Source organism: Triticum aestivum, chromosome 3A (genome assembly GCF_018294505.1).
Source record: "Triticum aestivum cultivar Chinese Spring chromosome 3A, IWGSC CS RefSeq v2.1, whole genome shotgun sequence".
Lineage (NCBI taxonomy): Eukaryota > Viridiplantae > Streptophyta > Magnoliopsida > Poales > Poaceae > Triticum > Triticum aestivum.
The window spans coordinates 182,136,371-182,208,459 of record NC_057800.1 but is presented as its reverse complement, the minus strand read 5'-3'; the positions used below and the strand labels follow the sequence as shown (position 1 = coordinate 182,208,459).

Here is a 72,089-nt window from a genome sequence, read left to right as displayed (position 1 = left end):
TCACCCTTGTGCACAATTTGAGATCATTTGAACAAACTATGCCATGAATGTGGCCATAAGATTGATCATTTGACTTGAAAGCCATTGATCTCCACATGTGATAGCTCGTTTCTGAGAACACTTTTTAAAAATAATTGTTGTATTACAAGTTTGTTATTTTTCCTAGGAACTTGGCCACATATAATGACACAATGTGATGGTTTCCCAATTTTTTGATTTTTTTTGAATTGTTTATGCCCGTTTCAAAATGCGGTCAAAACGGCGGGAATGACCGTTCCTAGCTAGTGGTTGAATCTTGGAAAACTTTTGGTGTTTCTCTGATTAAATAGATACTTATGTATCTAGAAATGATTTTTTGAAAAAATAAAGAGCAAACTATGAGGCAGCTGCAGTTCAAATTTGACCCGCTTCCTACTGAATCGGCGGGAATTTGTCTTTTCACCAGAGGTGGATCAAGCCTTTTGACACCCAACCATTTGGTCAATTGTCCATTAAATATGGCCTAGTATTTTATAAAAATGATTTGGTCCAATGTTGCAACAATTATTTGGGAGGTCCTTCACAAAAAAACCTCCTTTTGGGCACTCGAAAATTGGAAAATGGTTTTTTCATCCAAAGAAAATGAAAAGTCCCTTCAGCATTGTTTGCCATTCCAATATGCACCCTTGTGCACAATTTGAGATCATTTGAACAAACTATGCCATGAATGTGGCCATAAGATTGATCATTTGGCTTGAAAGCCATTGATCTCCACATGTGATAGCTCGTTTCTGAGAACACTTTTTAAAATAATTATCGTATTACAAGTTTGTTATTTTTCCTGGGAACTTGGCCACATATAATGACACAATGTGAAGGTTTCCCAATTTTTTGATTTTTTTTGAATTTTTTATGCCTGTTTCAAAATGCGGTCAAAACGGCGGGAATGACCGTTCCTAGCTAGTGGTTGAATCTTGGAATTTTTTTGGTGTTTCTCTGATTAAATAGATACTTATGTACCTAGAAATGATTTTAGGAAAAAATAAATAGAAAACTACGAGGTAGCTATAGTTCAAATTTGACCCGCTTCCAGCTGAATCGGCGGGAATTTGTCTTTTTCACGAGAGGTGGATCTAAACTTTTTACACCTAACCATTTGGTCAATTGTCCATTAAATATGGCCTAGTATTTTAGAAAAATGATTTGGTCCAATTTTGCAACAATTATTTGGGAGGTCCTTCACAAAAAATCTCCTTTTGGGCACTCGAAAAATGGAAAATGTTTTTTTCGTCCAAAGAAAATGAAAACTTCCTTTGGCAACATTGTTTGCCATTCCAAGATGCATCCTTGTAGATGTATAATCACACAATGCGAAGGTTTTTCATTTTTTTTGTGAATTTCCTATGCCGATTTCAAAATGTGATCAAATTTGCCCGCTTGACCCTTCTTAGTTAGGTGGTTAATAATGCAAAACTATTGGTTTGTCTAGGATGAATAGCTAATTTTGTATCTAAAAATGATTTTTTTAGAAAATAAATAGCAAACTATAAGATACCTGTAGTTCAAATTTGACTCGTTTCTTGCCGAATTGGCTGTTTCTCAAAATACCTAGAAAGATCGGAAATGCAATCAAATTGATGATTATCGATGGAAGGTGGTCTAACTTAAGTGAAAATTTTCGTGATGCCATTTTGCAAAATATTTTTGGTAGCTGCCTCACAAACCTCCCTTTATTTTAACACTAAGAAGAGTAATTTTTAATAGCTCATTTTCGAACCAATTAGGAAGCAACACACGGATCACCCCACTATATTCGATTTGAGCCATCCGACTCCTACTGATCCAGCTTCTCTCCCTTCCTCCCTCGACCCCCTCCTTCCCGAGAAACCCTAGGTTAAGTGCTAATGTCTCCCTCTCCCCGATCCAGACCCCTCCCGCGCCGCCCCTCTCCCCGATCCACATCCGTCCTCCCTCCGATGCTCTCCCCTCCGCTCCATACTCCCCTTGGACAAGATCCGGCGCGCACATCCCACACATCGACCGCGCCCTCCCACCCACACATCGCCACCGCCACCCGCCGCCCCCTCCCTCTCCTCCTCCCATCTGAAGGGAAGAGGGATCTCGTGCCCATCCATGGCCACCTCCTCTCATCAAGCCCCCTGCTCCGCCGCGTCCTCGCCTACCCGCCCCCCTGCACCGCCATGATCTCCGGCCCGTCCGCGCCCCCCGACGTGCCCGCGGCCGCGGGCCCCCAGCCACCGTCGCTGTTGTTGTCCAGGTAGGCCCTTCCCCTCCTTCCTCGCCCAGATCCACCCGCTCCTCCTCACCTTCTCCTCCTATCTTTCCCGTTGCTACAGGTCATCATGGCGTGGAGATGGAGATGACGGCAGGAGGGCGCCAACCTTGCCCTGCTCGAGATGGATGAGGGCTGCGCCTAGCTTCGGCCCTGCTGTGCTCGAGGAGGAGGGGCAGGAGGAGAGGTTTCTTTCCATCGAGGTAGGCACCGTCCGTTCTCTAATCCCCCATCCCTCGCCTGGTTCTTGTTCTTCTGTACTCGTCGATGTGATGAGTCCCGTTCAGCGACTGCTCTTGATTTGTGCAATAGGAGGCTTTGTGCGGTTCTATTGGCAGGTTTTCCTAATTCTAGATCTAGTTTTCGCATGGTAAACAACCCGGATTGGAACTGGGATGCAGTAAAATACTCTGCATCCAAAGGCACAAGATTAAACAAGATTTACTGTAAATGTTGCACATCACGGTAATTTCACTTGTTGTTAACTGATGTAGCATTAGGAGTAGTTTTGCTACAATACTCCTTGAGCAGGGTGAATGGAGGGTGAGGAAGTTTTACTGCCGAGTAGGATTGCACAGGGAGTAGTTAGGAGTAGTAGATGTTGATGATCATAGTCAGGAGTAGTTTTGCCTTTGGTGATCATCCAAAAATGTGATGTACTATTGTACTTTGAGTGAAAATGGAATGGTGCGATCCTGCACAACATACTTTATTCTGCGCTTGTGTACTGTATGCACTTGCGTAGTAGATGTTGAGTAATGTATGCACTTGTGTAGTAGATATTTTATTCTGCGGAGGAATGAACGGTCGCGCCATTTTTGGCATCGGGCCAGTTTCCATTTGAGTTGAGAAGGATGTTGATGTAATCTGGTAGGAAGGTTGTCATTTTCATGTCCTGTGGAGGGCCATGTGGCGCTGATGTGATACATATACATGCTAACATTTCTTTCTTTGGTTGTTTCTATGAATAAAAATAGCCCGACATTCATTCTTTCTGCACCATTTGTGCTCTGCTCACTCATGCTGTGGTCTGTGTCTTTTTTTTGTCTCCCATTTTTGTGACCTTGAAGATCAGCTTGTTGCTATAGCTGGCAGAGTGCTGGTGTGTGCTGATTTTGTTTTCTTGACATAAGTGCCAGCATTGTTTCCTTGGGAACAAAAGGCCATTTTCTCCAATGTTACAAATACAATTGCTACTTACTGAACTGCTTTGCACATTGCTGAAGTCTCTTTGGTTCAGCGATTTTTCTTAAATTGTCATATCGCAATTGTTTGGTTTGCTACGTGAATCAGTCGCAATGCCTGCTAAAGCTGAATTTCAACCAGCCACGGGATGAATTCTACACTATTGAAAATGTTTGTTTTCCCAAAAAGAATATTCATATTAGTACATACAGTACTCCCCCTGTACCAAAATACTTGTAGTTGGGGGAACTTCTACTAATTTCCCCCAACTACAAGTATTTGGATACAGAGGGAGTAGATTTTTTTTGCTTAGCTTTTGGCCAAGAGTTGCAGCAACCAAACTTGCAATGATTTGTGGCTAAACAACCACTGACTGGCCCTAAATTGGCACCCTTTATCATGCTTTCATTCTGATTTGTACATCATCCTGGATGGTCTGCCCAAACGATGCTCATAGCGTTTCTGTTAGCCTGCGTTACAACTCATTTTTTTATTTAAAGAACAACCAAGTGGCACAGTGGTTCTACTTCTCATAAATTGACAGAAAGGTTCTAGCATGTTTTCATTTGCAAGTAAAACTCGACCTTCTTTTAGTTGAGTGAATATGTTTTAGATATGGAACGTTTTACAGTACATTTCTTTCCTTCTAAATGTGAATTCATGTACATCATCAAGCATTTCACATTTGTTGTAGCACTATGTAATGGTGTACTTATTTTAGAAATTCTGCTCCTTACGTTTATAAATTCTACATATGGTTTCTCATCACTTGGTGCATATATAGCACGTTTTGGGCAACGAATTATTCAGCGTTCTATGTTAAAGCTTTCAACCTTGAAATCACATATTTGTTTGGGCATGTGCTATATGTACCATTTTAGAAGTAGTCCACATATTTCTGTCCTACTATAGTCTTTTTTAAACTTCTTATAAGATTGAAGTATTCATTTTAATTTTTGGTTTGCTGATTGTTGTAGACAGATGTATGAAACCTCTTAACTGTGGACGACAACTACTTGAGAAGGACCATCATCACCCATCAAGTACGCCATTGAGGTAATTCACCAGTCCCTCCAGCACCAACTATCTATTTTCTCCAGTATGCTTAGGTTTTTCATGTTGTTGTGGTAGCCCCATTGCTGTTGCGTAGAATCTCATGCCAGCGCTGGTGCGTCTGTGGCTTGATGTGCTGTGATCTTTATCTGTGTAGGTTTTGTTTGATGATATGCTTATATTATGATCATAAGCATGGTGGTTTGATGATGTTGAGGCCAGCTGTTAAACCATGATATAGTTGCTGGAACTGAGCTTAATATTCATGTGTGTATGTGTGTGTGTGTCGAGTAAAGTTGTGGTTTGTGCTGCTCCTTTGTAACGTGATGAAACAAAGAATGTCCTTTACTCCTTTTTTAAATGGAATGTTCATAATATATTGGCTCCAGTTTTTCTAATTTTTATCAGCTGATTCATGTAACAGGGCGTCCGTGGAAGGCCCAGTCCTGACTCTCTAGTGAGTCCGACATTTGATCGCTATTGAAGGAGCTACATGTAGAAGAAAACACTTGTAGAGCTTGTAACTGATTCCCATAGTTGTAGAGCTTGTATCAACTAAGCTTGTATTATGTGTAACTTGTAGAACTTGTAAATGCTACAGCTTGTAGGACGTGTCATTTGTAGAGCTTATAAATAAGCTTGTATATGCTACAGCTTGTAGGACGTGTCATTTGTAGAGCTTGTATTGAATCTGGCTATTGTTATTTTAAGTATCATGTGTTTTTTTGCTTGCCAATTTAACTACTGGTTATTTTCTTATTGTCAAATTGAAATATGAAGAATCTGGGCCTAATAGCTAGGACCCACTTATCAGAACCTGACAAGTGGGACCTGTTTGACTAGTGGACCCATTTTATAAAAAAACTAAAACTGTTGGTACAAAAAGGCCATGACCCATGAAATAAAAAGGCCGAATTGTTGGGCCTGTCCCATGAAGTCTGACCAAAAATTGATAGGAAAAAAATATATAGAAAGGCTGAATTAATGGGCTCGGCCCATATAAACACCCAATTGGATCGGGCTGATTCTTGTGCCACATTAGATTGCCACATCGGATGCCTACCTGGACTGGGGAGGCTACTAGTGACCAAAACAAAACAATAGGCATATTTTGGTAGTAGACGTCTATGACCTTCTCACAGAGAAGGTCGTTAATTTCAGTTTATGATCGCTAGCTTTTGACCTTCTGTTTTTGGTCACAAAAAGGTCGCAAATGAAAAACAATGACCTTTCAGTGACCAATACTCAAGGTCACAAGTTGACATATTTCTTGTAGTGCCTCTGTACTCTTTTTTTTAATCTCTGATAAAGTACACATTTATTCCGGAGAAGGGCGGAAAACGGCAGCCCAGCATGTACTGATGATATCGATCAACCATGCTCGAATATATCTTGGCCTCCGTGCGAGCTCGTCTGTGTGTTCTCGCTCCTCGTCTCTCTCAAGGAAAGGGCGGGTTGGCCATTTTGCCGTCAATTGAGATCGATTTGCTCACACTTCGGTCCCACATGTCAGTGATATGCCAAGAGGAGGTGCGTTGACCGACTGGCCATACGCGTACTTGGTTTTGCACCTTCATACTACTCCTCCCTCTGTCACAGTTTACAGGGTGTGCTTCATTATGATGCATTTCTCTCAATGCATTTCCACCACCAGAGAGACTTTAGACACGTTTGGTTAAATGCTCAATTAATTAAGGCGTGGTAACCGCAATTTTCTCTCGATGTAGTACTACGGAGTGGAGTACGTGCATGCATGTGTGTACCCGGGGTGGAAGCACTGCATGCATGTGTGTACGCATTATTTCCTCTAGTAATAGACGCCGTTCTATAACTACCAATACTATTTTTCAGGCCGACCACTAGTCGCCTTGGTCCCAGAGATTTTCTCTTTTTCTGAAGCACGCTCTATAAACAATGACGGATGGAGTAGTATGAGAGGATTCAAAGAAGAGCGTATTGATGGTTGCTTCTTCCGAGCAACTTACAGTGGGAAAGGTGGGGCTTATGATTTGATTACTCATTACTCACTATTAATGCGGCGCAACAACCGGTCTGAGCCTCCCATGCGGCTGTGCACTACCCCCTCGGTTCTTAAATATACTCCGGAGTATTTGTCTTTCTAGATATTTCAACATGTGACTACTCAAATATTTGTCTTTTTAGAGATTCAAATGGACTATTACTTACGGATGTATATAGACATATTTTAGAGTGTAGATTCACTCATTTTGCTCCGTATGTAGTCACTTGTTGAAATCTCTAGAAAGACAAATATTTAGGAACGGAGGGAGTACACAAACGAAGCAAAATGAGTGAATCTACACTCTAAAATATGCCCATTTGAAATTTGTAAAAAGATAAATATTGTTGATGACAGTTGCGATGACAAAAAAGAAGCATATTCCTTGTCCTAAGGGAAGATAAAAACACGGGTGTGTTTGTCTAAAATGGTGTGAGGACGAGATTGCAATATGGAAAGTATGTCGGACGAGATACATTTTGTGGAAAGAACTATGGAAGATCCACATGCAGCGACGTGGGAAGACGGGCAGTGGAGCAAGGCCAGAGGGGATACCTGGAGGTCATCGGGATGTAACTAGTGAAGGAAATATGCCCTAGAGGCAATAATAAAGTTATTATTTATTTCCTTATTTCATGATAAATGTTTATTATTCATGCTAGAATTGTATTAACCGGAAACATAATACATGTGTGAATACATAGACAAACAGAGTGTCACTAGTATGCCTCTACTTGACTAGCTCGTTAATCAAAGATGGTTATGTTTCCTAACCATGGACAAAGAGTTGTTATTTGATTAACATGATCACATCATTAGTTGAATGATCTGATTGACATGACCCATTCCATTAGCTTAGCACCCGATCGTTTAGTATGTTGCTATTGCATTCTTCATGACTTATACATGTTCCTATGACTATGAGATTATGCAACTCCCGTTTGCCGGAGGAACACTTTGTGTGCTACCAAACGTCACAACGTAACTGGGTGATTATAAAGGTGCTCTATAGGTGTCTCCAAAGGTACATGTTGGGTTGGCGTATTTCGAGATTAGGATTTGTCACTCCGATTGTCGGAGAGGTATCTCTGGGCCCTCTCGGTAATGCACATCACATAAGCCTTGCAAGCATTGCAACTAATGAGTTAGTTGTGAGATGATGTATTACGGAACAAGTAAAGAGACTTGCCGGTAACGAGATTGAACTAGGTATTGGATACCGACGATGGAATCTCGGGCAAGTAACATACCGATGACAAAGGGAACAACGTATGTTGTTATGCGGTCTGACCGATAAAGATCTTCGTAGAATATGTGGGAGCCAATATGAGCATCCAGGTTCCGCTATTGGTTATTGACCGGAGACGTGTCTCGGTCATGTCTACATTGTTCTCGCACCCGTAGGGTCCGCACGCTTAAGGTTTCGATGACAGTTATATTTTGAGTTTATGAGTTTTGATGTACCGAAGGAGTTCGGCGTCCCGGATGAGATCGGGGACATGACGAGGAGTCTCGAAATGGTCGAGACATAAAGATTGATATATTGGAAGCCTATATTTGGATATCGGAAGTGTTCCGGGTGAAATCGGGATTTTACCGGATTACCGGGAGGTTACCGGAACCCCCCGGGAGGTATATGGGCCTTAGTGGAAGAGAGGAGAGGTGGCCAGAGATGGGCCGCGCGCCCCTCCCCCCTTGGTCCGAATAGGACAAGGATAGGGGGCCGGCCCCCCTTCCTCCTCTCTCTCCTCTTTCCCCCCTTCGCGAATCCTATTCCAACTAGGAAAGGGGGGAGTCCTACTCCCGGAGGGAGTAGGACTTCTCCTGGCGCGCCTCCTCTTGGCCGCCCCCCCCCCCTTTGAGCCTTTATATACGGAGGCAAGGGGCACCCCTAAGGACACAAGTTGATCCACGTGATCATATTCTTAGCCGTGTGCGGTGCCCCCTTCCACCATAGTCCTCGATAATATTGTAGCGGTGCTTAGGCGAAGCCCTGTGACATTAGTACATCAAGATCGTCACCGCGCCGTCGTGTTGACGGAACTCTTCCCCGACACTTTGCTGGATCGGAGTCCGGGGATCGTCATCGAGCTGAACGTGTGCTAGAACTCGGAGGTGCCGTAGTTTCGGTGCTTGATCGGTCGGGCCGTGAAGATGTACGACTACATCAACCAAGTTAACACTTCCGTTGTCGATCTACAAGGGTACGTAGATCATACTCTCCCCTCTCGTTGCCATGCATCACCATGATCTTGCGTGTGCGTAGGAATTTTTTTGAAATTACTACGTTCCCCAACAGTGGCATCCGAGCCAAGGTTTTATGTGTTGATGTTATATGCACGAGTAGAACACAAGTGAGTTGTGGGCGATATAAGTCATACTGCTTACCAGCATGTCATACTTTGGTTTGGCGGTATTGTTGGACGAAGCGGCCCGGACCGACATTACGCGTACGCTTACGCGAGACCGGTTCTCCCGACGTGCTTTGCACAAAGGTGGCTAGCGGGTGACAGTTTCTCCAACTTTAGTTGAACCAAGTGTGGCTACGCCCGGTCCTTGCGAAGGTTAAAACAACACCAACTTGACAAACTATCATTGTGGTTTTGATGCGTAGATAAGATTGGTTCTTGCTTAAGCCCGTAGCAGCCACGTAAAACTTGCAACAACAAAGTAGAGGACGTCTAACTTGTTTTTGCAGGGCATGTTGTGATGTGATATGGTCAAGACATGATGCTAAATTTTATTGTATGAGATGATCATGTTTTGTAACCGAGTTATCGGCAACTGGCAGGAGCCATATGGTTGTTGCTTTATTGTATGCAATGCAATCGCGCTGTAATGCTTTACTTTATCACTAAGCGGTAGCGATAGTCATGGAAGCATAAGATTGGCGAGACGACAACGATGCTACGATGGAGATCAAGGTGTCGCGCCGGAGACGATGGTGATCATGACGGTGCTTCGGAGATGGAGATCACAAGCACAAGATGATGATGGCCATATCATATCACTTATATTGATTGCATGTGATGTTTATCTTTTATGCATCTTATCTTGCTTTGATTGACGGTAGCATTATAAGATGATCTCTCACTAATTATCAAGAAGTGTTCTCCCTGAGTATGCACCGTTGCGAAAGTTCTTCGTGCTGAGATACCACGTGATGATCAGGTGTGATAGGCTCTACGTTCAAATACAATGGGTGCAAAACAGTTGCGCACGCGGAATACTCAGGTTATACTTGACGAGCCAAGCATATACAGATATGGCCTCGGAACACGGAGACCGAAAGGTCGAGCGTGAATCATATAGTAGATATGATCAACATAGTGATGTTCACCATTGAAACTACTCCATCTCACGTGATGATCGGACATGGTTTAGTTGATTTGGATCACGTGATCACTTAGAAGATTAGAGGGATGTCTTTCTAAGTGGGAGTTCTTAAGTAATATGATTAATTGAACTTTAAATTTATCATGAACTTAGTCCTGGTAGTATTTTGTAAATTATGTTGTAGATCAATAGCTCGCGTTGTTGCTTCCCTGTGTTTATTTTGATATGTTCCTAGAGAAAATTGTGTTGAAAGATGTTAGTAGCAATGATGCGGATTGGATCCGTGATCTGAGGTTTATCCTCATTGCTGCACAGAAGAATTATGTCCTTGATGCACCGCTAGGTGACAGACCTATTGCAGGAGCAGATGCAGACGTTATGAACGTTTGGCTAGCTCAATATGATGACTACTTGATAGTTTAAGTGCACCATGCTTAATGGCTTAGAATCGGGACTTCAAAGACGTTTTGAACGTCATGGAGCATATGAGATGTTCCAGGAGTTGAAGTTAATATTTCAAGCAAATACCCGAGTTGAGAGATATGAAGTCTCCAACAAGTTCTATAGCTAAAAGATGGAGGAGAATCGCTCAACTAGTGAGCATGTGCCCAGATTGTCTGAGTACTACAATCGCTTGAATCAAGTGGGAGTTAATCTTCCAGATAAGATAGTGATTGACAGAATTCTCTAGTCACCATCACCAAGTTAGTAGAACTTCGTGATGAACTATGATATGCAAGGGATAACGGAAACGATTCCCAAGCTCTTCGTAATGCGGAAATTGACGAAGGTAGAAATCGAGAAAAACATCAAGTGTTGATGGTAGACAAGACCACTAGTTTCAAGAAAAGGGCAGAGGGAAGAAGGGGAACTTCAAGAAGAACAGCAAGCAAGTTGCTGCTCAAGTGAAGAAGCCCAAGTCTGGTCCTAAGCCTGAGACTAAGTGTTTCTACTGCAAAGGGACTGGTCACTGGAAGCGGAACTACCCCAAGTGATTGGCAGATAAGAAGGATGGCAAAGTGAACATAAGTATATTTGATATACATGTTATTAATGTGTACTTTACTAGTGTTTATAGCAACCCCTCAGTATTTGATACTAGTTCAGTTTCTAAGATTAGTAACTCGAAACGGGAGTTGCAGAATAAACAGAGACTAGTTAAGGGTGAAGTTACGATGTGTGTTGGAAGTGGTTCCAAGATTGATATGATCATCATCGCACACTCCCTATACTTTCGGGATTAGTGTTGAACCTGAATAAGTGTTATTTGGTGTTTGCGTTGAGCATGAAGATGATTTGATCATGTTTATTGTAATACGGTTATTCATTTAAGTAAGAGAATAAATTGTTATTCTGTTTACATGAATAAAGCCTTATATGGTTACACACCCAATGAAAATAGTTTGTTGGATCTCGATCGTAGTGATACACATAATCATAATATTGAAACCAAAAGATGCAAAGTTAATAATGATAGTGCAACTTATTTGTGGCACTGCCGTTTAGGTCATATTGGTGTAAAGCGCATGAAGAAACTCCATGCTAATGGGTTCTTGGAATCACTTGATTATGAATCACTTGATGCTTGCGAACCATGCCTCATGGGCAAGATGACTAAAACGCCGTTCTTCGGAACAATGGAGCGAGCAACTGACTTATTGGAAATAAATACATACTGATGTATGCGATCCGATGAGTGTTAAGGCTCGCGGAGGGTATCATTATTTTCTGACCTTCACAGATGATTTGAGCAGATATGGGTATATCTACTTGATGAAACATAAGTCTGATACATTTGAAAAGTTCAAAGAATTTCAGAGTGAAGTGGAAAATCATCGTGACAAGAAAATAAGGTTTCTACGATCTGATCGCGGAGACAAGTATTTGAGTTACGAGTTTGTTCTTCAATTAAAACAATGTGGAATAGTTTCACAAATTCATGCCACCTGGAACACCACAGCATAATGGTGTGTCCGAACATCATAAACGTACTTTATTGGATATAGTACAATCTATGATGTTTCTTACCGATTTACCACTATTGTTTTGGGGTTATGCATTAGAGACAGCTGCATTCACGTTAAATAGGGCACCATCTAAATCCGTTGAGACGACACTATATGAACTGTGGTTTAGCAAGAAACCAAAGTTGTCGTTTCTTAAAGTTTGAGGTAGCAATGCTTATGTGAAAAAGTTTCAACCTGATAAGCTCAAACCCAAATCGGAGAAGTGCGTCTTCATAGGATACCCAAAAGAAAAATGTTGGGTACACCTTCTATCACAGATCCGAAGGCAAGATGTTTGTTGCTGAGAATGGATCCTTTCTAGAGAAGGAGTTTCTCTCGAAAGAAGTGAGTGGGAGGAAAGTAGAACTTGATAAGGTAACTGTACCTGCTCCCTTATTGGAAAGTAGTTCATCACAGAAATCTGTTTTTGTGACACCTACACCAATTAGTGAGGAAGCTAATGATATTGATCATGAAACTTCAGATCAAGTTACTACCGAATCTCGTAGGTAAACCAGAGTGAGATCCACACCAGAGTGGTACGGTAATCCTGTTCTGGAAGTCATGTTACTAGACCATGACGAACTTGCGAACTAAGAGGAAGCGATGATGAGCCCAGATTCCGCGAAATGGTTTGAGGCCATAAAATCTGAGATATGATCCATGTATGAGAACAAAGCATGGACTTTGATGGATTTGCCCGATGATCGGGAATAAATGGATCTTCAAGAGGAAGACGGACGTTGATAGTAGTGTTACTATCTACAACGCTAGACTTGTCAAAAAAGGTTTTTGACAAAGTTCAAAGTGTTGACTACGATGAGAGTTTCTCACTCGTATCTATGCTTAAGTCTGTCCGAATCATGTTAGCAATTGCTGCATTTTATGAAATCTGGCAAATGGATAAACAAAACTGCATTCCTTAATGGATTTATTAAAGAAGAGTTATATATGAAGCAACCAGAAGGTTTTGTCAATCCTAAAGGTGCTAACAAAATATGCAAGCTCCAGCGATCCATCTATGGACTGGTGCAAGCATCTCGGAGTTGGAATATACGCTTTGATAAGTTGATCAAAGCATATAGTTTTATACAGACTTGCGGTAAAGCCTGTATTTACTAGAAAGTGAGTGGGAGCACTACAACATTTCTGATAAGTATATGTGGATGACATAACGTTGATCGGAGATAATGTGGAATTATTCTACAAAACATAAAGGAGTGTTTGAAAGGAGTTTTTCAAAGAAAGACCTCGGTGAAGCTGCTTACATATTGAGTATCAAGATCTATAGAGATATATCAAGACGCTTGATAAGTTTTTTCAATGAGTACATACCTTGACAAGATTTTGAAGTAGTCCAAAATGGAACAGTCAAAGAAAGAGTTCTTGCCTGTGTTACAAGGTGTGAAATTGAGTAAGACTCAAAACCCGACCACGGCAGAAGATAGAAAGAGAATGAAAGTCATTCCCTATGCCTTGGTCATAGGTTCTATAAAGTATGTCATGCTATGTACCAGATCTATTGTATACCCTACCACTGAGTTTGGCAAGGGAGTACACTAGTGATCTAGGAGTAGATCACTGGACAGCTGTCAAAATTATCCTTTGTGGAATAAGGATATGTTTCTCGATTATGGAAGTGAAAAAAGGTTCGTCGTAAAGGGTTATGCCGATGCAAGTTTTGACACTAATCTAGATGAATCTAAGTCTCAATCTAGATACATATTGAAAGTGGGAGCAATTAGCTAGAGTAGCTCCGTGCAGAGCATTGTTGACATAAATATTTGGAAAATACTTACGGATCTGAATATAACAGACCCGGTGACTAAAATTATCTCACAAGCAAAACATGATCACACCTTAGTACTCTTTGGGTGTTAATCACATAGCGATGTGAACTAGATTACTGACTCTAGTAAACCCTTTGGGTGTTGGTCACATATCGATGTGGAACTATGGGTGTTAATCACATGGTGATGTGAACTATTGCTATTAAATCACATGGCGATGTGAACTAGATTATTGACTCTAGTGCAAGTGGGAGACTGAAGGAAATATGCCCTAGAGGCAATAATAAAGTTATTATTTATTTCCTTATTTCATGATAAATGTTTATTATTCATGCTAGAATTGTATTAACCGGAAACATAATACATGTGTGAATACATAGACAAACAGAGTGTCACTAGTATGCCTCTACTTGACTAGCTCGTTAATCAAAGATGGTTATGTTTCCTAACCATGGACAAAGAGTTGTTATTTGATTAACGGGATCACATCATTAGGTGAATGATCTGATTGACATGACCCATTCCATTAGCTTAGCACCCGATCGTTTAGTATGTTGCTATTGCTTTCTTCATGACTTATACATGTTCCTATGACTATGAGATTATGCAACTCCCGTTTGCCGGAGGAACACTTTGTGTGCTACCAAACGTCACAACGTAACTGAGTGATTATAAAGGTGCTCTATAGGTGTCTCCAAAGGTACATGTTGGGTTGGCGTATTTCGAGATTAGGATTTGTCATTCCGATTGTCGGAGAGGTATCTCTGGGCCCTCTCGGTAATGCACATCACATAAGCCTTGCAAGCATTGCAACTAATGAGTTAGTTGTGAGATGATGTATTACGGAACGAGTAAAGAGACTTGCCGGTAACGAGATTGAACTAGGTATTGGATACCGACGATCGAATCTCGGGCAAGTAACATACCGATGACAAAGGGAACAACGTATGTTGTTATGCGGTCTGACCGATAAAGATCTTCGTAGAATATGTGGGAGCCAATATGAGCATCCAGGTTCCGCTATTGGTTATTGACCGGAGACGTGTCTCGGTCATGTCTACATTGTTCTCGAACCCGTAGGGTCCGCACGCTTAAGGTTTCGATGACAGTTATATTATGAGTTTATGAGTTTTGATGTACCGAAGGAGTTTGGAATCCCGGATGAGATCGGGGACATGACGAGGAGTCTCGAAATGGTCGAGACATAAAGATTGATATATTAGAAGCCTATATTTGGATATCGGAAGTGTTCCGGGTGAAATCGGGATTTTACCGGATTACCGGGAGGTTACCGGAACCCCCCAGGAGGTATATGGGCCTTAGTGGGCCTTAGTGGAAGAGAGGAGAGGTGGCCAGAGATGGGCCGCGCGCCCCTCCCCCCCTTGGTCCGAATAGGACAAGGAGAGGGGGCCGGCCCCCCTTCCTCCTCTCTCTCCTCTTTCCCCCCCTCCGCGAATCCTATTCCAACTAGCAAAGGGGGGGAGTCCTACTCCCGGAGGGAGTAGGACTCCTCCTGGCATGCCTCCTCTTGGCCGCCCCCCCCCCTTTGATCCTTTATATACGGAGGCAAGGGGCACCCCTAAGGACACAAGTTGATCCACGTGATCATATTCTTAGCCGTGTGCGGTGCCCCCTTCCACCATAGTCCTCGATAATATTGTAGCGGTGCTTAGGCGAAGCCCTGCGACATTAGTATATCAAGATCGTCACCACGCCGTTGTGTTGACGGAACTCTTCCCCGACACTTTGCTGGATCGGAGTCCGGGGATCGTCATCGAGCTAAACGTGTGCTAGAACTCAGAGGTGCCGTAGTTTCGGTGCTTGATCGGTCGGGCCGTGAAGACGTACGACTACATCAACCAAGTTAACGCTTCCGTTGTCGATCTACAAGGGTACGTAGATCATACTCTCCCCTCTCGTTGCTACACATCACCATGATCTTGCGTGTGCGTAGGAATTTTTTTTAAATTACTACGTTCCCCAACAACTAGGTGAGCAGCGGCGGGCGGAATCTGCCCATACTGCGACAGCGAGCAGGTGGCGTAGGCCCTACCACGTCGGAGCTTGGTCAAAGAGAACGATGTGTACCGCAGATCGGGACGTGCTGCCTCGGTGCCGTCAAATGGAGAAACGATGCACGTCCTCCCTTTCCGACGGCGGACGGGATGCGGCCGGATCAGTGACCAACGGTGAGAGAGAGAGAGAGAGGCCACGGCAGCCTTGTGTGAGATACTCTGAAGGGAGACAAACTAGGCAGGGAGGCTCCATTGTATATAGTGGAGCGGACTACCTTTCTCTCCATAAAAATCGTTTTATATTATGTGTACGTGCAATTGAGCGATATAACTTTATTTAAAAATAACGCGCCAACGCTTCAAGTCGAACTTTGTTTCATGCATGCGTGGTACACGACCTCCGTAGGTAAGCAACCGCTACACGCGTTCAAATTAGCACGTGGGCTGCCATTTCGTACAGAAATGAGCTCCACCGTGTACCCGCGCGGATGTGGGTGGGCACGAAGCGTGAGTACGTGTGCACGGTGCACCTATTATCTTCTTCTATATGTACACCACCTACGTGGGGTTGTGTGAGAGAGATACAAACGTAGAGAGATATAGTGTGTGGGTTCGTGAGAGTTTTTTTAGGGGAGGGGGGTCAATCAAAAAATGTAACATATGCAATGTGTGTGAAATAGAGTCCTAGATATATCATATATATAGAGGGGGCGATCCACGAGAAGAGAGTGGAGGTATCATCGACTTGAGGTGTCCATAGAATCGAAGAGAGGGATGATGTGTGTGTGTGCGCGCGCGGTCGATAAAGAGTGCCATCGAATTTGTGTGTGCCCACGTCAAAGATATAGAGTGGTGGCCTACTAGAACGAGAGAGGGGACAGGTGCGGTTTGTCTCTGTGGCATGGATACCTACCTACAGCGCTCGACTATCGGTGTGTGGTGGGGGGAGGCCTAATTAACTATAGAGGTACAATGGCTGGTATATGTGTGGAGGAGGAGAGAGGCCTACCTCATGTATTAAGGGAGATCGATCTACCTCATGTATTAAGGGAGATCGATCGGCATCCATGCATATGTGTAGGAGAGGAATAAGGTTGGGAGAGAGACAGAGCTAGAGTGTTGGAGGGGGTGGTAGTGGAGTTGCTTCTAACAAATGGTGGGATAGGCTTGCTAGACAACCGGAGGGCACGCCTGCAATATCAATAAGAGAGGGGATGGCTGCCTGTCTGTGCACGTGCGTGTGAGAGACGGGTCAGGAGGCATGCACGAATGATGAGGGGGGAAGATATGGCTGTGGTAAGCAGACATAACTACATAGGAAGATCAATTGTCCTTTGTCAGATAAAGGAGAGACATAACTTGTGAGGTACGTCGATCGATGGGGGGGAATAGTTAAAGTCGACCTAGGTATATGTTGGGAGATCGATCGGTATACATGCATGTGTGTGTTAGAAGCAAATGAGGCACGGGGAGAAGGATAGAGAGAGAGGGATGCATCTAGGAGGTGGTGCGAGAGTCATACTATATCGAGGGGGAAGGAGTGTGCGAGTACGAGATCGATGAAAAGAGTGGTGGGAGTGAGGCATGGACGGTGATAAGAGAAGAGGGGAAGCTTGTGTTTGTGCTAGGCACACCTGGCTAGAGAGGCATATCGATCGATGTGTGCCGTAAAGAAGGAGCTGGGGGGCCTACACACACCGTGGGTGAACGACCTAAAGTGAAAAGACGAATTTGCGCGATGGAGCTAGAGAATGCTGAGGGAGGGTGAGAGGGATGCGGGCGTCTGCATGCACGAGAGAAAGTTAGCGCTAGCTAGCTACAAAGATAAGAGGATTGTGTGGGTGTAAAAGACGAATAGAGATCATACTTCATTATAAAAAGCGAATTCGGATATTTGAAGAATTTATCATAGTGTTTTAAACCGACGCATGTGTGAATATATATAACGGTGATACACATGGTGTGGTTATGAACATGTTATACTACATATAATATATTTTATCTCTACTCTTATAAAAAACGGAGTTGTTGATGATGGTGCCATCCTGCAATATAGGCCGTCCGATTTATATCTGACGGATAGGAAGGAAACTATGGCAATTTTGAAAAAAGATACCCACACCCCTCTCCATATTTGCAAATTAGGCCTCCCCTTGATCATGTTGATGTTCTGTGGAACGCATGGGCATCTTGCTAGTACTACGTATAACATATAGAACATTGATCATAATTTGGGCTAATGTGTGGCTTTTGCAGCTCAGGTCTAAATACTTGTCATAATGTAGGGGGCGGGGCACTATACTATGTGTGATAAACACGGTGTACACGTATGGAACATGGTTTAGATTATGAATATATAGTTAGTACATCAAATGTACTATTATTTGGAATCAACATCAAGTGTATTCAAAAAATAGAATTCGAGTTCATGTAGTACACATAGTTCATATCTATCTCTATAGTAATCATGTGGTGTGTTATTAAGGTAATACACGAATGATGGTTGAAGTTGGCAACAATCATGATTGTAGATTGTTATTGAAATAGAGAAACGAATTCAAATTCAGTTCGAATTGCAGCGGTAGTATAGACATTTGGAATGCACTAAAATGTTGGTATGAGTAGGTTACATGCATTATACAGCAAGCGAAAAAATTTAATTGGACATAACATGGATTCATACTACCGAATAGCATTTAATTGCACTAAATTGTTGGTATGAGTAGCTTTAAATAGCATTTTTATAGTAAAACGGGGCAAGACTCTCTCTTTGTGTGGTGTGAATAGTTTTATTTTTTTCGTTTTCTTTTTGGTTGAGGGAAGTGCGAATTGATTTGGTACGTACAAGTACAATATTACACGTTAGGCTTGTCCCTAAAATTCAACCCGCGCCTTGTTATATCCCGAAAATTCAGATATCGTGCTCCCAAAACTGGCGCCTTCACAACCCGCGCCTTGCTATCCCGAAATTACAACGCGCGCGAAAACTCCCTCCAGCTGCCAAATCCCGACACGCGAAATCCCCCTTCTAACCCTGAGCCGAAAGGGCCGCTAGTTCAAATCGGTGGGGGGTACTTTTGTAACACACCCTACATTTTGGACAAGCGCGTCCCTAAGTCATGGTTCACCCCCTCCCATCGCCTCCTTTTCGCCATTCGAAATCCCAGGCCGCCATAACCTCTCCGCTCCAGCCGCGAAACCCCACCCTCCTCCGTCCGCCACCTCACCGCTGCCCAGCCGGAGCCTCTACCCCGACGACGTCGTCCACCGCAACAGCTCGACATCCCTCGTCCACCTCCCCGGATGAGGATCCGTCGTCCATCTTGTCGTCCTGCCGGTTCAGCCGCCCCGTCCTCCACCTCCAAGCAGCTGCTCCGACGAACGCCTCGTCTATCGCGGCTGCTCCATCCCCACAACACCGCCTTAACCTACTCCACCGGAACCGCAGCATCCTCACCGACTCCTCGGACGAAGCCGAGGCCTACTCGGCGCCACCAAAGAGGTTGTACACTCATTGCATCGCACCTTCTCCTTAGCTCGACCTCCAGGCGCCGACGGTTCTCCATCTCGCAACCCCATGGAGCGGCGACCTTGAAGCCGGTGCCACCGGCGACATCTCCACAGCGGCTCTCCCCAAGTGCGAGGCCCCTTCGGCGGCGGTGTCCATACCAGCCGGATCTGCTGCTGCTGCTCCGGCTCTCGCTCGCTCGCTCGTGCTGCTGCTGCTGCTCCGGCTCTTGCTCGATCGCCCAGCTGCTGCTGCTCCGGCTCTCTCTCGATCGCCTAGCTGCTGCTGCTCCGGCTCTCGCTCGCTCGCTCGCGCTGCTGCTGCTGCTCTCCCCCTCGCTCGTGCTACTGCTCTGCTCCGATTTAGCTACACTTCAGTCGACTGAATTGACTTTTGGGTCAGTCGATTTTCATGGGGTGGGGGGGCTCGCCAGAGTTAAGGAAGAACCACCCGCAGCGGGGACGGGTGCTCGCCGGAGAGGTACCCCACTATCTATATTAGGGTTCAGGGTGGGGGCGAGGGGCCTATAGGGCTGGCCGGAGCAGCGGCGGACCGGTGGTGGGGAGTTGTTTCAGGGCGGCGAGGCGGCGTTGGGGCCGGCGGCGAGTGGTGGCTGGTGGCTCAGGGGGTGCAAGTTGAAGATGAACTGCAGGCCCTCCCTAAACTACATGTCAAGTGCCTATCTGCTACCATTGCGTTCAGTTTCAATAGTAACGTTTAGATTCCACAGTAAATTTTAGTTCCGACAGTTAAGTTCAGAGTCAACAGTTTTTACCTCATCTGTTGTAGTCAGGTGGTTTTTGGTGATGTAAATTTTACATCTATTTTACATCATCTATTGGAGATGCTATTAAAATCCCACTTGAGATTGACGATGTCTGTCTTGTGTTGCTTCAGCCTTGACGTCTTACGGCTCACCGGGTCTGCTCCAACGACAGAATGATCCATCACAACAGAGCAGTGCCCTGGACGCTGTCTACAGATTCCTCAGATCTTCCTCCACACCTCCGACAGCCACCTCTGCCTCAACTGCTTTAGCGACCAACCCAATGACGCTGAGGTCGACACGGCCACGGCAAAGACGTTGTACACTTGTTGCATCACTTATTACTATACATTCATGTCGATCCATTAGGGATATTTTGGTTCGACGGAAAAACATAGCAATAGGGAATTTTCCAATGGCACTCTACTATTCAATTATTCATGCATTTTGTTGAAAGGAATGAAGCAAAACATCCACCTGGACCTACTTTTCAAAATCCTATGCATGAAAACAAGACCAAGTGCATTAGTGGCAGAATAACATTCTAACTGTACACGCTTTCATATGGTTTCACTTTATTTTGGCCATGTTTCTTTGCATTCCTCTGCTCTTCCAATTCCTGTAAACCAAACACCCAAGTTGACAGAAATCCTGTGTTTACAAATGCTCTGTTTACCATGTGCATTCCTATCCTATTCCGGTGTTTTTCCTATCCCTGCGTTTTTAGAATCATGCAAGCCAAATGAGCCCTTACAGAATTACTTCAGTTACAGGTAGGTGTCGAAGGGAACTTTGTGTGGTTTGTCCTGCTCCTGCCGCGACGTCGTCCACCTCACCTGAGGTGCTCCATCGACAGAAACATCCACCAAACCAGACATCACGACTCCTGACCGTCTTTCGCCGCCTCAGATCTCCTTCCCTGCCGCCGGCACCCACCGCAACGGCATCACCATCATCGACTCAGCAGATGAACCTGAGGAGTACACGGGTCCACAAGAGAGGTCGCACTCTTTTGATTCTGCTTATGTTATGCATTGCTTAAAATTACCTGCTACTTTATCGTCCTGTTCACCTCTTGGACTCCAAGTCAGGTCCAAATTAATGTTCAAACTTGAGTTCTAAATTAGTTGTGGGGCACATATCGAGGAAGCAATGAATAGTATCTCTGTCTAATATCTGGTTCACCTAGGGTATGCCTATGTTGTTCATCTTGGGTGGGAAACAAATAGTAAAGCAATCATCATCTGTCTTTTTATTAAATTAAAGCAATCATCAGCCTGCTATCATTATTTTTGGATCCATCCACTGGTTGTTACCATCACTCTAAATTTCTGCATGCTCTCCTTACATAATCTCACCATATTTTTTTCGTATGCATGTCAGATATTGTACACAGTCATGCTGAACATGTAGAGAAAAAGAGAAGAGTTTTGCGCGGCAATACAATGTCATGCAGACATCGCTCCATGGTGGGTTCAATGGCAAACCCTCCCCACCCCTCTCCAGATTGTAATCCAGAGGAAGATATCTGTTCTGAGGCGGATTCAGACGCCGCTGACCACTCCTATTTACCCCCCAAGGTGTTTGCTCTACCTTGGCATGATGATGTTAGTCATATCATGCATATGTTGCCTTGCAGTGCCTACTTTTGACATCATATATGTCATCTGCTTAGTTTAGACATGTTCTGTAATGCCACCTGTTTAGTTTCTATATCATATATGGGAATTGTGCAGTCTCATGTCTTTTAGCCAGCCATAATATACGTGAAATGTGCAATGCCATCCTGTTTAACCAGGCATCATATATTTGAATGATATCTTGCCCATCCTTTTCTTCATTACATTTCCATTTGTCGACAATGTTTGTACATTAAACTACTCTTCCTGTGAATCAGCCATTTGGGTGGGAGATTGAAAAATCTGGAGTGAAAACAAGGCCTTCAGAGCAGACAGTGCTACCTGTCGAAGCAGATCTCTTGTTGGGTCCCGATAGCTCCTCAGAGATGGATTCAGAGACAGATGACCAGTCCTATTCCCCCACCGAGGTGTATGCTCTAACTTGGCACGGTTATACTGCTCATATCATGCATATGGTGTCTTGCATTGCATAGATTAGACATCATATACACAATATTCAACACCATGTTCTTAGTTCAGACATCATATCTAATGCCCTCTGTTTAGCATATAAATCACATATGTGAATTAAATGATGCGATCCTGATTACTTAGATAACATGTAGGTGAATTATGTCATGCGATCCTGTTTAGTTATTCATCATATCTTTGAATTATGTTATGCTATGCTATCCAGTTTAGATAGACATCATATATGTGAAATTATGTCATGCTATCCGTTTTAGTTAAACAATATACATGTCAACTATTTCATGCCCTCTTTTTTCCACACTATCTATTGCATCTGTCTCTCATACAATGTCTGTACATTCAACTATGTTTCCTGTTTATCAGCCATTTGAATTGGAGCGGGTGATGCCAGCATCTAGCGGACTAAAAACACGGTCTTCAAATAAAACAGTGCTACCTCTTGGTGGAGATAGCACCCCGGTTGTACATGCACGAGAACCAGCCCTACCACACATAACCCAAACTCTCGCGGATTGTACCCCTACTGCGATGGACAGAGAACCAGCTTCACCCAATCTAACCCCAACCCCAGCAGATAGTAACCCAGTTCCTGTTGACACAGCACCATCTCCACCACAGAGCTCCCAAACAAGAGCAGTTAGTAAGGCAGCTCCAGTGCCCAAAGGGCCAGTACTACCACGGCGAACCCCAACTCCACCAGTTAGTACGCCTATTCCTGTGGAGGAAGCACAACCAGCTAGTCGTAGTTTAGCATCTATCGCATTTGATGTTGTTAAATCATATGTGCGTATCTTCCCATCTTGGAAATATTATACTGAAGATGAAGGAAAATGCCAGTTGCAGGTGTTTGTCCAGGAGTTATGTGTAAGTAATGTTATTCATGGCAATTACTTTGCTTTGTCCCATACATCCTACCTCCATGATGGTTATAATACAACAAATTTTCCCATTTTTCTCTATAGAGAAGGACCGATTTGGAAACTCAGGATGAGGTAACCTATGCTAATACCTCTGCTATCTTCAAGAATGCTTGGTGGCAGTATCGGAATTACCTGAAGAAAACGTACTTCACCGGCAAAGAAACTCATCAAATTCCCTACGTTCCTGAGACACATTTACTGGACGATGACTGGGAACGCCTTGTTCTGTACTGGTCCCGAACCAAGAATGTGGTAAGGTCTATGAGCTCATTTTCTATTTTAAGTACTATATTCTTGCGTCTTACTGTACTCTGTTCATGTAGAACAAGTGCCTAAACCTGAAGAACAACTGTTCTAATTTAAGATTCCATTGCTATCATAGTTCAAAAAAGCGCTAGGCGTTAATTGTGCGTTTTGCCACCGCCTTGCGCTTTACTGACCAAAGCGCATGCTTATGCGCAGTTATGCACAGATTAAGCGTAGTTATGCGCAATGCGTTTCGCCAACGCCTAGAGCCTAGGCGCGCTTAAGCGCTCGCTTAGGCGCGCCTTTTTTAACTATGATTGCTATCGTGCATACTGCTTTGCTCTTGTATCACTGTATTTACTCATACAAACTTATTTTTAAATTGAAGGATCCAATCGAAACTGCAATGGCACAGCAGGTATGTTCACGCATGTTTCTTTAACAGGCTTGCTCTTATCAATAGCTCTGTTGATTTCAATTTCAATTGTGTATACAGTTGACTTCTCATATCATGCACATTACTAGCATCACAACAGAGCCAATAGTGTTGTTGTACATGTAGACCCGTGGTACCCATCTGAAATCTTGTTGTGCCGTGTAGTTTCCCACGCTTTGTATTCTTTCACTGCTGCTTTGTCTTGAACTGATATGATTTGAACCGTGTCTCTATTTTGATTTGGCAAGACAATGCAGTGACCATAGGACATAGATATATGTTTGTTTGATGCTTTTATTATGTACTAGTACTTGGCAATAGAAGACTTGGTAGTTTAATCCTGTCCACCTTACTAATGAACTGGTTCACCGAAACGAGTTTCATATACTAGTACATACTAAACTGTTATGTGTATGCTTGTTTCTTCTTTTAGAATGCTGACAGAATATTGGGGAAGAGTGCCTTATTAAGCAATGGTAAAGGAAGTAATGCAGATAAGGTTCAGGATAGTGACACATCCTTGTTGGTCTCCAACAAAGCTGATAAAACAGCTAAGGAAGACTATCTCGAAGACAGTGAGACAACCCCAAAGTCCTGTCTTGGTTTAGTGTTGGAGTTATTGGCCACTACCGCTTGCACAAGCTATTCAAACTCACTCTCTGAATCAGTTCGGTTTCTTGAGTCTCAACTACAAGATGAAAGACATCGATCAGCTGTGCTGCGACAAGAAGCAGAAGGACTGCGGAAGTCCCTGGAGCATTCAGATGCATACTTTCTGGTGCAACAGCAAGCGTTGGAGGATTTTAGCGCCAAACAGGACAAAGCTAATAAGCTTGCTAAGCTTATTGCTAGCATGGTGGATACCAAGTTTCTTGAGCTCTTTTGAAGTTGTTTCAGTTATGCTCTTGTTTTGCCGCTGCGTTTATTTGCACTGGTGGCCAATTTTGACGGCTAATGTATGTAATATGCTGCTTTGTTCCCTATATTTGCACTGGTGGCAAACTTTGAAGCCCAGTGGATGTAATATGTGTAATAGCGGTAATAGGCTAGCGTTAATTCCTTGCTTATTTATTTCCTTATTGTCTTGTTTAGTTGTTTGCTTGTAGTCACTGCAGTTCTTTTTCTGTGTTTTTCTAGTGGCCATAATAACCTATCTTTGGAAACTAGGCCAGAATAATCATGGCAACACACGGACTGTTGTAACCATGGGCCTCCTGCGGGCCATATGATCCATGGGCCTTCTACGCGCTGTAGGATCCATTGGCCTTCTATACGGGTCGTAGGATCCATGGGCCTTCTACGGGCCGTATGATTCATGGGCCTTTTACGGGGCGTAGGATCCATGGGCCTTCTACGGGGCGTATCATCATTTCGCCAATCATGGGTCGTACTATTTGTGGACAATAACGGGCCATTAATAGGCCGTATTTGATAACTCTATGAAAATAGCCCAATGGATTTTTTTGACATGAAAACATCCCAATGTATTATCGGGCCATAAACGGGCCGACTGTAACCACGGGCTGAATTTGGCCCACAAGCAGAAAATGACAGTAACGGGCTGTAAGTAAACGAATGTGGAAATGAGCCCAAGAATAAATGGGCCCCGAGAAGGCCGAAAGATAACATGGGCTGGAAACGGCCCAATGGAATAATGGGCAGTTAATGGGTATAAAGTGATACACTGTTCATTACGGCCCAGTTTCACCACGTGACGTTAATGGGTATAAAGTGATACACTGTTCATTACGGGTCAGTTTTACCACGGGCCGTTAATGGGCCGAGAGTAATAAGGGCCTCATATGGTCTGAAAGACGTCATGGGCCGGGAGTTAAAACGGGATGGAATTATATTGGATGACCCAGATGACGCTACTGAGCCTAATTCGGATAGGCCGTAAACGGGCCCTGGGTTAGTGGGCTGTAAATGGGCTATATGCGAACAGGCCGTTCACAGGCTTGCCGTGGGCCGGCTGATACGTCTCCAACGTATCTATAATTTTTGATTGTTCCATGCGATATTATATCCTGTTTTGGACATTATTGGGATTTATTATACACTTTTATATTATTTTTGGGACTAACCTATTAACCGGAGGCCCAACCCAGAATTGCTGTTTTTTTGCCTATTTCAGAGTTTCGCAGAAAAAGAATATCAAACGGAGTCCAAACGGAATGAAACCTTCGGGAACGTGATTTTCGGAACAAATGTGATCCAGAGGACTTGGACCCTATGTCGAGACATCAACCAGGAAGGCACGAGGTAGGGGAGCGCCCCTACCCCCCCTCCCCCAGGCGCGCCCTCCACCCTCGTGGGGCCCATGTTGCTCCACCGACGTACTTCTTCCTCCTATATATACCTACGTACCCCCAAACTACCAGATACGGAGCCAAAACCCTAATTCCACCGTCGTAACTTTCTGTATCCACGAGATCCCATCTTGGGGCCTTTTCTGGAGCTCCGCCGGAGGGGGCATCGATCACGGAGGGCTTCTACATCAACACGATAGCCTCTCCGATGAAGTGTGAGTAGTTTACTTCAGACCTTCGGGTCCATAGTTATTAGCTAGATGGCTTCTTCTCTCTTTTTTGATCTCAATACGAAGTTCTCCCCCTCTCTTGTGGAGATCTATTCGATGTAATCTTATTCTGCAGTGTGTTTGTTGAGACCGATGAATTGTGGGTTTATGATCGAGTTTATCTATGAACAATATTTGAATCTTCTCTGAATTCTTTTATGTATGATTGGTTATCTTTGCAAGTCTCTTCGAATTATCAGTTTGGTTTGGCCTACTAGATTGATCTTTCTTGCACTGCGAGAAGTGCTTAGCTTTGGGTTCAATCTTGTGGTGTCCTTTCCCAGTGACAGTAGGGGCAGCAAGGCACATATTGTATTGTTGCCATCGAGGATAACAAGATGGGGTTTATATCATATTGCATGAGTTTATCCCTCTACATCATGTCATCTTGCTTAAAGCGTTACTCTGTTCTCTTGAACTTAATACTCTAGATGCATGTTGGATAGCGGTCGATGTGTGGAGTAATAGTAGTAGATGCAGGTAGGAGTCGGTCTACTTGTCTTGGACGTGATGCCTATATACATGATCATACCTAGATATTCTCATAACTATGCTCAATTCTGTCAATTGCTCAACAGTAATTTGTTCACCCACCGTAATACTTATGCTCTCGAGAGAAGCCACAAGTGAAACCTATGGCCCCGGGGTCTATTTTCCATCATATTAATCTTCCAATACTTAGTTATTTCCTTTGCCATTTATTTTACTTGCATCTTTGTTTCTCGTTATCATAAAAATACCAAAAATATCATCTTATCATATCTATCAGATCTCACTTTCGTAAATGACCGTGAAGGGATTGACAACCCCTTTATCGCGTTGGTTGCGAGGAGTTTATTTGTTTGTGTTGGTGCGAGGGAATCGTGTGTGGCCTCCTACTGGATTGATACCTTGGTTCTCAAAAACTAAGGGAAATACTTACGCTACTCTGCTTCATCGCCCTTTCCTCTTCAAGGGAAAACCAACGCAGTGCTCAAGAGGTAGCACCGGCCCGCCACCTTTTGACCAAGTCAAATGGGCCGGCCTTTTCACAGGAATGGGCCTCTGTTGGGCCGTGCCACGTGTCGACGTATCATAGGCGCTTTAGGTCCAATGAGTGGATGACATCTGTCCCAATGTTGAGCCGACACGTGTTTCCTCCAGCCAATGATGATTTTACACGTGTAAAATCCCCATTGGTCGGGGCTGTTAACAGGTTATCGGATCCAAAACCAGACCCGATAGCTTAACGGTGTTCTGTTACGGTGGATGCCACGTGTCGGTCACCCTTGACGAAAGCACTTCTATGACGTGCGATTTATCGTCATGGAAGTGGACACTTCCATGATGATAATTTTGGTAATGTCATGGAACACTTCTACGACAGCACAGGTATGACTATCTTGATTCTGTCATAAATTTGTCATGGATGTACATGCATGACAGAAAACGTGACCTACTGTGACAAACACGTATCATCACGGAAGTGTATTTTTTTGTAGTGGAACCTTAACCATCTTTGATTAACGAGCTAGTCTAGTAGAGGCTTACTAGGGACACAGTGTTTTGTCTATGTATCCACACATGTATCAAGTTTCCGGTTAATACAATTCTAGCATGAATAATAAACATTTTATCATGATATAGGAAATATAAAATAAAAACTTTATTATTGCCTCTAGGGCATATTTCCTTCATTGACACGGTGAGAAGAACCATGACAACATCTTCAAGAAGATTGCGGCACCCACGGGTGTCACCGTCGTCGGTGCTAGGGCATGGAGCTTTCGCTCAGAAACTCACATGTGCCACAATGAGGCCACCAGGACAAGCGTGGCGAGGCTAGATCCCCAAATCCGGATCAGGGCGTCATCCCTGTGATGACAGAGAACACACCCAAGTTGAAGGAAATACTATTAATCCACACATCGACCGCTATCCAACATGCATCTAGTGTATTAAGTTCATGGAGAAATGGAGTAATGCAATAAGAACGATGACATGATGTAGACAAGATCTATCTATGTAGAGATAGACCCCGTTGTTTTATCCTTAGTAGCAATGATACATACGTGTCGGTTCCCTTTCTGTCACTGGGATCAAGCACCGTAAGATCGAACCCACTACAAAGCACCTCTTCCCATTGCAAGACAAATAGATCAATTTGGCCAAACAAAACCCAAATATTAGAGAATAAATACGAGGCTATAAGAGATCATGCATAAAAGAGATCAAAGAAACTCAAATACTTTCATGGATATAAAAACATAGATCTGATCATAAACTCAAAGTTCATCGATCCCAACAAGCACACGCAAAAAGAGTTACATCATATGGATCTCCAAGAGACCATTGTATTGAGAATCAAGAGAGAGATGAAGCCATCTAGGTACTAACTACAGACCCGAAGGTCTACAAAGAACTACTCACGCATCATCGGAGAGGCACCAATGGAGGTGGTGAACCCCATCCGAGATGGTGTCTAGATTGGATCTGGTGGTTCTGGACTCTATGACGGCTGGATGAATATTTCGTCGACTCCCGTAGGGTTTTGGGAATATTGGGGTATTTATAGAGAAAAGAGGCGGTCCGGGAGGGCACCCGAGGTGAGCACAACCCACCAGGGTGCGCCTGGGCCTCTTGGCGTTCCCTGGTGGGTTGTGCCTCCCTCGGGGCACCCCCCAGGCGTAGCTAGGGCCCGTTGTGTTCCTTCTGGCCCATAAAAATTCTCCGTAAAGTTTCGTGGCATTTGGACTCCGTTTGATATTGATTTTCTATGATGTAAAAACATGGAAAAAACAACAACTGGCACTTGGCACTTTGTCAATAAGTTAGTACCAAAAAATGATATAAAATGATTATAAAACAACCAACATTGATAATATAACAACATGGAACATTCAAAAATTATAGATACGTTGGAGACGTATCAGCTGCGGCCTCCTCCCTTCCTCCTTTATATACGGGGGCAGGGGCAGCCCAAAGCACAATAGTTGTTCTCTTAGCCGTGTGTGGTGCCCCCCTCCATAGTTTACTCCTCCGCTCATAGCGTCATAGTGCTTAGGCGAAGCCCTGCGCGGATCACATCACCATCACCGTCACCACGCCGTCGTGTTGACGAAACTCTCCCTCGACCCTCTGCTAGATCAAGAGTTCGAGGGACGTCATCGGGCTGAACGTGTGCTGAACTCGAAGGTGTCATACGTTCGGTACTAGATCGGTTGGATCGTGAAGACGTTCGACTACATCAACTACGTTAACCTAATGCTTCTGCTTTTGGTCTACGATGGTACGTGGACACACTCTCCCCTACTCGTTGCTATGCATCTCCTAGATAGATCTTGTGTGATCGTAGGAAATTTTTTGAAAGTGCATGCTACGTTCCCCAACAGTGGCATCCGAGCCAGGTCTATGCGTAGATGATATGCATGAGTAGAAGACAAAGAGTTGTGGGCGATCATAGTCATACAGCTTACCACCAACGTCTTATTTTGATTCGGCGGTATTGTTGGATGAAGTGGCCCCGACCAACCTTACATGACCACGTTCATGAGACCGGTTCCACCAACAAACATGCAACTTGTTTTGCATAAAGGTGGCTGGCGGGTGTCTGTTTCTCCAACTTTAGTTGAATCAAATTTGACTATGGCCAGTCCTTGTTGAAGGTTAAAACAGCACACTTGACAAAAAATCGTTGTGGCTTTGACGCGTAGGTTAGAATGGTTCTTGCTAGAAGCTCGTAGCAGCCACGTAAAACTTGCAACAATAATGACGAACCTACGAACATATTCTGGAAGTCATGTTATTAGACCATGACAAACCTACGAACTATGAGAAAGCGATGATGAGCCCAGATTCCGCAAAATGGCTTGAGGCCATGAAATGTGAGATAGGATCCATGTATAAGAACAAAGTATGGACTTTGGTTGACTTGCCCGATGATTGGCAAGCCATTGAGAAGAAATGGATCTTCAAGAGGAAGACGGACACTCATGGTAGTGTTACTATCTACAAAGCTCGACTTGTCGCAAAAGGTTTTCGACAAGTTCAAGGTGTTGACTACGATGAGATTTTCTCACTCGTAGCGGTTCTTAAGTCTGTCCGAATCATGTTAGTGATTGCCACATTTTATGAAATTTGACAAACAGATGTCAAAACTGCATTCCTTAATAGATTTCTTAAAGAAGAGGTGTATATGATGCAACCAGAAGGTTTTGTCGATCCTAAAGGTGCTAACAAAGTGTGCAAACTCCAGTGATCCATTTATGGACTGGTGCAAGCATCTCGGAGTTGGAATATATGCTTGGATGAGGTGATCAAAGCATATGGTTTTATACATACTTATGGTGAAGCATGTATTTACAAGAAAGTGAGTGGGAGCCCTGTAGGATTTCTCATATTATATGTGGATGACATATTGTTGATCGGGAATGAGATAGAGTTTCTGGATAGCATAAAAGAATACTTGAATAAGAATTTTTTTCAATGAAAGACCTCGGTGAAGCTGCTGATATATTCGGCATCGAGATCTATAGAGATAGATCAAGACGCTTGATAGGACTTTCAAAAAGCACATACCTTGATAAAGTTTTGAAGCAGTTCAAAATGGATTAGTCAAAGAAAGGGTTCTTGCCTATGTTACAAGGTGTGAAATTGAGTAAGACTCAAAACCCAACCACGGCAGAATATAGAGAGAGAATGAAAGTCATTCCCTATGCCTCAGTCATAAGTTCTATAAAGTATGATATGCTATGTACCAGACCTATTGTGTGTCTTGCCATGAGTTTGGCAAGGGGGTACAATAGTGATCCAGGAGTAGATCACTGGACAGCGGTCAAAATTATCGTTAGCTACCTGAAGAGGACTAAGGAAATATTTCTCGGTTATGGAGGTGATAAAGAGTTTGTCGTAAAGAGTTACGTCGATGCAAACTTTGACACTGATCTGGACACATACTGAAAATGGGAGCAATTAGCTAGAGTAGCTCCAAGCAGAGCATTGTATACATAGAAATTTGCAAAATAGATACGGATCTGAATGTGGCAGACCCGTTGACTAAACTTCTCTGACAAGCAAAACATGATCACACCTTAGTGCTCTTTGGGTGTTAATCACATAGCGATGTGAACTAGATTATTGACTCTAGTAAACTCTGTGGGTGTTGGCCACATGGCGATGTGAACTATGGGTGTTAATCACATAAAGATGTGAACTATTGGTGTTAAATCACATGGTGATGTGAACTAGATTATTGACACTAACGCAAGTGGGAGACTGAAGGAAATATGCCCTAGAGGCAATAATAAAGTTGTTATTTTATATTTCCTTATATCATGACAAATCTTTATTATTCATGCCAGAATTGTATTAACCGGAAACTTGATACATGTGTGGATACATTGACAAAACACCGTGTCCCTAGTAAGCCTCTACTAGACTAGCTCGTTAATCAAAGATGGTTAAGTTTCCTAACCATAGACATGTGTTGTCATTTGATGAACGGGATCACATCATTAGGAGAATGATGTGATGGACAAGACCCATCCGTTAGCTTAGCATGTTGACCATTCAGTTTTATTGTTATAGCTTTCTTCATGTCATATACATATTCCTTTGACTATGAGATTATGCAACTCCCAGATACCTGAGGAATGCATTGTGTGCTATCAAACGTCACAACGTAACTCGGTGATTATAAAGATGCTCTACAGGTATCTCCGAAAGTGTTTGTTGGGTTGGCATAGATCGAGGATTTGTCACTCCGAGTATCGGAGAGGTATCTCTGGCCCCTCTCGGTAATGCACATCACAATAAGCCTTGCAAGCAATGTGACTAATGAGTTAGTTGTGGGATGATGCATTACAAAACGAGTAAAGAGACTTGCGGTAATGAGATTGAACTAGGTATGAGGATACCGACAATCGAATCTTGGGCAAGTAACATACCGATGACAAAGGGAATAACGTATGTTGTCATTGTGGTTTGACCGATAAAGATCATCGTAGAATATGTAGGAACCAATATGAGCATCCAAGTTCCGCTATTGGTTATTGACCGGAGAGGTGTCTCGATCTGCTACCTCTTGAGCACTGCATTGGTTTTCCCTTAAAGAGGAAAGGGTGATGCAGTAAAGTAGCGTAAGTATTTCCCTTAGTTTTTGAGAACCAAGGTATCAATCCAGTAGGAGATCACGCTCGAGTCCCACACACCTACACAAACAAATAAGAACCTCGCAACCAACGTGATAAAGGGGTTGTCAATCCCTTCACAGTCACTTACGAGAGTGGGATCTGATAGATATGATAAGATAATAATTTTGGTATTTTATGATAAAGAGAAATAAAGATGCAAAGTAAAATAAACGGCAATAGAAATAGCTAAGTGTTGGAAGATTAATATGATGGAAGATAGACCCCGGGGCCATAGGTTTCACTAGTGGCTTCTCTCAAGAGCATAAGTATTACGGTGGGTAAACGAATTACTGTCGAGCAATTGATAGAATTGAGCATAGTTCTGAGAATATCTAGGTATGATCATGTATATAGGCATCACGTCCGCGACAAGTAGACCGAAACGATTCTGCATCTACTACTATTACTCCACACATCGACCGCTATCCAGCATGCATCTAGAGTATTAAGTTCATAAGAACAGAGTAATGCTTTAAGTAAGATGACATGATGTAGAGGGATAAACTCATGCAATATGATATAAACCCCATCTTTTTATCCTCGATGGCAACAATACAATATGTGCCTTGCTGCCCCTGTTGTCACTGGGAAAGGACACCGCAAGATTGAACCCAAAGCTAAGCACTTCTTCCATTGCAAGAAAGATCAGTCTAGTAGGCCAAACCAAACTGATAATTCAAAGAGACTTGCAAAGATAAACCAATCTTACATAAAAGAATTTAGAGGAGATTCAAATATTGTTCATAGATAAACTTGATCATAAACCCACAATTCATCGGATCTCGACAAACACACCGCAAAAGAAGATTACATCAAATAGATCTCCAAGAAGATTGAGGAGAACTTTGTATCGAGATCCAAAGAGAGAGAACAAGCCATCTAGATAATAAATATGGACCTGAAGGTCTGAAGTAAACTACTCACACATCACCAGAGAGGCCATGGAGTTGATGTAGAGGCCCTCCGCGATCAATTCCCCCTCCGGCGGAGCTCCGGAAAAGGCCCCAAGATGGGATCTCTCGGGTACAGAAGGTTGCGGTGGTGGAATCAGGTTTTCGTGGTGCTCCTGGATGTTTGGGGGGTACGTGGATATATATATATATATATATATATATATATATATATATATATATATATATATATATATAGGAGGAAGAAGTAGGTCGGTGGAGCAACGAGGGGCCCACGAGGGTGGAGGGCGCGCCCGAGGGGTAGGCGCGTCCCCCTGTCTCGTTGCCTCCTCGATTATTTCTTGACGCCCACTCCAAGTCTCCTGGATCACGTTTGTTGAGAAAATCACATTCCCGAAGGTTTCATTCCGTTTGGACTCCGTTTGATATTTCTTTTCGGCGAAACTCTAAAATAGGCAAAAAAAACAGCAATTTGGGCTGAGCCTCCGGTTAGTAGGTTAGTCCCAAAAATGATATAAAAGTGTAAAATAAAGCCCATTAACATCCAAAATAGACAATATAATAGCATGGAGCAATCAAAAATTATAGATACGTTGGAGACGTATCACGGTCATGTCTACATAGTTCTCGAACCCGTAGGGTCCGCACGCTTAACGTTCGATGACGATTTTGTATTATATGAGTTATGTGATTTGGTGGACGTATGTTGTTCGGAGTCCCGGACGAGATCACGGACATGACGAAGAGTCTCGAAATGGTCGAGAGGTAAAGATTCATATATAGGACGATGATATTCGGACACCGGAAGTGTTCTCAGGGGTACCGGGTACATATCGGGTCACTGGAATGGGTTCTGGGCACCCCCCCCCCCCGGCAACTATATGGGCCTAATGGGCCAAGAGGGGGACAGACCATCCCCTAAGGGGCTGGTGCGCCCCCGTAAAGGCCGAATAGGAGGAGAAGGAAAGAGGTGGAAGAGAGAAGGAAGGGGAGGGATTCGGCCTCCCCTTCCTTCCCTCCTCCCTCCTCCTTCCTTCCCCCTCCGGAAGATATGGAAGGGGGAGGTCGAATTGGGGTGGCGCCCAAGTAGGATTCCTCCTACTTGGGGCACCCCCTTGGCTGCCCTCCTCCCCTCCAACCTATATATATGTGGGGGGGGGGCACCGCTAGAACACACAATAACGATTGTTAGCCGTGTGCGGTGCCCCCCTCCACAGTTTACGCCTCCAGTCATATTGTCGTAGTGCTTAGGCGAAGCCCTGCGCAGATCATTTCACCATCATCGTCACCACGCCGCCGTGCTGACGTAACTCTCCGTCGACACTTTGCTAGATCAAGAGTTCGAGGGACATCATCGAGTTGAACGTGTGCAGAAATCGGAGGTGTCGTACGTTCGGTGCTTGATCGGTCAGAACAGAAGAAGTTTGACTACATCAACCGCATTGTCAAACACTTCCTATTTCGGTCTACGAGGGTACATGGACACACTCTCCCCCTCTCGTTGCTATGCATCTCCTAGATAGATTTTGCTTGAGCGTAGGATTTTTTAAAAAATTGCATGCTACGTTCCCCAACAAAAGGGGACGAATTCATGTTGATCCATAGCTTTAGCTAAAGTGATCTCTTTGTTGATGACAAATGAGAAAAGCTCGGGGAATTTGTGTTGCAGTGCTTCACCCATCCATTTGTCTGTCCAGAATAATGCAGTGTCTCCCCTACCAGGCTTACAAGTAGTCTGGTTTTTGAAAGTGGGCAAAGTTTTGAGAATAGCTTTCCACCATAATGAGCCCACCATCTTCTCTCCTGGTAGACTGTTCTGATAATGAGTTTCCCAAATGATTTTGACCTAGGGTGTATCCTCTTTGTTGTAGAACTTATGTAAGAACTTCATGAGGAGTTCCTGATTATGAGTGTGGACATCCAGAACACCCAAGCCCCCTTGTGATTTTGGTTGACATACCTTCTTCCATGAAATAAGTACCGATCCTCTTTCTTGGATACCAAATTTTCTCCGAAACAATTCATGAGATAGGAATTGATTTGCTTGATTACTGCTTGAGGTAACATTAAAGTGCACATGAAGAAAATTGGCATACTGTAGAAAACTAATTTAATGAGGGTGAGTTTGTCTCCTATAGATAGCAGAGTTGAGCATCCAAGCAGTCTGTTTTCAATCCTCTTTAACATAGGTACAAAGTCTTCCACTCTTGGTTTTGTGTAACAGAGAGGTAAACCAAGATAGGTTGTTGGGAAGGGTACCAATTTTGCAACCTAGAAGGTTGGATAATGCAGCGCGTTTAAAGGGAGATGCGCTAGTGCTACGTGTGTATCTGTAGCGTGTTTGACCTGCACGCGCTACTGCTATTAGCATTAGCGCCCTTTTTTAACAATCGCTATTGCTAAGATTCTGTGTACAAGGTTTTCCCTAGTAGTGCCATCATGTCCATAGGTGTGTTGATAGCAATGAGGATTGATTTGGAGTAATTTACTTTGAGTCCAGAATATTCTGCATAATGAATTAGGAGGTTCTTGATGTGTTCCAATTGTCAGCCATCAGCTTTGGCCACTAAGATGGTATCATCAGCATACTATATGATGGAGAAATCTGTGCAGGATAGGTGTGTGATTGGTGTCTCTGTCAGGTTGTTGTTCATGGCCTCATTCATCATGGATTGAAGGACATCAATAACAATCACAAATATAAGGGGTGATAGAGGGTCAAGGGCCACATGCGTGCCCTCCAGGCCATCCAAATGGACAAAAAAGAACATTTTTGTTGTCTGTTTGGGCTGGCTGGTTGGAGTTGCCCTAATCAAGAAAAGAAACCCTTCATTGTCTTTGTTGCGTCGTTACCTTTGTAGGTGACAAATTTATATTTATCCTTCTCTCCAACTTGAATCGTGATCAAAGTGTCATGGATTTTAGAAGAGAGTGGTACCCCTCGAATTAAAACTCCAGTTTGGATGGGTTTGGGGATCCAATCCTAGCAGCTGATCAACTTGTTCACAGAAAAATTCAAACCGGGAATTCTAATGCAATTGCAACACCTTGTATTGATAACCAAGTCCTTCTACCAGCAGTTAGAGCAACGACTAGCATGACCAAATCCTAGCCAATGGTACAGTGGCATTTGAGTTGACTTAATTTCTCAGTTGCCACCGTATGCAACTTGCGGAACGTTCCTTGATTTCCTCGGGTACATACACGGAATTGCCGTCTGTCGTTCTCATGATTGAAAATGCAAGCGTGTTGGAACTTTGAAAGGCCCACGGCTTTGACATTTCCACGGATGAAAAAACATAAAAAAGGAAGACGTAGACTGACCAATTCGGTTAGGAAGCTATGGTATATCTACGGTCTCAAAGAATTCTTTCGACCAGTAGCAGCGGAGTGGTTAGATTAAACACATCTAGTAGGAATATACTCCGACGATTACGACCAATTCCCAACCAATATGGAGGTTGCTGAGTTGACTTCAGATCATATATAAACTGACTTGGAACGAGGCATTTCTCACATAACTTCAGACAGCGCCTTGCTCTGCACACTCAGGAGTCCGCGTCGACCTCAGATCCAAGACTAGCTCACACCATGTCTAAGGTAATTGGCGACCATATTCTTCGTTCTGCTTCGCTGTCTTTCGAGGGTGTAGACATGCCGTTACGATCATGAAAACATTTGTAGTACTGAATTTATGCTTGTGTTTTCGCTTTCGAATGGCCTGCAGAAGATTGTGATCAGAGCCGATCTCGTCGGCAAGAAGTGCACGAGTGGGATCCTGTCAATCGTTTCCAAGCTCGAGGGTATATCTCTCTCTGACTCTCTTCCTCCCTGTATATCCTGCACCGCTTGCTGCTTCTCTTTACCGAATGTACGTGGCCCTCCAGGGATCAAGTCCATGGTGGTCGACGACGACAAGTGCACGCTGACGGTGGTCGGCACCGTGGACCCGGTGTGCGTGGTGCACCAGCTGAGGAAGTCGTGCTACGCCGCGTCCATCGTCAGCGTGGAGGACGACAAGCCCAAGGAGAAGAAGACCCCCTGCCAGGAGGCCTGCGAGAAGGCCTGGAAGGACAAGTACGAGAAGGCCTGCAAGGAGAGGTGCGAGAAGGCGTGCAAGGAGCCGTGCTGCGACGACTGCGGCGAGAAGGGGACGCCGTACGCCGGCCACGGGTACCGCTGCACGCCGGGCTGCTACTCCAGCCCCTGCGGCCTGCCCAGCTGCCACTACTACAGCTCCGGCTATGGCTACGGCTACGGCTACGGCGTGCGCGCGCCGCCCCTGGGATACACCTGGTACGAGTAGAGGTCCCCCGGAACCGGAGGATGATGCGCCATGCGCCGCCCAGGGGCACTGTCATGGCGCGTATGTACCTGGAATCGTTACGATTTTACCATGTGTGTGCCTGTGTGTTTGGTTCCGTAGTTCATATGCTTTGTGTCACGGTTGTTGGCTTGCTGCAGTTTGCTTTCTGTACGGCGATGATTCCCTGGTTACTTCAGTCTTAGTACTCGGCAGTCGGCACTCGGTTGTTTCTCATAAACAAAGTGAAAACCCAGAAAAAGATTATTATATGAAAACGAACCGAAGAAATTGGTCACGAATCGTTGCCCCGTCACGCCCCCGACACTACTAGGTCGCCAGCCCCCACTGCCTTGTTCAGTTGGTGGAGACTTTAATATTATTATTAGGAATTGCAGTGAAAAAAAAACTCAATGAGCCTAATCATTGGAGCTTTGTGCTTGATGCTATCATTGGGCATGCAGGACTTGAAGAAATACCATTAAATGGTAAACGCTATACCTAGGCCAATAATTTAGCTGACCCAACTTATGAAAAATTTGATCGGGTCATGTGTTGTCCTGAATGTGAGGAGGGATATCATCTGTCGGTACTTCAAGCTTTTGCTAGAGAAGTCTTTGACCACACTTCTCTATCCCTTGACACTGGAGAACATCCTAATGAAGTTCTAGATTTGAGAACTCTTGGGTGCTAACAGAGGGATTTACAGAATTTCTGTGTAAAGTTTGGAGTGAAACCTACCATGGTGACAGTTTAGAAAAATGTCAAGAAAGATTAAGAAACTTGAGGAAAAAGGTTAGAGAGTGGAATAAAAATGCAGATGCTTGGTACAGAAAAATTAAGATTGAAATCATTGGCAAGCTGGATGTCATAGATAAGAATACTGACGTCATGGGGCTTACTATTGGAGATAGATAGAAGCAAAAAAAGACTTAAGAGAACGATTGGCCAGAACTTTAAAACAAGAAGAAATGAAATGGCTTCAGAGATATAAGGATAAAGAAATTAAAGATGGAGACATCAATACTAGATATTATCATGCTAGGGTAAATGGTAGAAGATGTAAAAATAGAATCATTTCCTTGGAGCGGGATGAAGGAACTATCGAGGGAGAAGATTTAATTAATGAAATACATTACTGACTTTTATAAAAATCTTTTTGGGCAACCTGATTGCTCACAAATATCTCTACATCTACATGACATTTCTCAAATACGTGCATATGTTGCATAGGAATTAATTAAACCCTTCTCTATGCAAGAAATTCATGATATTGTGTTTCAAATGAAGAAAAACAAATGCCCGGGGGCAGATGGGTTCCCTGTTGATTTTTATCAGGAATTTTGGGAGTTAGTTAAGTGAGATGTGAAAGGGCTTTTGGATGATTTTGCTGAAAGAAAACTTGATATTGCTAGACACGATTATGGAACCATCACCATTGTGCCAAAAACTGATGATGCCAAAGAAATTCAGAAATTCAGACCCATTTGTCTTTTAAATGTTAGATCAAAATTATTACGAAGATTTTAATGAATGGACTTAGTAGAATTGTTTTCTTGTGATCTCTAAGACACATACTGCTCTATGTCAAAGGGAGATATATTATGGAGAGGGTAAAGTGTTGCATGAAGCATTGAACTCTATTCATCATAGAAAACAAAATGCACTCTTTTTAAAAGTCGACTTTACAAAAGCATATGATAAAATTAAATGGCCATTTGTGATCCAAATGTTAAAGATGAAAAGATTCCCTGATAAGTGGTCTGATAGGGTTGTGATGACCATGAGAGGGGGTAATGTAAGAGTTAAAGTTCATGATAAGATTGGTCCCTGTTTTAAAACCTACATGGGGCTTAGGCACGGAGTTTGTAACGCCCCGGACATACCCGCCGGTGGTCGTTACTCCTGGCGGGATCTAGAGTGGCCCCACAGATCAATACTAGTTTTTCTGCGCACTTTGTCCTCACTCGTCCGCACTGAGCATGCTTAACTTTAGAGTTCTGTCCGAAAGAGCTCCCGGAAAAGAAGGAATTCCTTATTGATATGAGTAGTCTATCATCCCTATTAAGCCAGGCTATCACATACACCCCCACTCAGAGGAACCGACGTCCTCGTCGGGCCACAGGAACGTTCCCTCTTGGCACATATGTCTGTGCATCCAGTCCAGTACATGTACCATGTAGTGTGCCACGACGGGTCACAAACGTCATGAACAAAATGACCGTGCACCTGTCTGCAAACATCCGTGTAACTGCGAGCTCGGCTCTGATACCAACTTGTAATGCCCCGGACACACCCGCCGGTGGTCGTTACTCCTGGCGGGATCTAGACTGGCCCCACAGATCAATACTAGTCTTTTTGCGCACTTTGTCATCACTCCTGCACACCCGGGAGCACTTCCCGGTCGGTCACCCATGCTGAAATTACTGCAAGCTGAGCACGCTTAACTTTGGAGTTTTGTCTGAATGGGCTTCCGAAAAAGAAGGAATTCCTTATAGATATGAGTAGTCTATCATCCCTATTAAGTCAGGTTATCACAGAGATGCTCTGTCCCCCTTACTTTTTGAGCTAGTGGCAGATGACCTAGCTGCTATTATGGGAAAAGACAATATAAATGATTTTGTGAAAGGGGTGCATGTTGAAAACATTCCTCATGGAGTGAACATGTTGCGATATGCTGATGATATTATTTTCCTACTACAATATAATATTTACTACGCTAGAAATCTAAAATTTAATTTAGGGGCTTTTGCGTAGATGTCTGGTCTCACAATCAACTTTCATAAGAGTTGAAAGCACAAGTGCTCCCTGGGTGATTTTGGTAATTAATGTCAACATATGTCTTGTTGGACTAATGCTTCTACCTAGTATGTTTCAGATAAGTTCAACAATGGAGTGGCATGGACTAGAGGATGTGGAACCCCTTCAAGATGCTGAGGACAAAGAATTGGCTCAAGCTCAAAGCTCAGGACTCTATATTTTATTTTAGTGATCCAAGATCACATTGAGTCCATAGGAAAGCCAATACTATTAAGAGGGGATGAGGTGTTGCTCAATGGCTTGCTTGCTCAAAGTGCTTAGTGATATGCTCCAAAACCCTCAACCACTTTCTCATATCCACATATGTCCCAAACCAATAGTCAAACTCGGCCCCACAGAAACTTTCTATCCGGCGCCACTGAGTTCTCTTGACATAGCCACTGCCAGAAACCCTAATCAATCTGGTCTCACTGATGGGATCTCGGTCTCACCGAGATGGGCTTGCAAACTCTCGGTTGCCTATTGTAATAATTTCGGTCCCACCGAGACATGCAATCGGTCCCACCGAGTTTGCTTGGCCAACTCTCTGTTTTGCTTATTACCCAAATCGGTCCCGCCGAGTTTGTGTAATCGGTCAAACCGAGATGAGGCTTTACCCTAACCCTAGCACATCGGTCCCACCGAGTCGATTATATCAGTCCCACCGAAATGCCTAACGGTCACATTTTGAACTAAATCGGTCCGACCGAGTTTCATGATTCGGTCCCACCGAGTTTGGTGATTTGTGTGTAACGGTTAGATTTTGTGTGGATGCTATTTATACCCCTCCACCCACTTTTCATTCGTGGAGAGAGCCATCAAAACATGCCTACACTTCTAACATACATTTTCTGAGAGAGAACCACCTACACTTGTGTTGAGGTCAAGATGTTCCATTCCAACCACATAAATCTTGATCTCTAGCCTTCACCAAGTTGCTTTCCACTCAAATCATCTTTCCACCAAATCCAAATCCTGTGTGAGAGAGAGAGAGTTGAGTGTTGGGGAGACTATCATTTGAAGCACAAGAGAAAGAAGTTCATCATCAACACACCATTTGTTACCTCTTGGAGATTGGTGTCTCCTAGATTGGTTAGGTGTCACTTGGGAGCCTCCATCAAGATTGTGGAGTTGAACCAAGGAGTTTGTAAGGGCAAGGAGATCGCCTACTTCGTGAAGATCTACCCAAGTGAAGCAAGTCCTTCGTGGGCGACGACCATGGTGGGATAGACAAGGTTGCTTCTTCATGGACCCTTCGTGGGTGGAGCCTGTCGTGGTTCTAAGCCTGACAGTAGATGGGGGGTAGGGATGTAGAGGCAAGATCCTAGCTATGGAGGAGTTGTACACGCGAGTTTTACGAGTTTAGGCCCTTCTCAGAGGAAGTAACAGCCCTACGTCTCGAAGCCCAGAGGCGGTCGACTGGATTATATGCGTGTGTGTTACAGGGGGTTCGAACCACTGTCCCTGAGGAGGGGGGTGGCTTATACAGAGTTCGCCAGACCCCTCTCGCCCTCAATTACAAAGGGTTTAAGGTACATAAAGATGGAGACATTACTAGTAACGCCTGTATTTAGGTGCTATAAATGACAATTAAGCCTACAAATAAATGCTCGACCCAGAAACTTATGAAAATAGAACAAACCTGCGGATGGAGCTCGATGATATAATGGCCAATGAGGAGCTCTTCTGGCTCCAACAATCCAGTGAGAGATGGTTGCTAAAAGGGGACCAAAACACGCCTTTTTTTCATCGTGCGGCCAATGGTAGAAAACGGAAAAACACTATTCACTCCTTCGCTGATGGCGAAACAGTGATTGAGGGCACAGATAACCTACTGGCTCATGCCACAGCTTATTATAAGAATCTTTTCGGACCAGCCAGGGGAAACATTTTTCACCTATCCGCGGATACCTGGTCGGAAGAAGAGAAACTAACAAAAGAGGATAATATACTCCTGACCAGTGAATTCACGGAGGAGGAGGTTAGAAACGCATTATTTGGCATGGATAGCAATAGGGCCCCCGGCCCAGATAGCATCCCAGCTGAGTTCTACAAACACTGCTGGGACTTTGTTAAAACAGATATTATGCGCTTGTTTCGCGCTTTTCACAATAACACCCTGGATGTGGAACGTCTGAACTATGGGGTGATAACCTTGATACCTAAGACCAATGGTGCTAAGAAAATACAACAGTACCGCCCCATTTGCCTACTTAGATGTCCTTATAAGCTAATTACTAAAGTAATGGACAATAGAGCAGCCATCTTTGCTGATAAACTTATTAGCAGACACCAAAATGCTTTCATCAAACATAGAAATATCATGGATGGGATCCTCACTCTCCATGAGATCTTGCACCACACACACCATAAGAAGAAAGTTGGGGTAGTCCTGAAGTTGGACTTTGAGAAGGCATATGACAAAATTAATTGGGATTTTCTCCTTGAGTGTCATAGTAACAGAGGTTTTGGTGAAACCTGGTGTGGTTGGGTGAAGAAGATACTAACTAATGGCACAGTCAGCATTAAGTTGAATAATGTGACTGGGCCTTACTTTCAAAGCCACAAGGGAGTGCGCCAGGGCGACCCTCACTCCCCTTTTTTATTTAACCTTGCGGTGGAAACCTTGTCTAAGATGATTCGCAATGCTCAAAAGGAAAAGATGATAACTGGGTTGGCCCCAGATCTCATTGAAAATGGCGTTGCTATTCTGCAATACGCCGATGACACGGTTATTTGTTTTGAACATGATGAACAAGCCGCTGTCAACCTGAAACTTCTCTTATATATCTTTGAACTTATGTCTGGCTTAAAGATTAACTTCCTTAAGAGTGAAATCCTGTGTGTGTGTGGAGACAACAACATCCTGGCAACTTATGCGAACATCTTTAATTTTCAAACTGGTCACTTCCCAATGAAATACTTGGGGGTCCCTGTGAGCTACTCAACTTTGCGCAACCTGGACTGGAACTTTGTTGATGATAAATTCCTTAAGTGTTGTGAAACCTGGATTGGTAACGCTGCATCCTCGGGGGGAAGACTCATTCTCCTGAACTCCTCCCTGTCCAGTATTGTGTACTACTACATGGCAATGTTCCTACTCCCTAAGATGGTGATCTACAAACTGGACAGACATCGTAAAAAATTCTTTTGGCAAGAAACCAACGGCAGGAAACGTCATCACCTTGTCAAATGGACCGGGATCTATAGGTCTAAGAAAAAAGGGGGTTTGGGGGTGAAGGACTTACATAGACACAATATAAGCATGCTAACTAAGTGGTGGTGGAAACTTGAGACTCAACAAGGGCTTTGGCAGGATGTTATCCGAGCCAAGTACTTGAAGAGAGACATTGTTGCCTCGGTTCGATGCAAATTTGGCGACTCGCGAGCTGGAAAGCTATTATGAAAGTTAAGGAACATTATTTCGCTGGGAGGGGGTGAATGTAAAAGCTGGCAACCTGGCTCGGCTGTGGATGGACAGCATTGAGGGAAACCCCCCTTTGAGAATCAGGTTCCCAGAGCTGTATGATATATGTAACAACCAAGAGATCATAGTGGCCAAAGCCCGCGAGGGGTCCCCAGATCTCTTTAGAAGACGATTACATCCTCGGCTTGCAAATCAATGGGATGAGGTGCAAAAAATGATAAATTCATGGGTGGCATCTGATGAACCAGACCAGGTTGTGTGGAAACTTGGAAAAAGCAAGCGCTTTGCCACCAAATCCATGTATAGTCACCTGGAAAGCCGCCTCGCTGGGTGTGATTATAGGTGGATTTGGAAAGCTAAGCTACCTCTCAAGATCCAAATTTTCCTTTGGCAATTATTTCAAGATGCGGTGTTGACACGAGATGTCATGAAAAGACGCAAATGGGTGGGGAACCCCAGATGTTCCTTCTGTCAGAACAGAGAAACTTCTCAACATCTCTTCTTCACCTGTCCAGTTGCAAGGGTGGTTTGGAGAACGGTTGGCTGTGTGTTTGGCACAGATTTGTGCCCGGATAACATATGGCAATATTTCTCTTGGTGCTATACTTTCTTACCTGATGGTGTCATATTCTATACTTTTGGCCTAGCTGCGATCTGCTGGGCCATGTGGATTTGTCGTAATAGGGCCACTTTCGAAGGCAAAAAGTTGAGATCCCCTTTTGATGTGGTCTTTTCTGCATGTGGCTACATGAACTACTGGGCAGGTCTGATGGTGGGAGCTGATCGAGAGGCGATGGAGCGCGGCGCTAAGATGCTCAAGACCAACACTGCTGCCATGATGAGGATTTGTGCAGCCCCAGCTAGATCAGCGATGGACTAAAGGATGAAGTTGTCGTCTATGCCTTCTCCTACCTTATCTTCAGTGGCTATTATTGTCCTGATACTTGTTCCATTTGATGCTTTCGCCCCTGCATGGGCTTTGCCTGATGCTCACTTGTGAGCCATTCCCCCCTGAATGTGGAAGTTACCTCCGGATTTCTTATTTTGCTCTGGTTAGGATAGGTGGTTTTAGATGGCACTAGGTTTTCGCCCCATGGTGAGCTGCTCGATGACGAGTGCTTGCAGTGGGTTTCCCAGTGGTGTCTTGAACCCGCTTTCCCCTTTCCAGTTTCCTTAAGACCTGGACTTTGTATTTTCGTTATGTCAAAGTAATGGAAAGGGGTAATGCCCGGTTCAAAAAAAATAAATGCTCGACCGTTGTTCGTGCAGAGTGACTTTAGCTCTTCTGCCCGTCGAGTGACTTTTGCGATGGTCAAGTGACAATGATTCTTCCAAGTGGAACGTCTATGGTCGAGTGGATGATGGTACTCTTGGAATGATCCTGGCTTTAGGGTGCTGTCCTAGGGGAGGATGTCTAGGTTAGGTCCATGACCCTACCCTAGGTACATAGCTTCATCATTAGCCCCCGAATGGTTCAGGGTTCGAGTGGAGAAGGAGTTGATAACCCCTCCGATTCAGCTTTTGTGCTTTGAGAATATCTCGCCCAAAGGTCAAATGAACCTTCATGATGGCTTCAACTGCTTGTTCAGTCGCCTTCATCCATTCTTGGTTTTGTTGAGTGAACTTTCGTTGTTAAGTTTTGAGTGTTGATATGGAACAAATCTTCCGTCCGGCAGGTTGTTCTGCCGTCTACGGATTTCACGAGATTTGAATTTTGGGAAGCGCGCCGGGCGGGGGAGGCCGCGGTAATCGGGACGGATTAGGCAGGTCCCCTCGATCCCCGCGCCACCTTTTTTGCCACGTATCGCGCGCGCGACTGTTGCGGGATTTGATAAGATCATCCAGGCCTACAAGTCAGTCACTCGGAAGTGTCCTTATATAAGGCACCAGACTGGGGCTTTTGAATAGTGCGCCCTCATTCCCCTTCCTCTTCCTCAGATTTCTCCGCTGCACCTGCTTCTGCTCTCGGCGCCGTAGCTCCGCTCGGATTCGATTCGCTGCCATGGGGAAGGAGAAGATGGTGACGTTGGAGCGTGTGAAGAAGGCGACGGCGAAGGCGAAAGGGAAGAGGACCAGCCGGGGTGGATCCTTGTCGAGGTCCGGCCTGCCGCCTGGCTGGATCCAGGGTGACTGGATCCGCTCGACGATCAGCCAGGATGACATCGACAATCTGGCTGAGGGGGACTGATCCCCCACGAATCAGCGCGGCTCCCGGGGAACAAGACTGAGCCGCGGCCGCGGGAGGGTGAGTGCGCTCTCCTCGCCACTCATGTCGACCGCGGGTTTTCTTTGCCTCCCCACCCTTTCTTTCGTGGTTTCTTGAAATTCTTCGGGGCTCAACTCCACCACTTTACTCCAAACACCATCGTGTACCTTGCTGCTTTCGTGTCCATGTGCAAGAATTTCTTGGGCTGCCGACCGCACTGGGGTTTCTTCAAGCACATATTCACATGTCGCTCCCAGATGGTCAAGAAGGCCAACCCGAGTGACGAGAGGACGCACGTGATACAGATGTGCGGAGGTCTTGGGATCCAACTGAGGAACAAGAGCACCTTCCCAGCTATGATCCTACCCGAGTCGGTCCGGGGCTAGTAGTCGACCTGGTTTTACTACAAGGACCAGCCGACCCTGGGTCAGTCGACTGGACTTCCTCCCTTTTCCATGGCTCGAGTGGAAAATCCCTCCTCCTTGAGAGTGATCCTGGAAGAGAAGGCGCAGGTGAAGGTGTTGGTCGAGCGGGTCGTCCAACTTGTCCGTGACGGAGTGACTGGTATGGACCTACTGGAGGTCTTCCTCAGTCGACGCATCCAACCACTCCAAGCTCGTGACCATCCGATGTGGATGTACTCGGGACTCGAGGATTCCACTCGGATCCACCCGGAGGATGTTAGTGAGGACATAGTGGAGAAGTGGCTGAGAGGTATTACCGGCAACAAGGATAATCCTCGAGGGTCCAGGAGGGTGGTTCCATTCGACCATTCACGCTAGCCGGAACAGGTACGATTCTACATTGTCGAGTGTCTTCTTGATTTATTATGTAACATATTGTTGATGGTCGACTGTCTTTCTTTTGTTCATTGTCTTTTCAGGCTCTTATTGATATGTACTCGATGCCCAATGGAGTGCAGGAGCAAAATGTTGAGGAAGGGGCGAGCAGGGGCGAGAGTGGCGAGTGGCACTCGGATGCAGAGGAGGACGAGGAGAGCGATGACCCGAGTGACGAAGAAGAGGTCGACTCGCCTCCTCGCAGGGAAAGGAGGTCCAAGCACGCTCACAACCCGGCAAACACCCCTGACCTGGTGGCCGCACCGATTGGGTAGTCTTCAAAGCGCCCTCGGACGTCTTCTCCGGTGCCGACTGAGAAGGGACCGAAATAGCTCAGGACTGCGCCGCCTCCTGTGCCGAAACTATTGAAGGCCACATCCTCCAAACCGCGGAAGGCTTTGCCCAGAATCAAAGTGACCATTCCCACCATCTCCGGGTAATCATCTGACCCGATCTTTTGGTCGACTCGAGCAACAGAACATAACTGACTGAAAGTTGACATTTGCAGTGCTGCTACCTCTAGAACTTCTTCCCGCCAATACCGAGACGAGGAAATGGAAGACGCGGTTACCTCCAACCCAGGTAAAATTCTCGTGATCTTGTTCTTGATTATTTGGTCGATCAAATTCTAGCGATTCACTTGGGGTCGACTGATTTATTTGCAGCCCCACCCAACGTTATCGAGCTTTCATATGATGATGAAGATGTGGCCCCGAGGCCCAGAAAGAACAAAAAAGTAGCGGCTGGCAAGACATCTCAGCCGGGACTGACGACGGAACCAACTGTCCAACAACCTGAAGATGCAGGTGGGGCCTCTGTGACTTTTGTTGTCCCATTGTTGAGTGAGCACCCTGCACCATCGATTGTACCAGTGTTTCCTTCAGCCGCCCAACCCCATGCCTCGGAGCTCCAAGCTGCCGCATCTGGGCCGTCTGCCCCTTTCTTCACCAACTATCATGTTCCGGAAAGCCAGTCGAACGCCGCTGCGGAGGCTATCCGTCAGGCTAACGTGATGATGGAGTGGTAACATAGCCAAACAATGGTTTGCTAGGACAAGGTGGGTTAGAGGCTTGGATCAACAATATGGGAGGCATGATAAGCAAGTGGTAGGTATCGCAGCATAGGCATAGCAAAAGAGCGAGCATCTAGCAAGCAAAGATAGAAGTGATTTCGAGGGTATGGTCATCTTGCCTGAGATCCCGCAAGGAAGAAGAACGAGTCCATGAAGAAGACAAACAGACGTAGTCGAACGGGTCCTCACAAACATGACGTTGTCGGAACCAACCCGAAGAAGCAACACCGGAAAGAAGCACACAACATAGTAAACAACCAACACATGAACATGGCATGATATGCGGTATGTGGTGCATAATGCATGATTTGGAAAAGAATGATTGAACCTGGCCTCTACATGGAAATCCAAGAGTGCCACTGGAAAGGTGAGGTGATTTTGATTGAAATCGATATAAAGATCACCGGAATCAGATGCACGGTTTGGAAATGGCAAGCAAAACAAATATGGCACCGGTCTGCGATAAACAGCAAGTAGCCTTCTAAATGCATCAAGATAAATATGCTACAGCACTCAAACATAGCAACAAAATACATGGCAGGGATCCACTCATGATGCTTGACAAAATATGAACACTGAGCTACGGCTAATTCATCCATTAACAGGTTCAAACAAGCATGGACAAAGTGCAAAAGATAACAGGTTTCAGACTTAGTGAAATAACAACAAATCAGGAATTTATCATTAGGAAGCAATGTTTAGAACATGAAAACTACATGCTACAGGGACATATCATGGCAAAGCAAGGCATGACATGAAGCTACCCTAAGCATATAACAAAATTCCCTTAGTGACCATGAGCCAAAAGGGATCAGAAAATACAATTGCAAGCATGTGAACATAACAAAAACATAAACAGATTCAGACTTAGTGGAAAACTGGAGCATGCAAAACAGTTTAACAAGTAGGCATGTTTACGAGCTCGATGCACTCACTACGAGGCATTGCATGACAAACTAAGCATACACCCATCAAGAAGACATGGCATAGAAGCTATACATGGCAAGAACAACAACATAGCATGCACGGATCAACAACAACAAGCTCGGCAAAATTGCTAAACATGTTAACAATCTGCCAGGAACATTTTATAGCAAAACTAGAGCTCGATTGACTCAAGCTAGGGGGCTCCATAAATGCAAACAAAGACATGGATGGATATAGCACCACAATATTAACAAAACATCCTTACTAATCATCCTCAAAAGAGGCACGGGTCACTAGGAAACAACATGAGCATATGGCATAAAAATAATGACAGGGCAAGGACTTAGTGAAATTTTAAGTCCCTGAAATTAGCATCATTGAGTAAGCTACTTTACATGCTTGTGCTAGTTACCACAAATATCACAAAAATACATGGCATACACCCATGTAAAGATGGCATGGCATACATCAAAACACATGTAGAGCTCAGGATCATAGCATGCACACATTAATCATGGCAAAAATGACAAAAGACCATTTGCTGAAACAGATCTGAAATAATCATCACATAGCCCTCTTCCAACAGCATTTCGGGCATCAAGATGAGCTCAAATGAAAATCATGCAATGAGAAGAAATTATGTACTCATCGAGACGAACATTTTGATATGCTACACGCACGAATCGGAGCTACGTTAAGGAAGTTATGATGCGATGAAGATGCATAAAAATACTGGGGACTTAGCATATTTCAGGAAAAAAAACATGCGAGCGCTAGATATCTAAACGTCGCACAGGTGGGGTATAGACGGACGTTGCTCACCTAGGGCCCTTGGGCCGGATCGAAGCGGACCGAGGGGCGGCGAAGCTGGGGCGGCCTTTGCGCTGCTGGGCCTGCAGCGGGGTGCGTGCCCACGCTCGTCGTCTCCCCGAGCGGGAGCTCGAGCAGGAGGCGAGGCGGCGGCGGCGCTGCCCTGGAGAGGGCCGCCGACGACGGGAACGATGCCGGGGGCGACGGATCCGGCCAGATCCGGTCGGCCGGAGCCGGATCCAGGCGATGGCGAGACGGGCAGGGCCGGCGAGGTGCGGGGCTCTGATGGGGAAGCACTCCGGCGACGGCGGCTCGACTCCGGTGGCACGAGCAGGAGCTGGTCGCCGGCGATGTACGGTGGGGAAGGCGAAGCGGCGACTGGGCGGCAAGGGAGATGATGCGCACGACGGCGGAGCGGCTTCGGGCCCGCCCGGGCCCCGGATGGGCTCCGCGGGCCGGCGGGCGCGGGGGCGAAGTGGGGCGCGGGCACCGGCCAGGTGGCGCGCGCTATGTGGCTGGGAGCGTCGGCGGGGCTGAGGTGGCGGCGTCTGATTCGTCGGAGTGAGGTGGCGGCGGGATGGACATGTTCGGCCGGCGCGGGAGGAACTGTCCGGCGGCGCGAGGAGGAGTTTGCTAGGGTTTGGACTGCGCGAAAAATTCATGGAGAGCCACATATATATAGGTAGAGGGAGCTAGGAGAGTCCAAATGAGGTGCGGTTTTTGGCCACGCGATCGTGATCGAACGACCGAGAGGATGGAGGGGGTTTAGGTGGGTTTTTGGGCCACTTTGGAGGGGTGTTGGGCTGCAACACACACGAGGCCTTTTCGGTCCCTCGGTTAACCGTTGGAGTATCAAACGAAGTCCAAATGGCACAAAACTTGACAGGCGGTCTACCGGTTGTAAACCAAGGCCGCATGGCAAGTCTCGGTCCAATCCGAAAACGTTTAACACCCGCACACGAAAAGAGGTAGAAAGGGACACTGGATGACATAGGAGCGCCGGATTGCAAAACGGACAACGGGAAAAATGCTCGGATGCATGAGACGAACATGTATGCAAATGCAATGCACATTATGACATGATATGAGATGCATGACACCCAAGCAATGACAAGGCAACAACAGCGAATAACTGGAAGACACCTGGCACATCGGTCTCGGGGCATCACACTAAGCCCCCGGGTGGGAGGGTTGCTCACCACTCGGTAGGATTTTACAAACTTAGGCGAGTATTGGACTGCAGCTAAGCCCCCGAGTGAGAGGGTTGATCACCACTTGGTAGGATTTTTTTTTTAAACTTAGGTGAGTACTGGACTGCAGCTAAGCCCCCGAGTGAGAGGCTTGCTCACCACTCGGTAGGATTTTTTAAACTTAGGCGAAACGGATTCGCAGCTAAGACCCCAAGTGAGAGGCTTGCTCACCACTCGGTAGGATTTTCGTTTGAACTTAGGCAAAATGGATTTGCAGCTAAGTTACCCACTGGGGGATTTCAGACGCAAATAAAAGCAACAACAATCGTTTAAGAGGACTGTAAAGCTCTAGTCTTTGATAAACAAATTACAAAGGTATTTCTTATTACATTTTATTCGAACGAGTACTTAAGTATAAAAGGGGCAGAGCAGCTCTGCATTCCAAGATCGTGGCTCGTCCTTCTTATGCTCGGCATCGTAAAGGTGGTATGCTCCATTGTGGAGCACTCTGGTGACAATGAAGGGACCTTCCCAAGCCGGGGCGAGCTTGTGTGGTTTCTGCTGATCCACTCGAAGAACCAAGTCACCCTCTTGAAAGGCTCGACCCTTCACGTGTCTAGCGTGGAATGGACACAAGTCTTGCTAATAAATGGTCGACCGGATCAAGGCCATCTCTCTTTCCTCCTCTAGGAGGTCGACTGTGTCTTGCCAAGCTTGCTCTGCTTCATCTTCAGAAAAGAGCTCAACTCGTGGTGCATTATGAAGCAAGTCACTCGGTAGAACAGCTTCAGCCCCATAGACCAAGAAGAATGGAGTTCGGCCAGTCGACCGATTGGGAGTTGTCCTCAATCCCCAGAGAACTGATGGAAGTTCATCAACCCAGGCGCCCGCTGCGTGCTTGAGATATCGCATCAGTCGGGGTTTCAGTCCTTTGAGAATCAGGCCATTTGCTCTTTCTGCTTTTCCATTCGACTGGGGATGGGCGACTGAAGCATAGTGGACTCGTGTGCCTTGTGAGGCGCAGAAGGTTCTGAACTCATCAGAATCGAAGTTCGATCCGTTGTCAGTGATGATGTTGTGCGGAACTCCATATCTGAATATCAACTCTCTGATGAAGCTGACAGCAGTATTAGCTTCAAGATTCTTAATAGGCTTGGCTTTGATCCATTTGGTAAACTTGTCGACTGCTACAAGCACGTGAGTGAAGCCACTCCTACCAGTCCTCAGTGGACCAACCATGTCCAACCCCCAAACAGCAAAGGGCCAGACGAGTGGAATGGTCTTCAGGGCTGATGCAGGTTTGTGCGACATATTGGAGTAGAACTGGCAGCCTTCACATCTGTCGACTATATCTTTCGCCATTTCATTTGCTCGTGGCCAATAAAATCCAGCTCGGTATGATTTAGCCACAATGGTCCGAGAGGACGCATGATGACCACAGGTCCCCGAATGGATGTCGTGGAGGATCACTCGGCCTTCTTCTGGTGTTATGCATTTCTGGCTGACCCCAGTTGCACTTTCTCTGAACAGTTGTCCTCTTATTACAGTAAAGGCCTTGGATCAACAGATGATCTGTCGAGCCTCTTCTTCATCCTCTAGGAGCTCTTCCCTAAGGATATATGCAATGTATGGCACTATCCAGTCGGGAGTGCTGACCAACACCTCCATGATCAAGTCGACCACGGCTGGGACCTCGACTTCAGTCGGATCTGTGGCACTCTTAGGCTGCGGGGGCTCTTCAGCGAAGGGATCCTCTTGAACTGAAGGTGCATGAATATGCTCCAAGAACACATTACTGGGAATAGCTTCTCTCTTGGAGCCTATCTTTGCTAAATCATCTGCTGCTTGATTTTTTAGTCGGGGTATATGATGGAGCTCTAACCCCTCAAACTTCTTTTCCAACTTCCTCACCGTGTTGCAGTAACCAGTCATGGCTGGGCTTCTGACGTCTCATTCCTTCATCACTTGATTGACTACCAAATCTGAGTCGCCATAGACCATGAGGCGACGGACGCCGAGTGAGATGGCCATACGCAACCCATACAAGAGTGCTTCATATTCTGCTTCATTATTGGAGGAATCAAAGTGAATCTGGAGGACATATATGAGCTTGTCTCCTCGGGGGGATACCAGTACCACCCCAGCACCGGAACCATTCAGCATCTTGGAGCCATCAAATAACATAGTCTAGTGCTCCGAGTGAACTTGAGTCGGCAGTTGTTGTTCAATCCATTCGGCGAGGAAATCTTCTATTGCTTGGGACTTGATAGCTTTCTTTGCCTCGAACTTGATATCTAAGGGAAGGAGTTCAATCACCCACTTTGCCACTCGACCAGTTGCATCTCTGTTGTTCAGAATCTCTGATAATGGAGCGTTGCTGACGACTGTAATGGAGTGATCAGAGAAGTAATGTGCAACCTTCTTCGTGGTCATGTAAATCCCATAAACAAGCTTCCGATAATGTGGATATCTTTGCTTTGATGGAGTCAAAACTTCAGAGACATAGTATACTGGGCACTGAACTTTGTAGGCTTTTCCTTGTTCTTCCCGCTCGACCATAAGTATTGTACTGACGACTTGTCCAGTGGCTGCAATGTAAAGCAGTAAAGGCTCTTTGCTGATTGGAGCAACAAGCATCGGCTGGGTGGAAAGCAGGGCTTTGAGCTCTGCAAATGCTTCATCAGCTTCAGGAGTCCACTCGAACTTACCTGACTTATTCATATGTCGGTAAAGAGGCAGTGCCTTTTCACCGAGGCGAGAAATGAATCGACTTAGGGCGGCCAAAGAACCAGTAAGCTTCTGGACATCATGCACACGCACATGGCGTTTCATCCGGAGTATGGCACCCACTTTCTCTGCGTTAGCGTCGATCCCTCGTTCGGAAACGAGAAAACCGAGTAATTTTCCGCCTGGAACTCCAAACGTGCACTTTGATGGATTGAGCTTGATATCATACCTTCTGAGGTTGGCAAAGGTTTCAACAAGGTCAGCCAGTAGGTCGGAACCTTTTCGTGACTTGACCATAATGTCATCCATGTATGCTTCCACATTTCGACTAATTTGAGTGAGCAGTCACTTCTGGATCATCCTCATGAATGTGGCTCCGGCGTTCTTCAAACCGAATGGCATAGTGACATAACAAAAGCACCCAAATGGGGTGATGAAAGCTATTTTTATTTCATCGGGTCCATACAGACGGATCTGATGATACCCGGAATAAGCGTCCAAAAAGGACAAACGCTCACACCTCGCAGTCGAGTCGACTATTTGGTCGATGCGAGGGAGAGGAAAGTGATCTTTCGGCCAGGCTCGATTGATATGTTTGAAGTCGATGCACATGCGAAGTGAGTCGTCCTTCTTTGGGACCATGACAACATTAGCTAACCACTTGGAGTGGTAAATCTCTCGGATAAACTCGGCTGCCAGGAGCCGAGCCACTTCTTCACTGATTGCCTTCCTCTTCTGTACGGCAGACCGTCGAAGATGTTCTTTGACTGGTTTCACTTTTGGGTTGACTCGCAAACGATGCTCAGCCAGTCCCCTGGGAACACCTGGCATGTCAGAAGGTTTCCATGCAAAGATGTCCCAGTTCTCACGGAGGAACTGGATGAGCGCTTCTTCCTATTTGGACTCGAGTGTTGTTGAAATGGGAGTCGGAGCAGCATTGGTGTCACGACCGGGCTTTCCGGATATAAATTTCCAGAAAAGACCGTCGTGCTCATCAGCCCCAGGATTACTGTTAGCTGATGAGGCTCCAACTTGATACAGAAATTCCAAGCAAAATACAAAATATGTAGTACAAGACCATTCTGGCCTGTGAGTACAACAAATGGTTTCTAGTGGTTGATGGCGGAAGCGGTTTGTGGATCATCAGTGTCTATGGACTCCATTTCCCACGGGAACAGCTGACCAGGTTAACTCCTATCTTCGCGAGGCTGCTATCTCCATTGTGTGGGTTCCGGGGCTGGCATCGCGTCGCTCCTCTCCGAGCAAGAAAATCTGGCCAAGACAATAGCCAGGGACAAGCCAGTGAGTACTTTGAATGTACTCGCAAACATTATGAACACAGGTATAATATAACAATGATGTACTAAAAATATTTTATGCTCATGACGTCAGTCACAAAAGATAAATGAAGCTCTGATGCGTGCAAGCAAGTTATTTATAAAAAATGTAATAACATGGTAGTATTAAAATTTATGAAACAAATAACAAGCAATGCCACAGTCGGGCGTCTTAGCGACACCACATAAAGGGCTTTAAAATAAATGCCACAGTCGGGCGTCTGAGCGACACCACATAAAGAGCTTTAAAAGAAATGCCACAGTCGGGCGTCTGAGCGACACCACATAAAGAGCTTTAAAAGAAATGCCACAGTCGGGCGTCTGAGCGACACCACATAAAGGGCTTTAAAAGAAATGCCACAGTCGGGCGTCTGAGCGACACCACATAAAGAGCTTTAAAAGAAATGCCACAGTCGGGCGTCTGAGCGACGCCACATAAAGGGCTTTAAAAGAAATGCCACAGTCGGGCGTCTGAGCGACACCACATAAAGAGCTTTAAAAGAAATGCCACAGTCGGGCGTCTGAGCGACGCCACATAAAGGGCTTTAAAAGAAATGCCACAGTCGGGCGTCTGAGCGACACCACATAAAGGGCTTTAAAAGAAATGCCACAGTCGGGCGTCTGAGAGACACCACATAAAGGGCTTTTAAAAATAAACAATCATAGTGAATATCCCGGAGGTAGAACCATCCCAGGGATACTCGATAATAACAATAATATCACGGTAGTCAACAATAATAATAATCATAGTTATCACAAGTCACGAGTAGTAATTCCATTTCTGGTTAACCGTTTCACCTCCGAAGACCGACACTAAGACCGACACCTGACCCATCCCAGACTGTAATCCTTAACCATGGACACGGCTATTCGAATAGGTTTAATCTCTGCAGAGGGTGTACTCTTTACCCACGAGTAACGGATTTCTTTAGTCCGTCGGGACTAATTCCGTCTATGGTCTTTTTGTTGAAAACACACCTAACTTGCACACACCAGCTTAACTCACACGTGTCTGGAATCACCCACGACACCTGTTAAGCAAACTCTAAGTGGGGAGGCTACAACCTCGCGTAGCATGGGATCAAATTTATATCGCGCGCTCTAAGGGGTGGCCTCCCCTCTCGGTCCCAACCGAAAACACCCATGCCCCCGGACCAGGTGGCCTGCCTACCAGCTACAACCGGTATCTTCCACCATGGCCTCTCTATACGGTGTGTGCTAGAAAGAGGTTGACAACTTACTGAACCGTACTCTACTTGCTGTAGAGACGAGTGGTAGTACGAAACAGGTATGGGGGTTACTGGAACAAGACTCGATCTACGGTCGACTCAGGAGGTTTTAAGTATTCCCTGCATGATTAGCATGACGAATATATTTCAACCAACAGAGTCACTGCTCATATCACCTTACCATGCCATACCAGACATAACCGTCCCGACGGAGACCGGCGACAAACTCATGCCTACCCAAGGCAGAGGTTTTCCCGGGTTCCTGCCGGTATGCATGCAAGGCACATGAGGGTGTTTATCCTCACAAGTGTGTCCATTTCCAACAGCATGGAAATCAATAACATGCACCCATGCATATGATCATATCACATGAAATAACAAGTTTCTCCAAAGTGAGGTGATGTTATGAACGTGTCATCGAACACACAAAAATTATTATGCCGAGGTTCAGAATGCTTGCCTTCAATGTTGTGGAGGGGTGAGGTGCTCTCCAAAACTTTTGAAAGTTTCTTCTCCCTCCCCAAAATCCTATTTAAAAATATATTTGAATTAACACACATTTCAAAAACAGTACAAAAAAGTTGTTTGAAAAATTTTCAAATAAATCTTAAAATAAACTAGACCAAATTTGAGGAAGGTAGGAAAAAGAATCAACTCATTTGGAGTTATATTTAAAAAGTTATAGCCAGTCAAAGATTTGGTCAAATCTGTTTTTAATAAAATCAGGAAAAGGAAAACGTTTCAAACGAGATTACGCTTTCGGTGCAGAGAAAACGTATTTGCGCCCTTTACGCCTCCACTTAACCACGTGGACCGGCGCTGGGTCTCTGACGGTGGGCCCGCCTGGCCCACTGGTCAGGTTTGACCAGTCGCCCGCGTCGTCTCCCTCCTCTGCCCGAGTGGAGCGGGGCTCCGGTGATCATCGCCGGCGAACGGTGGCTCCGTTCGGGAAGCTGAGGCCACCAGCGGGTTCAGGGGGCGAGGTGGTCACTCCGGTAGTCGTAGGGTCGTCGGAGGTGGAGGAAATCGGCGGCGGCGAGCTCCGCGGCGGAGGGAAGCTTCGGTGGTAAGGTGGTTTTGAGGCGGCGGTGGTTCCCGATCAAAATCGAGTAGGGGGAAGGGTTCACGGGAGGATGAGGAGGTTTCTGGCGAAGAGAACGGAGAGGGGGAGGTACTGGAGGTGCCGGATTGGCCGGGGCGGTGGCGGCGGCAGGAGTTGCCGGAGATGAGGAAGGAAGCTCTCCTGGGTCGATTGGCGAGCTGGGGAAGCGTCATTGGGGTGGCCTAAGGTTGCCCGTGTGCGGGAACGGCCCGGGGCGTCCATTTATAAGCGAGGCAAGGCAGTTCCGCGGCGGCCATGGATAAGCTTCCGGCGAACCGACGTTCTGTAGCAGCAGGGCATCGTGACGGCGACGAGCGCTAGAGGACATGGCTGCGGATGAGCTCGCACTGCTCCAGGGGCCAGGTGGCGAGCGGGAGGAGTTTGGGCGGCGCTGCCCGTGGCTGGAGCCACTGCGGACGCCGGAGTGCCGCCAAGAACGCCCTGGCGGCGGCGCTGTAGCGTGCCAGGGTGGTTTGGCGCGATGCTGCGAGGCGGGGAGTGCGTGGTGAGGTGCTGCCGTGTGGGCCAAAGCTAGGGGGCCAGCGTGTCGGCTCAGGCGCGGCATCGTGCAATACGCGCGCTCTGGGCGCGTCCAGTGCAGGCACTGAGTGTGCTCGACGAAATGCCCGAGCATGCTAGGAGTCGCGGTTGAGGCTGGGGGTTAACAGGTCTAGGTTTGGGCTTGCAAGGAGATCAGTGGACAAGCTGGTTTGGTCAGGGGATTAGGTTCACAGTGCAATGCCAAAACTCATGTCAAAACAGATCATGCCCGTAGGGTGTTTGACAAAATGCCAAGGGCACTTAGGCAAGTCTTGGAGTGGTCAAAAACTCCACATGGAAGTCTCTTCAGATGTACAAGAGGGTGGTGAGGTTAGTTGGCCAAAAGCAGAAACCTGCTAGTGTAAGTTTTGCAAAACTACAATTCTGGACAGGAAATAAATAGCATTATTTCATGAACCAAAAATGATCCAAAAGGTGCATGCTCCTGGACTTAAGGGTTTAACATGGGGGACTACAAGTAGGAGAAATAATCATGGATATAGGAGCAACTAAAATGGTGGTTGCCGTACAAATCCTCAAATTGGACCAGAATGGAAAAGAGGTTTATTCACTCAAAATTTTCAAAGAACAACCCTGGATTTTTGCACAAAGTGGAATAATATGCTCCTACTGACCTCCCCTAATTTTGGTAGAAGTTTTAAAGAAATATTTAAATGGGTTGCAGTGCAAAATGCACTCTGGACCAGAGAAGAAAAATTGAGTGTAGGGCTCAAAATATTTCATGAATGAAATATATCTTTGCATAAAAGTGATTTAAAAACATCACATGACATCTCCAAATTTTTGTGGGAATTTTAAGTGAATCTATCAAATGGTTGTAGTTCAAATATGGCCATTTAACCTTGAAACACCATTCTCAAGAAAGTAAAGATCAAGCAACTTAATTATTTAATTAGTTACACTGATAAAAGGAAAGTTTTTCTTGAGAGGTTAAACAAGTCCAATAACATATTTGAAAAGTTTTCTCTTTGGGAAAAACTCATCATAACAGGGAAGGAGATGATTTAAAAAAATCAAAATGGAGCTCAGAAATCCAAAGTTTTAATTCCTGGAAAAAAAATTAATTCATTAAAACAAAGCCAAAATTTTGGGGTGTCACAATTGGTATCCGTTGGATGAATATGAATCGGCTTCGTTTCACCAGACGATTGGAATGTCGAATCTGTGGCAGGCTTCTTAGCTCGCAACAAATCACTCGGATCTGCATTTTTCTGATACTCCTGCAAGTCCACTACTGCCATCTGTGCATCGGCGATCTTTGAGCCCTTCTGGAAGCACTCTTCTGCCTTCTTTTGACTGCCAGTGATAGTGATCACCCCTTTAGGACTAGGCATCTTCAATTTGAGGTACACGTAACATGGTCAAGCCATAAAACGTGCATAGGCTGGCCTGCCTAGAATAGCATGATAGTGTTGGGGAACGTTGCAGAAAATAAAAACATTTCCTACAGTTTCACCAAGATCCATCTAGGAGTTCATCTAGCAACAAGTGATCGGATTGCATCTACATACCTTTGTAGATCACGCGCGGAAGCGTTCAAAGAACGGGGATGAGGAAGGCGTACTCGACGTGATCCAAATCACCGGAGATCCTAGCGCCGAACGGACGGCACCTCCGTGTTCAACACACGTACGGTTAGCGTGACGTCTCCTCCTTCTTGATCCAGAAAGGGGAAGGAGAGGTTGAGGAAGATGGCTCCAGCAGCAGCACGACGGCGTGGTGGTGGTGGAGCTGCAGTACTCCGCCAGGGCTTCGCCAAGCTCTACGGAGGAGGAGGAGGTGTTGGAGAGGGAGAGGGAGGTGCCAGGGCTTAGGTGTGGCTGCCCTCCCTTCCCCCCACTATATATAGGGCCAAGGTAGAGGGGGGGCGCAGCCTTGGCCCTTCCTCCAAGGAAGGGTGCGGCCAGGGAGGAGTCCATCCTCCCCAAGGCACCTAGGAGGTGCCTTCCCCCTTTAGGACTCTTCCTTTCCCTCATCTCTTGGTGCATGGGCCTCTTGGGGCTGGTGCCCTTGGCCCATATAGGCGAAGGCGCACACCCCTACAGCCCATGTGGACCCCCGGGGCAGGTGGACCCCCTTGGTGGACCCCCGGACCCCTTTCGGCACTCCCGGTACAATACCGATAATGCGCGAAACCTTTCCGGTGACCAAAACAAGACTTCCCATATATAATTCTTTACCTTCGGACCATTCCGGAACTCCTCGTGATGTCCGGGATCTCATCCGGGACTCCGAACAACATTTGGGTTACTGCATATACATATCCCTACAACCCTAGCGTCACTGAACCTTAAGTGTGTAGACCCTACGAGTTCGGGAGACATGTAGACATGACCGAGATCGCTCTCCGGTCAATAATCAACAGCAGGATCTAGATACCCATGTTGGCTCCCACATGCTCTTCGATGATCTCATCGGATGAACCACGATGTCGAGGATTCAAGCAACCCCGTATACAATTCCCTTCGTCAATTGGTATGTTACTTGCCCGAGATTCGATCGTCGGTATCCCAATACCTCGTTTAATCTTGTTACCGGCAAGTCACTTTACTCGTACCGTAATGCATGATCCCATGACCAGACACTTGGTCACTTTGAGCTCATTATGATGATGCATTACCGAGTGGGCCCAGTGATACCTCTCCGTCACACGGAGTGACAAATCCTAGTCTTGATCCGTGTCAACCCAACAGACACTTTCGGAGATACCCGTAGTATACCTTTATAGTCACCCAGTTACGTTGTGACATTTGGTACACCCAAAGCACTCCTACTGTATCCGGGAGTTACACGATCTCATGGTCTAAGGAAAAGATACTTGACATTGGAAAACTCTAGCAAACGAACTATACGATCTTGTGCTATGTTTAGGATTGGGTCTTGTCCATCACATCATTCTCCTAATGATGTGATCTCGTTATCAATGACATCCAATGTCCATAGTCAGGAAACCATGACTATCTGTTGATCAACGAGCTAGTCACCTAGAGGCTTACTAGGGACATGTTGGTGTCTATTATTCACACATGTATTACGATTTCCGGATAACACAATTATAGCATGAATAAAGACAATTATCATGAATAAGGAAATATAATAATAATGCTTTTATTATTGCCTCTAGGGCATATTTCCAACAGATAGGCACTCTGGAAATCCACAACTTCAAATGTCAACTTTTCTTTGCGGTAATTCTTGGAATCACCAAAAACTACATCAAGGGCGATCTGACCGAGTGATGCAGCCTTCTTGCCAGGAATAACTCCATGGAAACTCATATTACTTTCACTGAGTCTGGACATCGCAATACCCATTCCTTTCAACGTCTCTGCATACAGTATATTCAGACCACTGCCACCATCCATCAGAACCTTAGTCAATCGAGTGCCTTCGACTACTGGGTCGACCACCAATGCTTGCCTCCTACGGGTGGCTATGTGCGCTGGGTGATCGGACTAGTCAAATGTAATGGCAGTCTGAGACCACTTCAAATAATTGGGTGTCACCGGAGCGACCATGTTCACTTCTCTGTTGATGACTTTCAGTCGACTATTACTCTCAACATCAGCGAAAATCATCAGAGTGGAATTGACTTGGGGGTAACCATCATCGTCCTCCTCCTCATCCTCAACTTTGTCTGCTTCCTTCTGCTTTTCCTTGGGTTGTTTCTCTCGGAATTGCTAGATTAGGAGTCGACACTGTCGAGTGGTATGTTTCGGGTAAATGAAATTACCCTCTTCATCTTTTTTGGTGTGAATGTGGCATGGTAAATCTAGCACATCATTTCCATCTTGATCTTTTACTTTCTTGGGATTCCACGGCCCTTTGGGTTTCCCTTTGAACTTTCCTTGAGTCACGGCTAAGACTTCACCAGGAGCGGCTGGCTCGGCTTTGAGCTTCCGCTTCCGGCTCGAGTTTCCTCCTCCGGTTTCGTGGGCGACTGTTTTGTGCTTGCCACTCCGGAGTCGGTCTTCTTCTTCACCATTGGCGTACTTGGTGGCAATCTCCATCATCCGAGTTAGAGTTATATCTCCTGTCCAACCAAATTTTAGATTCAACTCCCGATACTTGACGCCTTCTTTGAAGGCACAAATTGTCTGGTGATCAGACACATTCTCCACTGTGTGGTGCAATGTGATCCATCTCTGGATATAATCCCTCAAAGTTTTATTCGGTTTCTGAACACAACACTGTAATTCTGTCAGCCCTGCCGGCCGTTTGCAAGTACCTTCAAATGTTCTGACAAATACTCGGGCAAGATCTTCCCAAGTATAAATACTACCAGGCGCTAACTGATTCAGCCATGCTCTGGCTGAGCCCTCCAACATCAAAGGAAGGTGCTTCATGGTGACTTCATCGTTGCCACCACCAATCTGTACAGCCACTCGATAATCCTCAAGCCAAGTATCAGGCTTGGACTCGCCAGTGAACTTACTGACTCCAGTCGCCAACCTGAAGTTGGGAGGAATCACCGCAGCCCTGATGGCTCTGCTGAAGCATTGTGGACCTGAGACATGTACCCTGCTGCTGGTTGGGAAATCTCTGTCATGACCCTCCCTGTGAGCTCTGTTTCTGTCGACTAGACCCTGAACGAGAATAGATCTCGCATCAAAGCCCGAATCCCTGGGATCGACTGCAATACTTCGCCCACCACTGTGAGGACGTCTGTCATCATGATGCCGAGGCATGTATGACCCACTCCTTGGGCGAGGCGTGGGCACTCGACGATGATCATCGTGATCGAGTCGGTGATCATACTGCTCGCGGTTTCTGTACTGATCTCGCTGGTCTTCACGTCCTTCACGCCTCGGGGGCGATCTCGGGCTGTGAGCCGACTGGACCGTGTCTGCAACCATGGATCTGCTATGGATCCTATTCCGCGACTGAGATACTGATGTATTCTGCTCTCCTGCCGCACGGAGCAAAGCCCGGATCTGCACCAGACCTCGACCAGCTTCTGACTGGGAAGGTTGGATTGACTCCGCTATTCGGGCCGCAGCTGCGAGATTCTGGATCGGAGTTCGGTATACCTGAGTCAGAGGCGGAAAAAGTTGACGTCGACTGGACTCGGGGATACGCTGTCAAGCACGCTTGTCGAGTGCGCGCTGGAGGTTCTCCAGTCGAGTGCGCTCAGCCAAGTAGGCCAGGCGCACCTCCTCCAAGACCTGGGCCTCAGGGGTTTCTCCAACGATAGGAGTGTGAAGCGCATCCATGTTCCGACGGTGAAGTTCTTCCCTTCGCTGCGAAGAGACGGGTTCGGGCGGTACTCTTCGTGAACACACGACGGATTGCCGCCCACGTCGTCTCCGTCTTCACGAGTGAAGCCAGGAGGACCGCGTGGTCCATTGACCATCAAAACTTCCGCCGTGGGGTCGCTGTTGTCACACTCGGATGCAGTCTCTACGGAGCCAGTCGAACAGGCCGTAGAGAGTTTCGTCAAGCTCGATTGCCGCGACTTGGGGGGTGGCCGACTGGCGAGCCACCACATGCTTCACCCACCGTTGAAGCCTCGATCGACCGGAACGCTTGCTCCGGCGGGCTGTAGGGAGGGAGGTCAGCACAGGAGCCGACCGATACTGAGTCGACGGCTGTCGTAGGAGGACGCCACGGATGCATGCGTGAAAGTGCGTTGCCCCGTGGACGCGGAGCGCCTCGACGTCAAGTGGCGCTTCTTGGAGCCAAGCGGAGTCGTCGGCGGTGAATACGAGCGCACCGAGGCGGATCTCGCGGCCCTCGGCCAAACCTACACCTGAAACCATGTTGATGGGAATCAGAAAAATCGCAACTTCTCCAACAAGTCGCTAAGACACCGGCCCAAGGTGGGCGCCAATTGTCGTGGTTCTAAGTCTGACAGTAGAATGGGGGGTAGGGATGTAGAGGCAAGATCCTAGCTATGGAGGAGTTGTACACGCGAGTTTTACGAGTTCCGGCCCTTCTCAAAGGAAGTAACAGCCCTACGTCTCGGAGCCCAGAGGTGGTCCACTGGATTATATGCGTGTGTGTTACAGGGGGTGTGAACCCCTATCCCTGAGGAGGGGAGTGGCTTCTATAGAGTTCGCCAAACCCCTCTCGCCCTCAGTTACAAAGGGTTTAAGGTACATAAAGATGGAGATGTTATTGGTAACGCATGTATTTAGGTGCTATAAATGACAATTAATCCTACAAATAAATGCTCGACCATTGTTCATGCAGAGTGACTTTAGCTCTTCTGCCCGTCGAGTGACTTTTGCGACGGTCGAGTGATATTAATTCTTCCGAGTGGAACATCTATGGTCGAGTGGATGATGGTACTCTTTGAATGATCCTGGCTTTAGGGTGCTGTCCTAGGGGAGGATGTCTAGGTCAGGTCCATGACCCTACCCTAGGTACATAGCTTCATCAGAGCCCTCTGTGGACTCGCGCAACCATTACCCTTCTTGGGTTGAAGTCTCCATAAACGTGGATTTACAATAGCACCACCTATTGGAACCACGCCAAAAATCTCCATGTCTCAAATTGTGTTTGCACACTCCAATCCCATCCCCTTACATACTTGCAACTTGCATGCTTTAATTTCCGCTGCTCATATACTCTTGTCATGCTTGCTTGGTATGTATTGTGAATGTTTAAACTTGTGCCAAAACTCTACTTAAACCTAAAGAAATTAAAAACTGCAACTTTTCTTACTTAGAGTCCATTCACCCCCCTCTAGACTCCACTTTTCGATCCTTTCAATTGGTATCAGAGCATTGGTCTCCATTGCTTTGGTTCAATCACCATTGGAGGAAGATGGATGAGTCTGCGTTGGGGAATCTTAGACGTAGAGTACCTATGCTTGATGGAGAATTCTTTCATGAGTGGAAAAATGAGATGCTTGAGATTTTCAATGAATATCATTTGAACAAGTACATTACTAGCCCTTGTGCACCTCAAGTTGATCCTTTGCATCCTACCCTTTATGAGTCTATTGACATGATCTGCAACCTTAGAACCGTTAATCTTATCACTAGAGGCTTGCCTAGAAACTTGATTGGATGTTTGCCTACTCTTGATTGTGCCTACACTATATGAAGATTTCTTGAGGAAAGATTTCCAAACTATTCCTTGAAAAACTTAGATGAAATTCTTCATAAGTCTATTGCCTTGAGTAAGATGAATTCTAGTGATCCTATGTTTGGTGATTGTCTGTTTGAGCTTACCAATCTCATGTGTGCCAAAGGAGATGTTGGAATCTTTAGCAATATCATATCCGAAGCTATTAGAATTCATAAAGGTGACCATTGTGATGATCATTTATCTAATGAATTGCCCTCTCTAGGAATTGCTCAAATACAAGACGATGTTGAACATGGATACTATGATGAGGATGATGATAGTGATAGTGATCTTGACGATGCGATGAGACACTTTGGTCTTATGGCTAATCTTCGCGGCTACATGGCTGGAGGAAAGGAATGGGTTCTTGATAGTGGATGTACCGATCATATGACCAGAAACAAAGATATGTTTCGTGAGCTTGCTGAAAACGACGGCCCTCGAAAGTATGTCACTTTTGGTGATAACTCAAAGGGTAAGGTGGTTGGCCTCGGTAAGGTGGCAATTTCACATGATAGCTCCATACAAAACTTCATGCTCGTTGATTCTCTTGGATAAAATTTACTTTCAGTATCTAGACTTGCTGATTTCGGTTTCAATGTCCTATTTACTGAAGTAGATTGCCTAGTTTTTCGAAGAGACAATCATAAAATGGTCTTTACCGGTATACGTAGAGGTGATATTTACATTGTTGATTTCACTAAAAAGTCTCAACCTAGAACTTGCTTAATTGATAAATCCTCTAAAGGCTGGTTGAGGCATAGAAGGCTAGGTCATGTGGGCATGCGAAATATTGATAAGATTATTAAAGGTGATTGATACGTCTCCAACGTATATATAATTTTTGATTGCTCCATGCTATATTATCTACTGTTTTGGACATTATTGGGCTTTATTATCCACTTTTATATTATTTTTGGGACTAACCTATTAACCGGAGGCCCAGCCCAGAATTGTTATTTTTTGCCTATTTTAGGGTGTCGAAGAAAAGGAATATCAAACAGAGTCCAAACGGAATGAAACCTTCGGGAACATGATTTTCTCACCGAACATGATCCAGGAGACTTGGACCCTACGTCAAGAAACAAAGGAGGAGGCAATGAGGTAGGGGGCGCCTACCCCCCCCCAGGCGTGCCCTCCACCCTCGTGGGCCCCTTGTTGCTCCACCGACGTACTCCTTCCTCCTATATATACCTACGTACCCCCAAATGATCTGATACGGAGCCAAAAAACCAATTCCACCGCCGCAACTTTCTGTATCCACGAGATCCCATCTTGGGGCCTGTTCCGGAGCTCCACCGGAGGGGGTATCCATCACGAAGGGCTTCTACATCATTACCATAGCCCCTCCGATGAAGTGTGAGTAGTTCACCTCAGACCTACGGGTCCATAGTTATTAGCTAGATGGTTTATTCTCTCTTTTTGGATCTCAATACAATGTTCTCCCCCTCTCTTGTGGAGATCTATTTGATGTAATCTTCTTTTTGCGGTGTGTTTGTTGAGACCGATGAACTGTGGGTTTATGATCAAGTCTATCTATGAACAATATTTGAATCTTCTCTGAATTCTTTTATGTATGATTGGTTATCTTTGCAAGTCTCCTCGAATTATCAGTTTGGTTTGGCCTACTAGATTGGTCTTTCTTGCAATGGGAGAAGTGCTTAGCTTTGGGTTCAATCTTGCGGTGTCCTTTCCCAGTGATAGTAGGGGCAGCAAGACACGTATTGTATTGTTGCCATCGAGGATTACAAGATGGTTTTTTTTATCATATTGCATGAGTTTATCCCTCTACATCATGTCATCTTTCTTAAGGCGTTACTCCGTTTTCATTAACTTAATACTCTAGATGCATGCTGGTTAGCGGTCGATGAGTGGAGTAATAGTAGTAGATGCAGGCAGGAGTCGGTCTACTTGTCTCGGACGTGATGGCTATATACATGATCATACCTAGATATTCTCATAACTATGCTCAATTCTGTCAATTGCTCAACAGTAATTCGTTCACCCACCGTAGAATACTTATGCTCTTGAGAGAAGCCACTAGTGAAACCTATGGCCCCCGAGACTATCTTCATCATATTAATCTTCCAATACTTAGTTATTTCCTTTTCTTTTACTTTGCTTTTATTTTACTTTGCATCTTTATCATAAAAATACCAAAAATATTATCTTATCATATCTATCAGATCTCACTCTCGTAAGTGGCCGTGTAGGGGTTGACAACCCCTTATCGCATTGGTTGCGAGGGTTTATTTGCTTTGTGCAGGTACGAGGGACTCACGCGTAGCCTCCTACTGGATTGATACCTTGGTTCTCAAAAACTGAGGGAAATACTTGCGCTACTTTGCTGCATCATCCCTTCCGCTTCGGGGAAAACCAACGCAGTGCTCAAGAGGTAGCAAGAAGGATTTCTGGCGCCGTTGCCGGGGAGGTTCGCGCAAGTCAAGATTTGACTCCCGACAACGAGCCATTTCTGGCGCCGTTGCCGGGGAGTCTACGCAAAAGTTAATATACCAAGTACCCATCACAATCCTTATCTCCCGCATTACATTATTTGCCATTTGCCTCTCGTTTTCCTCTCCCCCACTTCACCCTTGCCATTTTATTCGCCCTCTCTCTCTATCCTCCCTCTCTTTCTCTATTTGCTTCTTTTTGCCTGCTTGCTTTTTGTTTGCTTGTGTGTTGGATTGCTTTCTTGTCACGATGGCTCAAGATAACACTAAATTGTGTGACTTTACCAATACCAACAACAATGATTTTATTAGCACTTCGATTGCGCCTCTTACCGATGCTGAATCTTGTGAAATTAATGCCGCTTTGCTGAATCTTGTCATGAAACATCCATTTTCGGCCTTCCTAGTGAAGATGTCGCTACCCATCTAAATAGCTTCGTTGATTTGTGTGATATGCAAAAGAAGAAAGATGTGGATAATGATATTGTTAAATTGAAGTTATTTCCTTTTTCGCTTAGAGATCGTGCTAAAGCTTGGTTTTCGTCTTTGCCTAAAAATAGTATTGATTCATGGAATAAGTACAAAGATGCTTTTATCTCTAAGTATTTTCCTCCCGCTATGATCATCTCCCTTAGAAATGATATTATAAATTTTAAGCAACTTGATCATGAACATGTTCCACAAGCTTGGGAGAGGATGAAATTAATGATACGTAATTGCCCTACTCATGGTTTGAATTTGTGGATGATTATACAAAAATTTTATGCCGGATTGAATTTTGCTTCTAGAAATCTTTTAGATTCGGCCGCGGGAGGCACTTTTATGGGAATCACTTTAGGAGAAGCTACTAAACTCCTAGATAATATTATGGTTAATTATTCTCAATGGCATACTGAAAGATCCACTAATAAAAAGGTGCATGCGATAGAAGAAATTAATGTTTTGAGTGGAAAGATGGATGAGCTTATGAAATTATTTGCTAGTAAAAGTGTTTCTTATGATCCTAATGATATGCCCTTGTCTACTTTGACTGAGAATAATAATGAATCTATGGATGTGAATTTTGTTGGTAGGAACAGTTTTGGTAACAACGCGTATAGAGGAAATTTCAATCCAGGCCTTATCCTAGTAATCCCTCTAATAATTATGGTAATTCCTACAACAATTCTTATGGAAATTATAATAAGATGCCCTCTGATTTTGAATCTAATATTAAAGAATTTATTACTTCGCAAAGGAATTTCAATGCTTTGATTGAAGAAAAATTGCTTAAGATTGATGAGTTAGCTAGGAACGTTGATAGAATTTCTCTTGATGTTGATTCTTTGAAACTTAGATCTATTCCACCTAAGCATGATATCAATGAGTCTCTCAAAGCCATGAGAATTTCCATTGATGAGTGCAAAGAAAGAACCGCTAGGATGCGTGCTAAGAAAGATGCCTTTATAAGAGTGTGTTCTTCTAGTTCCTATGAAAATAAAGATGAAGATCTAAAAGTTATTGATGTGTCCCCTATTAAATCTTTGTTTTGAAATATGAATCTTAAAAATGATGAGACTAAATATGATCCACCTTTACCTAGAAGGCATTCCAAGAATTCGTAGTTTTTAGATCTTGATGCTAAAATTGATAAAAGTGGGATTGAAGAAATTAAAACCCTAGATGTTGCTAAACCCACTATTTTGGATTTCAAGGAATTTAATTATGAAAATTTCTCTTTGATTGATTGTATTTCCTTGTGGCAATCCGTGCTAAATTCTCCTCATGCTTATAGTCAAAATAAAGCGTTCGCTAAACATATCGTTAATGCCTTGATGCAATCTTATGAAGAAAAACTTGAGTTGGAAGTTTCTATCCCTAGAAAACTTTATGATGAGAGGGAACCAACTATTAAAATTAAAATTAAAGATTATGAGTTCTATGCTTTATGTGATTTGGGTGCTAGTGTTTCCACGATTCCAAAGACTTTGTGTGATTTGTTAGGTTTTCGTGATTTTGATGATTGCTCTATAAACTTGCACCTTGCGGATTCCACTATTAAGAAACCTATGGGAAGAATTAATGATATTATTATTGTTGCAAATAGGAATTATGTACCCGTAGATTTTATTGTTCTTGACATAGATTGCAATCCTTCATGTCCTATTATTCTTGGTAGACCTTTCCTTACAACGATTGGTGCAATTATTGATATGAAGGAAGGAAATATTAGATTTCAATTTCCGTTAAGGAAAGGCATGGAACACTTTCCTAGAAAGAAAATTAAATTAACTTATGAATCTATTATGAGAGCCACTTATGGATTGCCTACCAAAGATGGCAATACCTAGAACTATCATTGCTTTTTATGCCTAGCTAGGGGCGTTAAATGATAGCGCTTGTTGGGAGGCAACCCAATTTTATTTTTATTCCTTGATTTTTTATCCTGTTTAGTAATAAATAATTTATCTATCCTATGTTTAGGTTGTGTTTTTTGTGTTTAATTAGTGTTTGTGCCAAGTAGAACCGTTGGGAAGACTTGGGGAAAGTCTTGATATCTTGCTGTAAAAAACAGAAACTTTAGCGCTCACGAGAAATGCTGTCATTTTTATTTGGAAAGATATATTTAGTTAATTCTTTTTTCAGATGATTAATAGATAAATTACTCACGTCCAGCAATTTATTTTAGAATTTTTGGGGTTCCAGATCTTGCGCTAGCTATATATTACTACAGACTGTTCTGTTTTTGGCAGATTCTGTTTTTCATGTGTTGTTTGCTTATTTTGATGAATCTATGGCTAGTAAAATAGTTTATAAACCATAGAGAAGTTGTAATACAGTATTTTTAACACAAATATAAATAAATAATGAGTTCATTACAGTACCTTGAAGTGGTCTTTTGTTTTATTTCGCTAACGGAGCTCACGAGATTTTCTACTTTAAGTTTTGTGTTGTGAAGTTTTCAAGTTTTGGGTAAAGATTTGATGGATTATGGAACAAGGAGTGGCAAGAGCCTAAGCTTCGGGATGCCCATGGCACCCCGAAGATAATCTAAGGACACCTAAAAGCCAAAGCTTGGGGATGCCCCGTAAGGCATCCCCTCTTTTCGTCTACTTCTATCGGTAACTTTACTTGGAGCTATATTTTTATTCACCACATGATATGTGTTTTGCTTGGAGCATCTTGTATGATTTGAGTCTTTGCTTTTTAGTTTACCACAATCATCCTTGCTGTACAAACCTTTTGATAGAGCCATACATGATTTGGAATTTGTTAGAATACTCTATGTGCTTCACTTATATCTTTTGAGTTATATAGTTTTGCTCTAGTACTTCACTTATATCTTTTAGAGCACGGTGGTGGATTTGTTTTATAGAAACTATTGATCTCTCATGCTTCACTTAGATTATTTTGAGAGTCTTAAATATCATGGTAATTTTCTTAAATTATCCTAATATGCTAGGTATTCAAGATTAGTAAAAAAAATCTTATGAGTGTTTTGAATACTAAGAGAAGTTTGATGCTTGATGATTGTTTTGAGATATGGAGGTAATAATATCAAAGTCGTGCTAGTTGAGTAGTTGTGAATTTGAGAAATTCTTGTGTTGAAGTTTGCAAGTCCCATAGCATGCACGTATGGTAAACGTTATGTAACAAATTTGAAACATGAGGTGTCCTTTGATTGTCCTCCTTATGAGTGGCGGTCGGGGACGAGCGATGGTCTTTTCCTACCAATCTATCCCCCTAGGAGCATGCGCGTATTGCTTGGTTTTTGATGACTTGTAGATTTTTTTCAATAAGTATGTGAGTTCTTTATGACTAATGTTGAGTCCATGGATTATACGCACTCTCACCCTTCCATCATTGCTAGCCTCTTCGGTACCATGCATTGCCCTTTCTCATATTGAGAGTTGGTGCAAACTTCGCCGGCGCATCCAAGCCCCGTGATATGATACGCTCTTTCACACATAAACCTCCTTATATCTTCCTCAAAACAGCCACCATACCTACCTATTATGGCATTTCCATAGCCATTCCGAGATATATTGCCATGCAACTTTCCACCATTCCGTTTATCATGACACATTTATCATTGTCATATTGCTTAGCATGATCATGTAGTTGACATAGTATTTGTGGCAAAGCCACCATTCATAATTCTTTCATACATGTCACTCTTGGTTTATTGCATATCCCGGTACACCGTCGGAGGCATTCATATAGAGTCATCTTTTGTTCTAGCATCAAGTTGTAATCATTGAGTTGTAAATAAATAGAAGTGTGATGATCATCATTTTCTAGAGCATTGTCCCAAGTGAGGAAATAAAAAAAGAAGAGAAAGGCCATAAAAAAGAGAAAGGCCTAAAAATGAGAGAAAAAGAGAGAAGGGACAATGTTACTATCCTTTGCCACACTTGTGCTTCAAAGTAGCACCATAATCTTCATGATAGAGAGTCTTTTGTTTTGTCACTTTCATATACTAGTGGGAAATTTTCATTATAGAACTTGGCTTGTATATTCCAACAATGGGCCTCCTCAAGTGCCCTAGGTCTTCGTGAGCAAGCAAGTTGGATGCACACCCACTTAGTTTCTTTTGTTGAGCTTTCATACATTTATAGCTCTAGTGCATCCGTTGCATGGCAATCCCTACTCCTTGCATTAACATCAATCGATGGGCATCTCCATAGCCCATTGATTAGCCTCGTTAATGTGAGACTTTCTCCTTTTTTG

The 72,089-nt window shown here is 44.8% G+C and overlaps 1 protein-coding gene across 1 annotated transcript; it reads left to right on the top strand.

Moving 5' to 3' along the window:
* Positions 1 to 36,727: 36,727 nt before the first annotated feature.
* LOC123058204 (heavy metal-associated isoprenylated plant protein 43) lies at positions 36,728 to 37,875 on the top strand. The gene is made up of 3 exons (XM_044481005.1): positions 36,728 to 36,923; positions 37,051 to 37,126; positions 37,211 to 37,875. Exons 1-3 carry the CDS (start codon positions 36,915 to 36,917, stop codon positions 37,627 to 37,629), a joined length of 504 nt encoding a protein of 167 aa, XP_044336940.1. The 5' UTR covers positions 36,728 to 36,914; the 3' UTR covers positions 37,630 to 37,875.
* Positions 37,876 to 72,089: the final 34,214 nt, after the last annotated feature.

What these genes read in the sequence shown, in the direction of transcription:
- LOC123058204 (XM_044481005.1), top strand. An exon ending in AATCGTTTCCAAGCTCGAGG is followed by an intron (nt 37,127 to 37,210) that starts GTATATCTCTCT and finishes GTGGCCCTCCAG; the next exon opens with GGATCAAGTCCATGGTGGTC.